At 40.9% G+C, this 72,089-nt stretch overlaps 5 non-coding genes across 5 annotated transcripts; 3 read left to right on the top strand and 2 right to left on the bottom strand.

The window, feature by feature from the left end:
• The first annotated feature begins 5 nt into the window (after positions 1-5).
• TRNAK-UUU (transfer RNA lysine (anticodon UUU)) lies at positions 6-80 on the top strand. The gene has a single exon. It is a non-coding gene; the product is annotated as a tRNA-Lys (tRNA).
• A 39,402-nt stretch (positions 81-39,482) lies between these two features.
• Positions 39,483-39,554, top strand: TRNAA-AGC (transfer RNA alanine (anticodon AGC)). The gene has a single exon. It is a non-coding gene; the product is annotated as a tRNA-Ala (tRNA).
• A 14,722-nt stretch (positions 39,555-54,276) lies between these two features.
• TRNAK-UUU (transfer RNA lysine (anticodon UUU)) lies at positions 54,277-54,349 on the bottom strand. Its single transcript has one exon. It is a non-coding gene; the product is annotated as a tRNA-Lys (tRNA).
• A 10,245-nt stretch (positions 54,350-64,594) lies between these two features.
• Positions 64,595-64,666, top strand: TRNAA-AGC (transfer RNA alanine (anticodon AGC)). The gene has a single exon. It is a non-coding gene; the product is annotated as a tRNA-Ala (tRNA).
• Positions 64,667-68,168: 3,502 nt separating this feature from the next.
• TRNAS-GCU (transfer RNA serine (anticodon GCU)) lies at positions 68,169-68,250 on the bottom strand. The gene has a single exon. It is a non-coding gene; the product is annotated as a tRNA-Ser (tRNA).
• Positions 68,251-72,089: the final 3,839 nt, after the last annotated feature.

Below are 72,089 nucleotides of genomic sequence, written 5' to 3'. Positions count from 1 at the left end.
AGACAGCCCGTGGATAGTTCAGCTGGTAGAGCATCAGACTTTTAATCTGAGGGTCCAGGGTTCAAGTCCCTGTTCAGGCAGTCTTTCATTTTACTCTAATTAGTTGTCTTACAAGCCCTCCTTCTTCACTCCTCTCTTCCTGCTCTTCGCTCTACAGGAAACTAAAGAGAGCCAGAACTGGAAAAGAAATTATAGCACTCTGCCCAGTCATGGTCTGTTTTGTCACATTCTAGCCAATAAGACAAATCTTGCAGTAATGCAGAGGAAAAAGACAAAAAGTACAGATAGCAAGGAGAAAGATAGTCAGGATTCAGGGATATTTTGCATTTGGGGAGCTAGAAAAGATGCAATGCCTTTCACTGAGCACAGAAAGAGGTTTGTATAGTTTTGCTTGTACACTGATAGACACTTTGTTTACTTTTTGCTTTATGGAATGTTTAGATGATGAATTTGCCAGCCCTGAGAGATAGCCTTGTTCAGTTGTTTTCTTAACACTGGAATACACAAATCTGAAACTCTATAGACTGCTGACTTGGAGGTTTGGATTGTGTGTGTGTGTGTGTGTGTGGTTTTCAGAGGAAAGGCCTGTCTGCCAATTGAATGGGATGGGGGCAATGTCAATCAAAACTTACGAATTCTAAAAGTAAAGCAAAAGAAAAAAGATCTTGAAAGCAGTGAGAGAAATGGCACCTTTCCTATATGGGAAAGAGCAACTTGCATGACAGTGAATATCTCATTAGAAACCATGGAGGAAATAACTAAGAGGCAGATTTTTCAAGTGCTGAAAGAGGAGTATTATGAATTCTGGAAAAAACATTTTTTTGGAATGAAGGAGAAATCAAGACATTCTCAGACAAAGGAAAGCTAAGAGAATTTGCCACCAGCAGAACTTATAGATGGCTTGGAGACAACAGCCAATGTCAAATCACATAAAGAAACAGACCATGATCACTTCAACAAGCTCCCAAAAATGGTGGTAGAGGCCTGAAGATTGGAATTGATCGGGATAGATAGAAGGGAGCTTCTGAGAGCTAAAACATTCTTTATCTTGGTCTGCATGTTGGTTATATGAGATGTACATACATAATAACTCATTAAGCTGAACAATTAAGTTGTACGCATCTTACTCTTTGTGAACTAAGCCTCAATTTAAACAAAAAGAAGAAGAAAGGATTTCCTTGGATGTCCTCTCACCTATAATACGTCCTATCTCTTCATTACTGCTGTTCAAATTGTAGTCTGCAGATTGATGCCTTCTAAGAACTGTGTTTTGCCTGTCTGTGGGCATTAGAAATTTTGTATCAATTTGACTGTGCCGAGATATTGGACCCCTCCTATTAAGTGAAGTAAAGCAATTTTAGGAATTGGGTGAATGGAATGTGGTGCTGGCCACTAATCATCAAGCACTAGAACTGTGTTGCCACTTATGATATTGGAAGATTGATTGGACACCTAGAACCCAAGCGAATACACAAATCTGAGGAAATATTATTTACTTTTATTTATTATTTTAAAATGATATTAATCTTCATCAAGCCTGGTTTCTATATTTGTAATTTAACATTATTAGCTAAAGATAAATAAAAACACAAACCAGTTGATTGCAGCTGATTCTGATGAATGATGACCCCATGTGTGTCAGACTATAATTGTCCTCCATATGGTTTTCAAAGGCTGATTTGTTCAGATGTAGATGGTCTAGGCTTTCTTCCCAGGGCTTCTGGGTGGATTCCAACATTCATCTCTTTGGCTATAAGGCCAACATGTTAACCGTTTGCACCACTCGGGCACTCCATTAGCTAAACATGGAGGTAAAATTAATACTATTTATTTGTAACTCTAATTTACATGTGTGAATCAAGGCTAAGAAGGCCTGAGGAGCCAGACAACAAGTGGTGTATGTGCTAGACAGTTGTGGTCTGAAAACAGGCCTCGGACGTGACTGAAAATAAAGAAGGAACGGTGTCTTTGATGACAGCTCTTCTTTCAGAATCAGCTTCTCTGAAATAAATGAGAAAATCGCAGCAGCTGAAGAAAAAAAAAAAAGCAGCGAAGTGAATTTTAATGAAACCCCTTCATGTGTCTGTACAGGTTCTCAAACTCAGTATCTGATGAGCAAAGGAGTTGAGGTTTTCTGTGTTAACTACATTTTCATGTGACAGTCATTTCGGATGTAAGTTTTTAAAATAAGTCCTCCAAAAATATTTTAGATTCTTGTACAAATTCTTTCTTCCTAGCATGAAGTCCAATTCTTCTCAGTTTAGAGGAAAATATTCATCTACATTCCATTTCTCCCAGCTCTACAGTTGGCCTGAATGAGTGTGGGCCTATGCTGAGGAGGTGTTACACTAGGTCTATTAGGGGAGGGAAGAAATTATCAAGCGATATGGTAAAGATATCAACTACATGTGAATCTCAATACAGAGATTAAAATGAGTTTTATGGGACTAGAAGTGCACCAAAATGCTGTGTAAATGTTGTTCTGGAGTACACAGGAGGGAAGAGGGAGGATAGAGGCGCATCAGCTGAGAGAAGAAAGAGGTGGGGTGGGCCAAATGAAAGAAAGAGAAAAATGAGAGAGAGGAAGAGGGCAAGGAAAAGAGAAGGAGGCTTGTTCCAGAAGAGGATTCAGTTCATTTTTCCAAAGGCTGCCTTGCTTTTGAGAGTGATTCACTGTCTTTTCCCTCCCAGGTTAGACATGCTGAGCACTGTGGAGAGGGCACACCAGGTTGAATTTTTGTTTGCAATTCAGGCGTTGTTGGTATTGTGGCTTCAGTGGGAACTGCAGGGATTTCCTGATTTCAGTAGGTGGGTGTGGTGGGAGCTTTGTTGAGAGAAGAAGCGGGATGGGCACTCAACTTTGACATTAAGCACCACTACAGTTAGGGAAGTTTATGAGGTTTTGCTTATAATGAAAATAATACAAAAGAAAGTTTCCCCTTGTTTGCTCTGCATATTTCTAAGTCTTAAATGAAGCTTATTGAAACCCAGCAATTTCCTAAAGTAATTCTATCTGGCCCCTCTACTCTTCACATCCTGCTCTTAGCTCAAAAGGAGTCTAACGAGGGGACTGTGACAAAAGAAAGTCAGAAACTCTGTGCAATCTGTAATAACTACATTCTCAGTCGTCTTTTCCTCAGTCCTAGTATAGGCTCAGAGGCAATGTAAGTGAGTGCTTCCCAAGTCAAGTAGGTGACCTCAAAATTGGCTTAGGGATGTCCTGTGACAGACTGATAGAAGGTCGATAGTTACAGGTTTTGGAGAGAAGAGGAAAGGGGATGATGCATTATAAAAGACCTCTAGGTCATTTGGCTTTTCACCTCTGCTACCATAATCGATAGCCTCTTCCTACAGAGAAACTAGCCATTTTCTTGCCTTCAAGCCTTTGGCAGCAAGGTCCCTTTAAAAGATTTTCTCCTATTTAGGTCAAAACACAAAAACCTTTTAGTTCATATTCTGGATTGTATGATCAAATGTACATTGATTCATCAAGATTGTTACTTTTATTCTCAGGATCAATAATTGAAAATATGTATAGAGAAATGTAGAATCATTCCACAAGGAAGTGGCAACTGTCCTGAAGCAATGTAGCCCTTCCCCGAGGTCTTTGGGTTAATGTGTCTGTGCTCTCCTCTTTTGGCCCGTGGTGTTTAGGATTTGTGTTTCGTTTCTTCATTGGCAGTCTCTTCAGGAGGTAAGATTCTCCCATCCTCCCAGAGACTGAGTTCAGAACAGCTGGACAAAGGCATTTCTATGCTCTTCCATGGCTTCTTTCTGCTCAATATCCATGTCTCGATATCCATGTCCATGAATGAGAGGTCAACAAGACTTGGCAGCGAGTCTTTCCCTCCTCAGCATAAACCTGGGTTAAACATCTACTTCTCAACATTTTAGAACTTGCCAGAAAAGGGGATGAGACAAAGAAAAGGATCTCTTCTTTGGTAAGAATGAATTCTTCTTTTCCTGACATTATTTGAGAATCCTGTGTTCTCCATTCTGCAGAAGGAACATCAATTTTTCCCAAGCACTAGAGCAGATTTTTCTTCTTTCAGTTTCTCTAGCCTCTTAACACTCAGGTTTCCACCAAGCCCTACAAAATGGGTGTGCAGACAGTGGCCCGTATACCAGTGATTGTTTAGAGTGCTTGGAGAGAACATGTGGATAATAGATGACCACAAATAACTTTAAATGAGTACCTTTGTCTCAACAAGTTAGTTAAGAAAGAAGCATCAAGGCCAAAGCAACTCAAGAAAGACATAAGGTTCTAGAGGCGGGGCCAAGATGGTGGAATAGACCGACACTTCCTGCAAGCCCTCTTACAACAAAGACCCGAAAAAACAAGTGAAACAAGTGTATTTTTGACAAGCTCCGAGCCCTGAACATCAAAGGCAAAATTAGAAAACAAGCTGAGTGGCAGGGAGAGGAAGAGACAGTCCAGAAACAGAGAAGCGTTTTTGGATCTGAATTCCAAGGAACCCTCAGGTACCATTCCCAGGAGCAGCTGTGGCAGGCCGGTACTAGTGTCATGCTCCAGTTTCCTCAGGGAAAAGCAGCCATCAACACAGCCTACTCACACCTCCGGAACTAGAGAAGAACAGCGCTTTTGGCAAAAGCTAAGTACTTGCATATAATTTACCGTGCCCCCCACTCCCAAGCCAGCTTCAGCGGGTGTTGGTTTCCCTGGGCCTGCAATAGGCCCAGTTGAGTGCCTAAATTCATCCTCCCAATGTTGGAGAAGGAATAAATTCGCAGTTGGGGGAAAAGATAATTTGCCAGCTCAACTAAGCTGGGGAGGTCAGGACAGAAGTGGCTCCTTTCCAGGTATAAAGAGTCCACGAACTTTGAGTACCTTTCCCCCCTACATGGACCTGTGTGGGCCCATTTTGGGAGAATAGGCCCTTGTTGGCAGACTACAACTGTTCAAGCTGTGCTGTGGAGAGGTGGGTGTTTGATGTTTGACACTGCTTTGCCTATTAAACTGGGTCCTCACCTACCCACATCAGGGGCCTGAGGACCGGTGGCTCCATTCGGGTCACCCAGCCACCCACGACAGGGGTCCAAGGATAACTGGTACCTCCCAATTCCTACAACCAAAAACATTGGGTGCTTATGGTCCATCTGCAGAACACACCCACCCGTACACGCTAGGGAAGAGTGACGTGCTTTCCTCAGAGACACTTGGGGGACCATTCTTAGCCCCCTGCCTTGTTCAGAGCATGACCACCTGCTGCAAGCAGACACCAGTACCTATACCAATCACCCCTGCCCCTCTAAGTCTTTAGGACAGAGCCTCTACCAAGCACTTGATGACCAGCTACCTGGACACCTGAGCTGAATCCATACAAGAAAAGTAAATGGACTCCTAGACTAACATACCTGATAAAAGCTCTAGCCATCTGGTGACAGGACGTCAGAGCTTCAAAGGTGAAAATAATCAAGCTAGCTCACTCAAGAAACCTAGCTGGGCATATCAAAACAAAACAAAGCAAGAAGCTAGGATACAGCAAGCAAACATAAAATAAACTAATCTAATAACTTATAGATGGCTTGGAGACAACAGTCAATGTCAAATCACATAAAGAAACAGACCATGATCACTTCAACAAGCTCCCAAAACGAAGAATAAAGGGATCTTCTAGATGAAAGTGACTTCCTGGAATTACCATATGCAGAATACAGAAGATTAATATACAGAGCCCTTCAAGACATAAGGAAGGAAATCAAACAATATGCTCAACAAGCCAAGGCACACAGATAAAGAAGTTGCAGAAATTAAAATGGTTATTCAGGAACATAATAAAAAATTAAGTAAGATTTTAATAATAAAATCCATAGATAGGTCGCAATCAGGAATTCAGAAGATTAACAATAAAATTACAGAGTTTGACAATTCAATAGAAAGTCAGAGGAGTAGAATTGAGCAAGTGGAAGGCAGAATTAGTGAACTTGAAGGTAAAGTACATGGCACCAATATATTTGAAGAAAAATCACATAAAAGAATTTGAAAAAATGAAGGAAACTTAAGAATTATGTGGAACTCTGTAAGGAGGAATAAGCTGAAAGTGATTGGAGTACCAGAAGAGGGAGGGATAACAGAAAATACGGAGAGAATTGTTGAAAATTTGTTGGCAGAAAACTTCCCTGTTATCATGAAAGACAAGAAGGTATCTATCCAAGATGCTCTTCAAATACCACATACGGTAGATTTTAAAAGAAAGTCACCAAGACATATTATAATTAAACCTGCCAAAACCAAAGTTAAAACGAGGCTTTTAAGAGCAGCCAGGGATAAAAGAAAAGTTACCTACAAAGGAAAGTCAATAATAATAAGCTTGGACTACTTGGCAGAAACCATACAGGCAAGAAGGCAATGGGATGACTTATACAAACAATTGAAGAAAAAAAATTGCCAGCTAAGAATCATCTATCCAGCAAAACTCTCTCTCAGATATGAAGGTGAAATTAGGACATTTCCAGATAAACAGAAGTTTAGAGAATTTGTAAAAACCAAACCAAAGCTACAAGAATTATTAAAGGGAGTTCTTTGGTTAGAAAATCAATAATATTAGGAATCAACCCAAGACTAGAACACTGGACAGAGCAATCAGCTATCAACATACACAGGGAAATCACAAAAATAAATCAAAATAAAAAGTGCTCAAAACAGGGAAACGGCGATGTTATTATGCAAAAGAAGACAACATTGAACAATAAAAAGGAACTAAGAAATGTAGTCATAGATCTTTCATATGGAGAGGAAGACAGGCGATATATAGAAATAAAAGTTAGGCTTAAATTTAGAAAAATAAGGGTAAGTATTAAGGTAACCAGAAAGGTGACAAACGGTCCTACACATCAAAGCAAAATAAAAGAAAAAAATAGAGACTCAGCAGAAACAAAATCGACAGTAACAAATAAGAGGAAGAGACAATATATAAAGTATAAAAAATTAAGTGGGAAAAAGAAACTGTCTCCAACACGAAAAGACATCAAAATGATGGCCCTAAATTCATACCTATACATAATTATGCTGAATGTAAATGGACTAAATGCATCAGTAAAGAGACAGAAAGCGAAAGAATGGATAAAAAACATGATCCATCTATATGGTATGATCATACAATGGAATACTACACATCACTAAAGAACAGTGATGAATCTGTGAAACACTTTGTACCATGGAGGAATCTGGAAGGCATTATGCTGAGTGAAATTAGTGAGTTGCAAAAGGACAAATATTGTGTAAGACCAGTATTATAAGAACTCGAGAAATAGTTTAAACAGAGAAGAAAATATTTTTTGATGGTTATGGGAGGGGGGAGGGAGGGACACAGGTATTCACTAATTAGATGGTACATAAGAACTATTTTAGGTGAAGGGAAAGACAACACACAGTACAAGAGAGGTCAGCACAACTGGACTAAACCAGAAATAAAGAAGTTTCCTGAATATACCGAATGCTTCAAAGGCCAGTGTAGCAGGGGCATGGGTTTGGGGACCATGGTTTCTTGGGGAGATCTAAGTCAATTGGCATAATATAAGCTAATTAGAAAACATTCTGCATCCCAGCTTGGTGAGTGGCGTCTGGGGTCTTAAAGGCTAAAAAGTGGCCATCTAAGATGCATCAGTTGGGCTCAAACCACCAGGAGCAAAGGAGAATGAAGAACACCAAAAACACAAGGTAAGTATGAGCCCAAGAGACAGATAGGGCCACATAAACCAGAGACTACATCAGCCTGAGACCAGAAGAACTAGATGGTGGCCGGCTACAAATGATGGCTACCCTGACAGGGAACACAACAGAGAACCCATGAGGGAGCAGGAGAGCAGTGGGATGCAGACCCCACATTCTCATAAAAAGACTAGACTTACTGGTCTGACTGAGATTAGAAACACCCCGGTGGTCATGGTCCCCAAATCTTCTGTTAGCCCAAGACAGGAACCATCCTAAAGCCAACTTTTCAGACAGGGATTGGACTGGACAATGGGATAGAAAATGATACTGGTGAAGAATGAACTTCTTGGATCAAGTAGGCACATGAGAATATACTGGCATCTCCTGTGTGGAGGGGAGTCGAGAGGGCAGAAGGGGTCAAATGCTGGCCGAATGGACATGAAAAGAGAGTGGAGGGAAGCAGTGTGCTGTCTCATTAGGTGGAGAGCAATATTTTTAGCAAGGTGTATATAAATTTTTGTATGAGAGACTGACTTGATTTGTAAACTTGCACTTAAAGCACAATTAAAAAACAAGAAGTAAGGTTCTGAGAGTAAGATCTTTGGCCTGAGTTGTGAGGAATGAAAAGAGAAGAGAGTAGGGATTGAACCCAAACCTTCATGCATGCTAAGCACAGAGCTCGACCAGTGAACTATGCCCCCAGCTAGCCCCCCATCTGAGAGGAATCTTCATGACTATTCTCAGAGTCTTTGAAGATTAAGTCAAGATAAAATCACTTTAAGTTCAATTCCACTATTTCCAAACTCCCTACACTGCACACTCCCAGATGCAGACACACCCAGAGAAGGTTATCTTAGTACTAGAAAGAACAACACTGTTCCTAGTCAATGCTCTTCCACCAGATTACCCGGAGCCTGCTTCCATTCTATCACCTGGATGAATCACAGGTAAAAACACTCTCTTGGAACTTGTCTGAATTGACTGTTTGTATTCTTTTGACTCTTGGGAATATATCAATGTCTTCCAGAGGCAAATAAGTCAATAAAACTAACTCCAGTGTTTGTGAAAATACTGTAAAATTGAATACAAATAGAAACAAATAAAGCTAACATATTTTGAAAGAATAACATCCACATAGGAGGAAAAAGAATAGATTCAAGTAAATGTTTTCCATAGTGCTTTGTCCTCACTGTAAGATAAAAAGAATGACAAGCAAATATTAAACTCTGCATATCAGCTCTTTGACTTTGTTTTTTTAAAGTAATGCTATGGGTGGCATACTGGTTAAGAGCTATGGCTGCTAACCAAAAGGTTGGCAGTTTGAATCCACCAGGTGCTCCTTGGAAGTCTTATGGGGCAGTTCTACTCTGTCCTATAGGGTAGCTATTAGTCAGAATGGACTCCACAGGAATGGTTAGGGTAATGGATGTAGCAATTCTGATATTCTTTCGTGTGAATTTTTGGCTTGAGAAAATGAGTACACATATTGAGGTTGTTGGCAACCAGCGCTCTCACTGTGGGAGATAGGAGGAAAATAAGAAATTGGAAGGGAGGAAGGTAAGAAATCCCCTGTTGGTGCTGAATGGGCATTCCTCCGTTGCCATCAAATCGATTCTAACTCTTGAATGGAGACCCCATGTGTACAGAGTAGAACTCCTCCATAAGGTTTCTTTGGCTGTAATCTGTGGTTAAGCGCTGGGCTACTAACCAAAATGTTGGCCAGTTCAAGCCAGCCAGCAGCTATTTGGGAGAAAGAAGGCAGTCAGTTGGTTCTGGGAAAGATTACACCTGTGAGTGGAAATTGGCTCCATCTTAATCGTTTTGAGTTTTTGGTTTAATCTTTAAGGACGACCAGGCGCACAGTTATACTTGAGTGCTAACCTAAAGATTGTTGGTTCCAGTGGAAGAAAAGGCTGGCTATCTGCTTCATTTAAGATTACAGCCAACACATGGAGTCACCCCGTGGGATCAACATGAGTCAGAATCATCTGGATACCGACCAACAACAAGTTTTAAGGAAGCAGATTGCCGGGCTTAGATGGTGCTGCTGTGTAAATTCCAATTGCCAACCTTTCGGTTACCATTAGGTTACCAAGCACAAAATTTTTGCACCAGCCAGAAACATTTCTTATATCATGTAGTGATTCTTTTTCTACAGGATTTTAAAACATTTCTTCTGGTTAAAAATATATCTTTTGCGAGAGGCGGGGCCAAGATGGTGGACTAGGTGGACGCTACCGCGGATCCCTCTTGCAACAAAGACTCGGAAAAACAAGTGAATCGATCACATACATAACAATCTACGAACTGTGAACAACAAGCACAGACTTAGAGACGGAAAACGAACAAATACGGGCAGACAGCGACCGTTTTCAGAACTAGGAGCCAGCGTGCCAGGCAGGTGACCTTCGGAGCCCGATCTGGGGCAGAGCCCAGGGGGGCAGACGGCACAGACAAGTGGCCCATCCCTACCCCCCAAACCCATCCCGGGAGAGAGTCTAGCTGGTTGGCGTGGGCGGCGTAGCGGCGCAGCTGGAGGGGGAAGCACCCGGGAGGCAGTGACTGATCTTGGAATGGGGAGAGCAGCGTCCCAGCCAGGGAGCTGTCCCGGCTGGAGTTTGGCGGGAAGTGGGCGGGGCACCAGCGGGGGGGGGTCAGCTATATTTTCGTAAAGCGACCCTAGGGCGGGGCCCACACTTTCGTGCGGGGGGACACGCCCACCCAGTTTACACGTGTGGTTCAGCGCACCGGACGGAGAAGTCCCCGGGAGGAAGTGACTGGTCTCGGAGCGGGGAAAGCAGCGTCCCATCCGGGAGCCCTCCCGCTGGGATTTTGGTGAAAGCAGGCGGGGCGTGAGCACGGGGTCCAATTATATTCTCCTGAATAGACCCTGGGGGCGGGGCCACCCTTTCGTGTGGGAGACGCGCACCCAGTTCGCGCGAGCGGTGCCACGCACCGCAGGGAGAAGTCCCCGGAAGGAAGTGACTGGTCTCGGAGCGGGGAGAGTAGCATCCCAACTGGGGAGCCGTCCCGCCCGGATTTCGGCGGACGGGGGCAGAGCGTGAACGCAGTGATCAGCTCTATATTCTGTGGTGCTACACTCCTAGCTCTCTGATCCCTCCCCCACCCTCCCCTGGCGGCTACATTAACATCTGAATACCCAGAGCCAGAGGGAGAATTCAGATAGGGATCTGACTGCATTTTTTTTAGCTGATTACCTGGAAAATCTAGTTTCCCAGTGATGGCTCGGAGACAGCAGTCCACATCAAACCACATAAAGTAACAGACCATGACAGCTTCTCCAACCCCCCAAACAAAACAATCAAAATCTTTCCCAAATGAAGATACAATCCTGGAATTATCAGATACAGAATATAAAAAACTAATTTACAGAATGCTTAAAGATATCACAAATGAAATTAGGATAACTGCAGAAAAAGCCAAGGAACACACCGATAAAACTGTTGAAGAACTCAAAAAGATTATTCAAGAACATAGTGGAAAAATTAATAAGTTGCAAGAATCCATAGATAGACAGCATGTAGAAATCCAAAAGATTAACAATAAAATTACAGAATTTGACAATGCAATAGAAACTCAGAGGAGCAGACTCGAGCAATTAGAACGTAGACTGGGACTTCTGGAGGACCAGGGAATCAACACCAACATAGCTGAAAAAAAATCAGATAAAAGAATTAAAAAAAATGAAGAAACCCTAAGAATCATGTGGGACTCTATCAAGAAGGATAACTTGCGAGTGATTGGAGTCCCAGAACAGGGAGGGGGGACAGGAAACACAGAGAAAATAGTTGAAGAACTCCTGACACAAAACTTCCCTGACATCATGAAAGATGAAAGGATATCTATCCAAGATGCTCATCAAACCCTATTTAAGATTGATCCAAAAAGAAAACACCAAGACATATTATCATCAAACTTGCCAAAACCAAACACAAACAGAAAATTTTAAAAGCAGCCAGGGAGAAAAGAAAGGTTTCCTTCAAGGGAGAATCAATAAGTTCAGACTACTCAGCAGAAACCATGCAGGCAAGAAGGGAATGGGATGACGTATACAGAGCACTGAACGAGAAAAACTGCCAACCAAGGATCATATATCCAGCAAAACTCTCTCTGAAATATGGAGAAATTAAGATATTTACAAATAAACAGAAGTTTAGAGAATTTGCAAAAACTAAACCAAGACTGAAAGAAATGCTAAAGGAGATTGTTTGGCCTGATGACCAATAATATCAGGTACCAGCACAATACAAGGTCACAAAACAGAACATCCTGATATCAACGCAACTCAAATAGGGAAAGCACAAAAACAAATTAATTCTAAAAAATAAATAAATAAACAAAATAATACACATAACAGGGAATCATGGAAATCGATAGATAAAAGATCACAATAATCAAAAAGAGGGACTAAATACAGGAGGCATTGAACTGCCAGATGGAGAGTGATACAAGGCGATATAGAAGGATACAAGTTAGGTTTTTACTTAGAAAAATAGGGGTAAATAATAAGGTAACCATAAAAAGGAATATCAATTCCATAACTCAAGAAAAAAGCCAAGAAAAACGTAACGACTCAACAAACACAAAGTTAAACATTATGAAAATGAGGATCTCACAAGCTACTAAGAAAAACGTCTCAGCACAAAAAAGCATGTGGAAAAATGAAATGGCCAAGAACACACATGAAAAGGCACCAAAAGGACAGCACTAAAAACTTATTTACCTATAATTACGCTGAATGTAAATGGACTAAATGCACCAATAAAGAGACGGAGAGTCACGGACTGGATAAAGAAACACGATCCATCTATATGCTGCCTACAAGAGACACACCTTAGACTTAGAGACACAAACAAACTAAAACTCAAAGGATGGAAAAAAATATATCAAGCAAAAAATAAGCAAAAAAGAAGAGGAGTAGCAATATTAATTTCTGATAAAATAGACTTTAGACTTAAATCCGCCACGAAGCATAAAGAAGGACACTATATAATGATAAAAGGGACAATTGATCAGGAAGACATAACCATATTAAATATTTATGCACCCAATGACAGGGCTGCAAGATACATAAATCAAATTTTAACAGAATTGAAAAGTGAGATAGTCACCTCCACATTTATAGTAGGAGACTTCAACACACCACTTTCGGAGAAGGACAGGACATCCAGTAAGAAGCTCAATAGAGACACGGAAGACCTGCTTACAACAATCAACCAACTTGACCTCATTGACTTATACAGAACTCTCCACCCAACTGCTGCAAAATATACTTTTTTTTCTAGCGCACATGGAACATTCTCTAGAATAGACCACATATTAGGTCATAAAACATATCTTTACAGAATCCAAAACATCAAAATATTACAAAGCATCTTCTCAGACCACAAGGCAATGAAGCTAGAAATCAATAACAGAAAAACTAGAGAAAAGAAATCAAATACTTGGAAACTGAACAATACCCTCCTGAAAAAAGACTGGGTTATAGAAGACATCAAGGAGGGAATAAGGAAATTTTTAGAAAGCAATGAGAATGAAAAGACTTCCCATCAAAACCTCTGGGACACAGCAAAAGCAGTGCTCAGAGGCCAATTTATATCGATAAATGCACACATACAAAAAGAAGAAAGAGCCAAAATCGGAGAACTGTCCCGACAACTTGAACAAATAGAAAGTGAGCAACAAAAGAACTCATCAGGCACCAGAAGAAAAGAAATAATAAAAATTAGAGCTGAACTAAATGAATTGGAGAACAGAAAAACAATTGAAAGAATTAACAAAGCCAAAAGCTGGTTCTTTGAAAAAATTAACAAAATTGATAAACCATTGGCTAGACTGACTAAAGAAAAACAGGAAAGGAAACAAATAACCTGAATAAGAAATGAGAAGGACCACATCACAACAGAGCCAAATGAAATTAAAAGAATCATTTCAGATTACTACGTAAAATTGTACTGTAACAAATTTGAAAACCTAGAAGAAATGGATAAATTCTTGGAACAATACTACCTACCTAAACTAACACATTCAGAAGTAGAACAACTAAATAGACCCATAACAAAAAAAAGAGATTGAAACGGTAATTAAAAAACTTCCAACAAAAAAAAGTCCTGGCCCAGACGGCTTCACTGCAGAGTTCTACCAAACCTTCAGAGAAGACTTAACACCATTACTATTGAAGGTATTTCAAAGCATAGAAAAAGACAGAATATTACCCAACTCATTCTATGAAGCCACCATCTCCCTGATACCAAAACCAGGTAAAGACATTACAAAAAAAGAAAATTTTAGACCTATACCCCTCATGAACATAGATGCAAAAATCCTCAACAAAATTCTAGCGAATAGAATCCAACAACACATCAAAAAAATAATTCACCCTGATCAAGTGGGATTTATACCAGGTATGCAAGGCTGGTTTAATATCAGAAAAACCATTAATGTAATCCATCACATAAATAAAACAAAAGATAAAAACCACATGATCTTATCAATAGATGCAGAAAAGGCATTTGACAAAGTCCAACACCCATTTATGATAAAAACTCTTACCAAAATAGGAATTGAAGGAAAATTCCTCAACATAATAAAGGGCATCTATGCAAAGCCAACAGCCAATATCACTCTAAATGGAGAGAACCTGAAAGCATTTCCCTTGAGAACGGGAACCAGACAAGGATGCCCTTTATCACCGCTCTTATACAACATCGTACTTGAAGTCCTAGCCAGGGTAATTAGGCTAGACAAAGAAATAAAGTGTATCCAGATTGGTAAGGAGGAAGTAAAGCTATCACTATTTGCAGATGACATGATTGTATACATGGAAAACCCTAAGGAATCCTCCAGAAGACTACTGAAACTAATAGAAGAGTTTGGCAGAGTCTCAGGTTATAAAATAAACATACAAAAATCACTTGGATTCCTCTACATCAACAAAAAGAACACCAAAGAGGAAATAACCAAATCAATACCGTTCACAGTAGCCCCCAAGAAGATAAGATACTTAGGAAAAAATCTTACCAAGGATGTAAAAGACCTATACAAAGAAAACCATAAAACTCTGCTACAAGAAATTCAAAAGGACATACTTAAGTGGAAAAACATACCTTGCTCATGGATAGGAAGACTTAACATAGTAAAAATGTCTATTCTACCAAAAGCCATCTATACATATAACGCACTCCCAATCCAAATACCAATGTCATATTTTAAGGGGATAGAGAAACAAATCACTAATTTCATATGGAAGGGAAAGAACCCCCGGATAAGCAAAGCATTACTGAAAAAGAAGAAGAAAGTGGGAGGCCTCACTCTATCTGATTTCAGAACCTATTATACAGCTACAGTAGTCAAAACAGCCTGGTACTGGTACAACAACAGGCACATAGACCAATGGAACAGAATTGAGAACCCAGATATAAATCCATCCACGTATGAGCAGCTGATATTTGACAAAGGCCCAGTGTCAGTTAATTGGGGAAATGATAGTCTTTATAACAAATGGTGCTGGCATAACTGGATATCCATTTGCAAAAGAATGAAACAGGACCCATACCTCACACCATGCACAAAAACTAACTCCAAGTGGATCAAAGACCTAAACATAAAGACTGAAATGATAAAGATCATGGAAGAAAAAATAGGATCAACCCTAGGAGCCCTAATACAGGTCATAAACAGAATACAAAACATTACCAAAAATGATGAAGAGAAACCAGATAACTGGGAGCTCCTAAAAATCAAACACCTATGCTCATCTAAAGACTTCTCCAAAAGAGTAAAAAGACCACCTACAGACTGGGAAAGAATATTCAGCTATGACATCTCCGACCAGCGCCTGATCTCTAAAATCTACATGATTCTGTCAAAACTCAACCACAAAAAGACAAACAACCCAATCAAGAAGTGGGCAAAGGATATGAACACACATTTCACTAAAGAAGATATTCAGGCAGCCAACAGATATATGAGAAAATGCTCCCGATCATTAGCCATTAGAGAAATGCAAATTAAGACTACGATGAGATTCCATCTCACACCAACTAGATTGGCATTAATCCAAAAAACACAAAATAATAAATGTTGGAGAGGCTGGGGAGAGATTGGAACTCTCATACACTGCTGGTGGGATTGTAAAATGGTACAACCACTTTGGAAATCCATCTGGTGTTATCTTAAACAGTTAGAAATAGAACTACCATACAACCCAGAAATCCCACTCCTCGGAATATACCCTAGAGATACAAGAGCCTTCACACAAACAGATATATGCACACCCATGTTTATTTCAGCTCTGTTTACAATAGCAAAAAGCTGGAAGCAACCAAGATGTCCGTCAACGGATGAATGGGTAAATAAATTGTGGTATATTCACACAATGGAATACTACGCATCGATAAAGAACAGTGACGAATCTCTGAAACATTTCATAACATGGAGGAATCTGGAAGGCATTATGCTGAGCGAAATGAGTCAGTTGCAAAAGGACAAATATTGTATAAGACCACTATTATAAGATCTTGAGAAATAGAAAAAACAGAGGAGAACACATACTTTTGTGGTTACAAAGGGGGGAGGGAGGGAGGGAGAGAGGGAGAGGGCTTTTTATTGATCAATCTGTAGATAAGAACTGCTTTGGGTGAAGGGAAAGACAACACTCAATACAAGGAAGGTCAGCCTAATTGGACTGGACTAAAAGCAAAGAGGTTTCCGGGATAAAATGAAAGCTTCAAAGGTCAGCGGAGCAGGGGCTGGGGTCTGGGAAACTTGGTTTGAGGGGACTTTTAAGTCAATGGGCAAAATAATTCTATTATGAAAACATTCTGCATCCCACTTTGAATTGTGGCGCCTGGGGTCCTAAATGCCAACAAGCGGCCATCTAAGATACATCAATTGGTCTCAACCCACCTGGAGCAAAGGCAAAGGAAGAACACCAAGGTCACATGACAACTAAGAACCCAAGAGACAGAAAGTGCCACACGAACCAGCGACCTACATTATCCTGAGACCAGAAGAACTAGTTGGTGCCCGGCCACAATCGATGTCTGCCCTGTCAGGGAGAAGAACAGACAACTCCTGAGGGAGCAGGAGACCAATGGGATACAGACCCCAAATTCTCATGAAAAGACCATACCTAATGGTATGACTGCGACTAGAGGAATCCCAGAGACAATGCTCCCCAGAACTTCCGATGGCACAGGACAGGAACCATCCCCGAAGACAAATCATCAGGCATGAAAAGGACTGGTCAGTGGAGGGGAGAGAGATGCTGATGAAGAGTGAGCTAATTAAATCAGGTGGACACTGGAGAGTGTGTTGGCAACTCTTGACTGGAGGGGGGATGGGAAGATAGAGAGAGAGGGAAGATGGCAAAATTGGCACGAAACGAGAGACTGAAAGGGCTGACTCAATAGGGGGAGAGCAAGTGGGAGAAGGGAGTAAGATGTATGTAAACCTACATGTGACAGACTGATTGGAATGGTAAATGTTCACTTGAAGCTTAATTAAAATTAATTTAAAAAAATTTATCTTTTCCTATGCACATAATACTAACATCAGAACAGAGATGAAAATCATGAGCGAAACAGCGTGTGGCATATGGGATTCCTTGCTCCATCAATTTCTAGGTTTCCACACTGAATTTCAGTTCCTTATATACTTTTTTTTTTTATTGTTCTTTAGATGAAGGCTTACAGAACAAACTACTTTCTCATTAAACAGTTAGTACACGTATTGTTTTATGACGCTGGTTAACAACTCTACGACATGTCAACACTCTCCCTTCTCCACCTTGGGTTCCCTATAACCAGCTTTCCTGTACCTACCTGTGTTAGTCCTTGCCCCTCGACTGGTGTACTCCTTTATCCTCGTTTAGTTTTATAGGCCTATATAATCTTGGGCTGAGGAGTGAACCTTGGGGATTACTTCATTACTGAGCTAAAATGGTGTCCAGGGGCCATACTCTTGGGGTTTCTCCTGTTTCTGTCAGGCCAGCAAGTCTGGTCTTCTTTTGTGAGTTAGAATTTTGTTCTGTATTTTTCTCTAGCTGTGTCTGGCACCCTCTGTTGTGATCCCTATCACTGCAGTCAGTGGTGGTAGCCAGGCACCATTTAGCTGTACTGGACTCTGGTGACGGCTGTGGTAGATGTCCCCACACATAATATGTAATATCAGAGCAGAAATGAATCATAAATGCAACAGCATGTAGCATATTGGAATTCTGTACTCCATCAATTCCTAGGTTTCCTTATTAAATTTCAGTTCCTTATTCTTAAAATTTTAAATAAAATATGCAAAATTTCGGTTAGCATTTCATGGAAGACCTCAAAACCAAACCAAATCAAACCCATTGTTACCCAATCAGTTCTGACTCATAGCGAACCTATGGACAGGGTAGAATTGCTCCATATGGTTTCCAAGGCTGTAAATCTTTATGGAAGCTCACAGTGACATTTTTCTCTCCCTGAGCGGCTGGTAGGTTGGAACCACCGACCTTTTGTTAGTAGCCGAACACTTGACGACTGTACCACCAAGGTTCCTAGTCACAGATTTTTTTTTTTTTTTTAATACTACTGTGTTGGATAACTGTAGTATTCAGTTCTATCAGAATCCAAAGCCTTGGAATGCAAATGCTTTTTAAGAAAGAAATAAAGCAAAATTGACTTCAGTTGTGGAAACCTGGAATCCAGCTAGGGATCTTCAGTCTATCGCTCTCTCAACTGAGCTACTTCTGCAGCCTGAAAATGGTCATTTCAGTCTTTCTTCAAAATATTATCACAGCTGATGTGATCTCTAATATTTAGTTTTAACTTATTCTATATTATGCACTTGCTCAGAGACAAAATTATAAGGCTCCATTACCATCCATGTCTGAAAATGGAATCCAATATTCTGAGACCATGGACAGGTAGGTAGAGGACAGGGATGGCAACAAAGGGGAGGAACAGGTAAAACAGAGTGATGTTTTTCTGCTTAGTAACTTCTGGCTCTTTCATGCTCCAAACAGTGCTGAGAAAACTAAGGGAATTTCAAATGAAATGATTGAGCCTGTTCTTTTTCTCTTCTTTCAGTCCTTCTTTTTCTGTCTTGCTCTTCAATGACACCGCAAAAGGGAACAGAGGATTAGTGAGCAGGTTAATGTGCTGGCGGGCTTCTTGCTTCCATTTGAGGAAATTCTGAACAAGCCAATTTTGTTTTCTGTATTTCCTTCCTTCTTCCTTGTGCTGACAGAGGCATCATGGGTGATGAGGAGATACATGGAGTATAAAGAGGGAAATATTTCAAGGCAATCCATCGGATAATGTGCTTAATACCTATGAGTACCCAAAATGTATATTAAAAAGCAATATATATATATATATATATATATATATATATAGAACTGTAAGGAATTGTAAAAAGCAGGTGAGTGTGCATGGTTTCAGACCCTCTCAAGGAAAGGACACTCTCCTATTGAGCCACAATTCTCTCACGGAAGAAACCTGATGAAGATCTTTCTTGAAATATTATCCATATTTCTAAGTGGTTTTGGCAGATCTAATAGCTGACCAGAGAGAAAATCCTCTGTTTCAAATCTCACTATTTCTAAAGCCCTTAACTATACCAGGAAATAAGTAAAGAGATTGAAGACCAAAAAACACATTCTGCTCCTAGGACATTCCACCCCATTTTCCCACTCCAAGTAAACTGCCTTGCCCATTTTTTTCTGCAACCACCAAGAAAGATATATGATCAACTTCCTCTTGTTTTTTCATCTCCTCTCTGTACCCACTTTTTCTTTTTTTCTCTTCTTGCAAAGTTTTTCAAGCGCCCTTCTCCTTATGAAGAGGGGATTAACCACAGTCTAGGAGAAGATATTTCAATACTTATATTTGACAAAGGACCCTTATGTAGAATAGATGAAGAACTGTTATGACACACTAAGAAAAAAGGCTGAAACTCAATGAGAAAGACCGAAGACTAAACATACACTTCACTAAAGAATATACTTAATGCAAATTAACAAACACAATGAAATAATACTACCTTTCACCAAAACTGCTTTAGTTAAAGTAACTGAGGATATCAAGTGTCTCTGATGATACAGAACTGAAACTTTCATACATTGCTGATGAGATTGTCAACTGGTACATCTGCTCAGAGGCACCATTTGGAAATACTGCCTCAAACAAATATGTATACAATCTACAACCCAGAAAGTCTACAGCAGCAATTAGACCTGCAGAAAATGTGTGCTTATTGCCCTTGAAAGACATGTACAAGAACGTTCATAGCAGCGTTAGCCATTTCAAATGTGTAAAATAAAAAATGTATACCAGCAGTAAAAAAATGGAAAAAGTCTGATGTCCAGTATTCATACAATGGAATATGACAGAGCACTAAGAAAGAAATACTGCTACTAGTAAATGTATGGATGCATCTAGTAAAAAACATATTGAGTAAAAGAATCCATACTCAAATGAGCAGGTACTATTTGATTTCCTTTCTTATATTTCAAAGCACAGGAAAAACTAATCTATGCTAGTAGAAGTCAGAAGATTGGAATTGATTGGGATGAGGTACAAGGGAGCTCCTGGGAGCTGAAAATTTCTTTATCTTCGTCTGGATGTTGGCTCCATGGTGTGTGTGTGTGTGTGTGTGTGTGTATAATTCATAAAACTGAAAATTAAGTTTTATGCATTTCACTTGACATGAATCTAGCCTGAATTTAAATAGAAAAGAGGAGGAAGAAGGATTTCCTTGAGTATCTTATCACTTGCAAAAAACAAACAATCAAAAAAACCCAAACCCATTGCAACTGAGTAAATTCCAACTCATAGTGACCCTCTGGGACAGAGTAGAACTGCTTCATAGGGTTTCCAAGGAGCAGCTGGTAGATTTGAACAGCCAACCTTTTGGATAGCAGCTGACCTTTTAACCACTGCACCACCAGGGCTCCACCTCCAGTACATCTTACGTCCACATTGTTGTTGCTCTTAGGTGCAGTCAAGATGATTCTGACTCATGGTGATCCCATTAGAACTGTTCAAATTGTGGTCTGCAGACTGGTGCCTGTCTAGGAACTGTTTTCTACCTTAATTTGAGCATTAGAAACTTATGCATCAATTTGATGTAGCGGTACATTTGAATTCTCTTATTAAGTAAGGTAGAAACAAATCGGTGTGTAAATCGGAACAGTTAGGTATGGTTCATATCTAATGTCCTTCAATCAAATGTTTGTCTTAGTATATACTACAGTATGTGGGGCACCTTTCCATGTGTAAAAAACATTAAACACTTCCAGATACACTAAAACATCTTTAACATAATTATACAGTAATAATAATATATGTTGATGTAAATTCCAAAGTTGCACCTGTTTGTTGTTTTGAAACACTGTACGTACCCCTAATTTTTAATATAATAGGCTTTACGAAGGATGGTCCACTACCACAAGTTTTATGTAAGCAGGAATTTTCTAACCTAGGGTTGCTTGTAATTAGAAAATTGTCCCTGAAGTATATCTAGACTTCACCTCTGTTCGTTTTGAGTAGGACCATGTTGAACTAGGTCACACTGCCTGTATTCATCCCTCAGCTGCTCTTCTTAATAGCTCAGGGAACTTTGGCAAATTGCTTTAGCTTTCTGGGCCTCAATTTCCAATATGTAAAATGGAAATGGTAATAAGCCTATCTAATAGAGTTGATGGGAGGACTGGATGAGTAAATATACATAAAATGGTTTAGAAAGGTATCCGGCACACAAATAAGCATTAAAGTTCGTTATCATTGTTGTTGATGATAGTTGCCAAGGAGTCCATTCCAACTCATGGTAACTCCATGTATTACAGACTAGAACTGCTCCATAGGATTTTCTTGGCTGCAGACTTTATGAAAGCAGATCGCCAGTTCAGTGCAAACCAAATGTACCACCTAGGGATCTCATTTTTATCATTATTCTCATTCTTCTTATTTTTGAACAATCATTTTGTGCCAAGTACTTAATTCTTTGAAAAACACTGAATATTATGTAAAAGCTAAAGATAAAAGTTCCAAGCATTAAAACAAAATAAGTGATTTATACTAGCAAATAAATAAAATCTTTTTCCTAAATTAAGAGATGACCTATGGAACATTCACACTTCAGATATAAAATTACAAACCTAGTGTATATTCCACTCATCTAATTCTTTCACGTTCACGGTAGTACATGATCTTAGTTCTCCTTCAGCTCCTTTATTTTCCACTTTCTTTTTACAGCCACTGCACCCAACCTCCCAAGGGTTTATCCCCTCTGTGACCTTCTCCAGTGAATTGTCCTTGGTTACACCTAGTAGATTATGCCACCACTCCATTCCCAGCAGCAGCCGATGACCGACTGGAGGAGGTGGAAAATGCAAAAGCTCAAACCCATTGACGCAAGGACAACTCTGCTATGTGATTTATACCCCAGGGTCCCTTTCACATAGAACAAACAAAACACCCAAACCCATTGCCAATGAGTCGATTCCAACGCATAATGACGTGGGTCAGGCCAAACCCAGACTTTACCTAGGAACATATTATTGCTTGGCTACTTTCCTTTCCCATCCTGAAGATGACTCGCTCAAAAAATCACGTACCACTCAATCCCTGTCTCACACTCCTAATAGTCACCAGACAGGAAACAGGCTGATAAAAGTACTTTGCTGTAAACACACGCTACCTTTATGAAAATGAAATGATGACTCTGAAAGGAGACTCAGATGGCAGAACCATCAAACCACAGAACATTAATTCCGGCCTTGAAAGCTAATGTTTTTTGCCTGGCTAGATTTAGACATTTCTTGAGACCAGTGACTCCTTTCTTTTCTTTCAATTTCATCCATTTTTAATTGGAATGCCTTTAACTGTAATCTTATACCTCTCCCACCACTGTATTCTTGGGAGCAGATAACTTGTTTCTTGAATTTCACAGATTCACAGATAGAGGGAAATTGTATCTCAGGATGCATTATACCCAGAGCCTCACCTATACTTAATTTAGAGGATTTAAATGAAAAATTTGGGACTTTTGAGCTGATGAGATTTAGGACTTTGAGCTAGTACTATAATGGGTTAAGATTTGGAGGGATGTTGGGACAAAGTGCATGTTTTTGCATGTGAGATAGGTGTGAACATTTGGAGACCAGAGGGCAGATGTGGTAGGTGTAATAATGCCTCAGTGAAGATTTCCATGTCATAATATCCAAAAACTGTGATATGTTAGCTTACACTGCAAAAGGGCCTTTGGAAATTTGATTAAGTTAAGGATGTTGCCACGGAAAAATTAATCTGGATTTCTTGGATGGACCCAATATAATCACAGGTCCCTTGTAAGAAGATGACTTGAGGGCCAGAGTCAGAAAAGGAAATGAGACCACAGAAGCAGAGGTTACAGTGATCCATCCATGAGCCAAAGAATGTTGGTGGCCTCTAGAAACCATAAAAGTCAAGGAATGAATTTTCCACCAGAGTCTTCAGAAAGAATGCATCTCTGCCATTACCTTCCGTTTATACCCAAAGGACCAGGAACAAATTACCCAGTAAACATGGTAAGCATGTGCTTACGGCATCAACAAAATGGACACCAGTTTCCAAAGCAAAGACACACAGATGCCAAACAGATAGGACACAAGGAAATGCAAGCACCCTGGAGGAAGTGAACAGGCAGGGTAAAACTCAATGAAATTGATGCCGTTTTACAAATTTTGTAAACAATAACAATTATATTCTCCTTTTCATTTCAGACAGATTGTGTATGGCCTCATATTTAGTTCTCTCCTGTACATCACATAGAAACATGCCAGCAGCAGTGTAATCATGTGACTTATGATGCTCCAAGGCCAGGAGAACCGCTCAGGGAGCACAGCAGGACCTATTTCGGGCCCAGAGAAATGAAATGTTAATGAAGCCGGCTGGGGCAGAGGGAGGAAGGATCAGATAGTTAGGAGAGAGTTCTTTCAAAAGGAGGAGCTATTAGATCCTCCTGCAAATTAGACAAAATCACTTGTCTTGTGCAGACAGCACTGTTTTATCTCAGATTCCAGAGGCGTGTGTAGCTTGTGTGTACTGGATGGGTCCCCGCCGAGATTGCTGCAGGGGGTTAGGGCTGTGTCCTGCGCTTGCCTTCTTTTGCTGAAGCTTCTGTGTCCTAAACGCCACAGCCAGCTCTGCTGCAAACACGCCACAGGGTCAGGGGTGGGGCATTTTTCTTGCCTTCTTTCACCGAAGCGGCCGTGTCTCCGAAAACTTCCATCAGTCCTGCTGCAGTCACGCCAAGGAATCGGAGCTGAGGCTCTGCCGCCGGCTAGGCAACTCCTCACTGCTTCTGCACAGTCTCCCCTTCCCCTCACTCAGTCTGACTTCTTAACTTTGCACTGGATGCTCAGGGTTCCTAACTTGTCATATATATAATGGATTCACTTGTTTTGGGGGGTCTTTGGTTTTTTTTTTTTTTTTGTAAGAGGGACCACTGGAAGTGTCTGAATACTCTGCCCTCTTGGCCCCGCATCCTGACTCATTTTCTTTGTTTCAGAATAAGGGGAATATCCTTTTTGTAGAAAAGTAGTTAGATAGTAAAATTTAAGTACCCTATATTCACTAAATTTTTTATAATCCAGTTCATCTCATTCTGCTAAAATGGCATGTGTCACTTTTATGTGCGGTCTCTAATATTATCCCACCCAGTTTCTTTTTAAACGCGACTCTATTTTTTTTTTTCTAATATTATAGTCGCATTTAAAAAGGAACTACACCATGGATAGCTAAGACACACATGTATGTATATACGCACATGTTTACATATAACTCACATGTCCTGTTGGTATACCTGAGTAAGCAGAGGAGGGTGCACCACAGATTGTTAGTGTTTAGGGTCCTCACATGCCTTAATCTGACCCTGTACAGAACTCACTTCAGAGTTCTGACCTCCAGAACTGTAAGATAATAAATTTGTGGATTTTTTAAGTCACTAAGTTTCTGGTCATTTGGTATAGTAGTAATAGCTAACTAATACAGAGTTTGGAATTAGGTCATACTGTAGCCAGTTTTCTCTTCTTGTAGCCAGTGTATTGAAAAGATATCTTATTAGCAAGGGAGAGGGATAAAGTTCTAGATGAATTCCTTTTCACCATTTGTGCAGGTCCATTTATAATTGCATCACATGAAATCGACTGAGAGTTGGCTGTGCAATCTGTGTTTCATACTCAAAACTTGATCAGTGGAATAATTTCCCCTACTACCAGGTTTTTTGGTTTTTCAAGTGAGTGTATGTAGAAGAGACAAAAAATCTGTGCGCCCTCTCTAAGGCTTGAACTCAGCACCTTCAGCTTATGAGACTGATCAGCTGCCTAATGCACTAAGACAGTTACACAAACAACTTTTAGTGAAGCTCTCAATTCAAACAATTTCAACCCTCAGTGAAATTTCTGAACCATTAGGTTTTTTTTTTTTTATATATACCTTTTATTAAGCTTCAAGTGAACGTTTACAAATCCAATCAGTCTGTCACATATAAGTTTACATACATCTCACTCCCTACTCCCACTTGCTCTCCCCCTCTTGAGTCAGCCCTTTCAGTCTCTCCTTTCTTGACAATTTTGCCAGCTTCCCTCTCTCTCTATCCTCCCATCCCCCCTCCAGACAAGAGTTGCCAACACACTCTCAAGTGTCCACCTGATATAATTAGTTCACTCTTCATCAGCATCTCTCTCCCCCCCGCTGACCAGTCCCTTTCATGTCTGATGAGTTGTCTTCGGGGATGGTTCCTGTCCTGTGCCAACAGAAGGTCTGGGGACCATGGCCGCCGGGATTCCTCTAGTCTCAGTCAGACCATTAAGTTTGGTCTTTTTATGAGAATTTGGGGTCTGTATCCCACTGATCTCCTGCTTCCTCAGGGGTCCTCTGTTGTGCTCCCTGTCAGGGCAGTCATCGATTGTGGCCGGGCACCAACTAGTTCTTCTGGTCTTAGGATGATGTAGGTCTCTGGTTCATGTGGCCCTTTCTGTCTCTTGGGCTTTTAGTTGTCCTGTGGCCTTGGTGTTCTTCATTCTCCTTTGATCCAGGTGGGTTGAGACCAACTGATGCATCTTAGATGGCCGCTTGTTAGCATTTAAGACCCCAGACGCCACATTTCAAAGTGGGATGCAGAATGATTTCATAATAGAATTATTTTGCCAATTGACTTAGAAGTCCCCGCAAACCATGTTCCCCAGACCCCCGTGCTTGCTCCGCTGACCTTTGAAGCATTCATTTTATCCCGGAAACTTCTTTGCTTTTGGTCCAGTCCAATTGAGCTGACCTTCCATGTATTGAGTGTTGTCTTTCCCTTCACCTAAAGCAGTTCTTATCTACTGATTAATCAATAAAAAACCCTCTCCCACCCTCCCTCCCTCCCCCCCTCGTAACCACAAAAGTATGTGTTCTTCTCAGGTGTACTATTTCTCAAGATCTTATAATAGTGGTCTTATACAATATTTGTCCTTTTGCCTCTGACTAATTTCACTCAGCATAATGCCTTCCAGGTTCCTCCATGTTATGAAATGTTTCAGAGATTTCTCACTGTTCTTTATCGATGCGTAGTATTCCATTGTGTGAATATACCACAATTTATTTACCCATTCATCCGTTGATGGACACCTTGGTTGCTTCCAACTTTTTGCTATTGTAAACAGAGCTGCAATAAACATGGGTGTGCATATATCTATTTGTGTGAAGGCTCTTGTATTTCTAGGGTATATTCCGAGGAGTGGGATTTCTGGGTTGTATGGTAGTTCTATTTCTAACTGTTTAAGATAACGCCAGATGGATTTCCAAAGTGGTTGTACCATTTTACAATCCCACCAGCAGTGTATGAGAGTTCCAATCTCTCCGCAGCCTCTCCAACATTTATTCTTTTGTGTTTTTTGGATTAATGCCAGCCTTGCTGGTGTGAGATGGAATCTCATCGTAGTTTTAATTTGCATTTCTCTAATGGCTAATGATCGAGAGCATTTTCTCATGTATCTGTTGGCTGCCTGAATATCTTCCTTAGTGAAATGTGTGTTCATATCCTTTGCCCACTTCTTGATTGGGTTGTTTGTCTTTTTGTGGTTGAGTTTTGACAGAATCATGTAGATTTTAGAGATCAGGCGCTGGTCGGAGATGTCATAGCTGAAAATTCTTTCCCAATCTGTAGATGGTCTTTTTACTCTTTTGGAGAAGTCTTTAGATGAGCATAGGTGTTTGATTTTTAGGAGCTCCCAGTTATCGGGTTTCTCTTCATCATTTTTGGTAATGTTTTGTATTCTGTTTATGCCTTGTATTAGGGCTCCTAGAGTTCTCCCAATTTTTTCTTCCATGATCTTTATCGTTTTAGTCTTTATGTTTAGGTCTTTGATCCACTTGGAGTTAGTTTCTGTGCATGGTGTGAGGTATGGGTCCTGTTTCATTTTTTTGCAAATGGATATCCAGTTATGCCAGCACCATTTGTTAAAAAGGCTATCTTTTCCCCAATTAATTGACACTGGTCCTTTGTCAAATATCAGCTGCTCATACGTGGATGGATCTATGTCTGGGTTCTCAATTCTGTTCCATTGGTCTATGTGCCTGTTGTTGTACCAGTACCAGGCTGTTTTGACTACTGTGGCTGTATAATAGGTTCTGAAGTCAGGTAAAGTGAGGCCTCCCACTTTCTTCTTCTTTTTCAGTAGTGCTTTGCTTATCCGGGGCTTCTTTCGCTTCCATATGAAATTGGTGATTTGTTTCTCTATCCCCTTAAAATATGACATTGGAATTTGGATCGGAAGTGCGTTAAATGTATAGATGGCTTTTGGTAGAATAGACATTTTTACTATGTTAAGTCTTCCTATCCATGAGCAAGGTATGTTTTTCCACTTAAGTATGTCCTTTTGAATTTCTTGTAGTAGAGCTTTGTAGTTTTCTTTGTATAGGTCTTTTACATCCTTGGTAAGATTCATTCCTAAGTATTTTATCTTCTTGGGGGCTACTGTGAATGGTATTGATTTGGTTATTTCCTCTTTGGTGTTCTTTTTGTTGATGTAGAGGAATCCAAGTGATTTTTGTATGTTTATTTTATAACCTGAGACTCTGCCAAACTCTTCTATTAGTTTCAGTAGTTTTCTGGAGGATTCCTTAGGGTTTTCTGTGTATATAATCATGTCATCTGCAAATAGTGATAACTTTACTTCTTCCCTGCCAATCCGGATACCTTTTATTTCTTTGTCTAGCCTAATTGCCCTGGCTAGGACTTCCAGCACGATGTTGAATAAGAGTGGTGATAAAGGGCATCCTTGTCTGGTTCCCGTTCTCAAGGGAAATGCTTTCAGGTTCTCTCCATTTAGAGTGATATTGGCTGTTGGCTTTGCATAGATGCCCTTTATTATGTTGAGGAATTTTCCTTCAATTCCTATTTTGGTAAGAGTTTTTATCATAAATGGGTGTTGGACTTTGTCAAATGCCTTTTCTGCATCAATTGATAAGATCATGTGGTTTTTGTCTTCTGTTTTATTTATGTGATGGATTACATTAATGGTTTTTCTGATATTAAACCAGCCTTGCATACCTGGTATAAATCCCACTTGATCAGGGTGAATTATTTTTTTGATGTGTTGTTGGATTCTATTCACTAGAATTTTGTTGAGGATTTTTGCATCAATGTTCATGAGGAATATAGGTCTATAATTTTCTTTTTTTGTAATGTCTTTACCTGGGTTTGGTATCAGGGAGATGGTGGCTTCATAGAATGAGTTGGGTAGTATTCCGTCATTTTCTATGCTTTGGAATACCTTCAGAAGTAGTGGTGTTAACTCTTCTCTGAAAGTTTGGTAGAACTCTGCAGTGAAGCCATCCGGGCCAGGGCTTTTTTTTGTTGGGAGTTTTTTGATTACCGTTTCAATCTCTTTTTTTCTTATGGGTCTATTTAGTTGTTCTACTTCTGAATGTGTTAGTTTAGGTAGGTAGTGTTTATCCAGGAATTCATCCATTTCTTCTAGGTTTTCAAATTTGTTGGAGTACAATTTCTCATAATAATCTGAAATGATTCTTTTAATTTCATTTGGCTCTGTTGTGATGTGGTCCTTCTCGTTTCTTATTCGGGTTATTTGTTTCCTTTCCTGTATTTCTTTAGTCAGTCTAGCCAATGGTTTATCAATTTTGTTAATTTTTTCAAAGAACCAGCTTTTGGCTTTGTTAATTCTTTCAATTGTTTTTCTGTTCTCTAATTCATTTAGTTCAGCTCTAATTTTTATTATTTGTTTTCTTCTGGTGCCTGATGGATTCTTTTGTTGCTCAGTTTCTATTTGTTCAAGTTGTAGGGACAGTTCTCTGATTTTGGCTCTTTCTTCTTTTTGTATGTGTGCATTTATTGATATAAATTGGCCTCTGAGCACTACTTTTGCTGTGTCCCAGAGGTTTTGTTAGGAAGTATTTTCATTCTCGTTGCTTTCTATGAATTTCCTTATTCCCTCCTTGATGTCTTCTATAACCCAGTCTTTTTTCAGGAGGGTGTTGTTCATTTTCCAAGTATTTGATTTCTTTTCCCTAGTTTTTCTGTTATTGATCTCTAGTTTTATTGCCTTGTGATCTGAGAAGATGCTTTGTAATATTTCGATGTTTTGGACTCTGCAAAGGTTTGTTTTATGACCTAATATGTGGTCTATTCTAGAGAATGTTCCATGTGCGCTAGAAAAAAAAGTATATTTTGCAGCAGTTGGGTGGAGAGTTCTGTATAAGTCAATGAGGTCAAGTTGGTTGATTGTTGTAAGTAGGTCTTCTGTGTCTCTATTGAGCTTCTTACTGGATGTCCTGTCCTTCTCCGAAAGTGGTGTGTTGAAGTCTCCTACTATAATTGTGGAGGTATCTATCTCACTTTTCAATTCTGTTAAAATTTGATTTATGTATCTTGCAGCCCTGTCATTGGGTGCATAAATATTTAATATGGTTATGTCTTCCTGATCAATTGTCCCTTTTATCATTATATAGTGTCCTTCTTTATCCTTTTTGGTGGATTTAAGTCTAAAGTCTATTTTGTCAGTAATTAATATTGCTACTCCTCTTCTTTTTTGTTTATTGTTTGCTTGATATACTTTTTTCCATCCTTTGAGTTTTAGTTTGTTTGTGTCTCTAAGTCTAAGGTGTGTCTCTTGTAGGCAGCATATAGATGGATCGTGTTTCTTTATCCAGTCCGTGACTCTCCGTCTCTTTATTGGTGCATTTAGTCCATTTATATTCAGGGTAATTATAGATAAATAAGTTTTTAGTGCTGTCGTTTTGATGCCTTTTTATGTGTGTTGTTGACAATTTCATTTTTCCACATACTTTTTTGTGCTGAGGCGTTTTTCTTAGTAAATTGTGAGATCCTCATTTTCATAGTGTTTGACTTTATGTTAGTTCAGTCGTTACGTTTTTCTTGGCTTTTATCTTGAGTTATAGAGTTGTTATACCTTTTTGTGGTTACCTTATTATTTACCCCTATTTTTCTAAGTAAAAACCTAACTTGTATTGTTCTATATCGCCTTGTATCACTCTCCATATGGCAGTTCAATGCCTCCTGTATTTAGTCCCTCTTTTTGATTGTTGTGATCTTTTACCTATTGAGTTCCATGATTCCCTGTTATGTGTATTTTTTTTTTTTAATTAATCTTAATCTGTTTGTTTTTGTGATTTCCCTATTTGAGTTGATATCAGGACATTCTGTTTTGTGACCTTGTGTTGTGTTGATATCTGATATTATTGGTTCTCTGACCAAACAATATCTTTCAGTATTTCTTGTAGCTTTGGTTTGGTTTTTGCAAATTCTCTAAACTTGTGTTTGTCTGTAAATATCTTAATTTCGCCTTCATATTTCAGAGAGAGTTTTGCTGGATATATGATCCTTGGCTGGCAGTTTTTCTCCTTCAGTGTTCTGTATATGTCGTCCCATTCCCTTCTTGCCTGCATGGTTTCTGCTGAGTAGTCTGAACTTATTCTTATTGATTCTCCCTTGAAGGAAACCTTTCTTTTCTCCCTGGCTGCTTTTAAAATTTTCTGTTTATCTTTGGTTTTGGTGAGTTTGATGATAATATGTCTTGGTGTTTTTCTTTTTGGATCAATCTTAAATGGGGTTCGATGAGCATCTTGGATAGATATCCTTTCGTCTTTCATGATGTCAGGGAAGTTTTCTGTCAGGAGTTCTTCAACTATTTTCTCTGTGTTTTCTGTTATCCCTCCCTGTTCTGGGACTCCAATCACCCGCAGGTTATCCTTCTTGATAGAGTCCCACATAATTCTTAGTGTTTCTTCATTTTTTTTAATTCTTTTATCTGATTTTTTTTCAGCTATGTTGATATTGATTCCCTGGTCCTCCAGATGTCCCAGTCTACATTCTAATTGCTCGAGTCTGCTCCTCTGACTTCCTAGTGCGTTGTCTAATTCTGTAATTTTATTGTTAATCTTTGGATTTCTACATGTTGTCTGTCTATGGATTCTTGCAACTTATTAATTTTTCCACTATGTTCTTGAATAATCTTTTTGAGTTCTTCAACAGTTTTATCGGTGTGTTCCTTGGCTTTTTCTGCAGTTATCCTAATTTCATTTGTGATATCTTTAAGCATTCTGTAAATTAGTTTTTTATATTCTGTATCTGATAATTCCAGGATTGTATCTTCATTTGGGAAAGATTTTGATTCTTTTGTTTGGGGGGTTGGAGAAGCTGTCATGGTCTGCTTCTTTAAGTGGTTTGATATGGATTGTTGTCTTGGAGCCATCACTGGGAAACTAGTTTTTCCAGAATATCCGCTAAAAAAAAATGCAGTCAGATCCCTATCAGAGTTCTCCCTCTGGCTCAGGCTATTCGGATGTTAATGAAGCCGCCTGGGGAGGGTGGGGGAGGGAACAGAGAGATAGGAGAGTAGCACCTCAGAATATAGCCAGAGTTGCTTGTCTTGCTTGGAATGACTATTATATCTGAGATTCCCGCGAGCGCGTCGCGTATGTGTGCTGGCTGTGTGGAGATTGCCCCCGGGGGGTCTGGCCCGCTGGAGTCACGGTCAGATCCTCTGCTTCCAGCCGCACGCCCAGCGTCAAGGCTCCCCTACTGGGACGGTGCACTCTCGACTCCAAAATCAGTCACTGCCTCCCGGGGACTTCTCGTCCCTCCAGCCGCGTGGCCGTGCCGCCTCCGCGAACCAGGTGGGCCCCCTCCCGGGGTTAGTTCAGATGGGTGGAGCAGCTCCCCGTGTTTGTGCCGTGACCGAGTGTCCCGGCTGGGACGCTGATCTCCCCGCTCCAATATCAGTCGCTGCCTCCCGGGGACTTCTCCTATCGGCTGCGTCCCACGCCGCCCGCGCGACCCGGATGGGCCCCTTCCCGGGGTTAGTTCAGGGGGGTGGAGCAGTTCTCCGTGTTTATGCTGTACCTGCGTCCAGTCCGAATCCCGGCGGGACGGTTGCCCGGCTGGGATACTGCTCTTCCTGCTCCGAGACCAGTCACTGCCTCCCGGGGACTTCTCCTACCGGCTGCATCCCACGCCGCCCGCGGAACTGGCTAGTCCCCCTCCCGGGGTTAGTTCATGGGGGTGGAGCAGCTCTCTGTGCTCGTGCCGTACCTGACTGGTGCGCTGGCTCCAGGCTCTGGAAACAATCGCTGCTTCCCCGTATTAGTTCGTTCTCCGTCTCTAAATCTGTGTTTGTTGTTCAGGGTTCGTAGATTGTTATGTATGTGATCGATTCACTTGTTTTTCCGTGTCTTTGTTATAAGAGGGATCCGAGGTAGCATCTGCCTAGTCCGCCATCTTGGCTTCGCCTCTGAACCATTAGGTTTTTACATGCTATACATCTCCATGCCCCAAAAGGAACTGAAGTTTCGTCATACATAAGTTTGCTGTTGCTCTGAATTTGTCACAATAACCTTGAACTATATGATTTCAGGATTTTATCCTTAAGTAAATAAATATACAACAGAGTGAACTCTTCCACTCCACTTTAAACATCACTTCCTGCTGGGTTACATCCAGCAAGTTACTTAACAACTCTGTGCCTCGATTCTCCATCAGGCAAATGGAGATCGTAGTAAAAGTACCTATCTTCTGAGGCAGTTAGGAAGATAAAAAATGAATGACAATAAATGTAAGGAGAGTGCATGGCACATCATAAGTTCCTGATCAATTTTAGTTGTTATTTATTGTTTTGGAGAACTAGCTTGTAAACCTGTTCTAGGAGAAGAATAACAAGTTGGAAAGCATTCTTTTTTTCTTTGCAAACATTAGGATTTAAAAGGTGCCCTCATGTGTTCTCACGTGTGGTAGCATGGCCGAGCAGTCTAATGTGCTGGATTTGGGCTCTAACCTGCGGGGATGTGGATTCAAAACCCACGACTGCCAGTTCTATTATAAATGGAATCCAAGTACAGAAAGAATGTGCAGAGGTCTTTTGGAATAGTTTCCTGACGCTGGTAACTTAAAGGAGGTATTCTTCTTCCCAATACTATGTCAGAGTCCTCATGGCACAGTGCTTAAAGTGCCTGACTGAATTGATGGCAGCATATTTAGCTTTTGGTTAAGACCAATTACAGAGTTATAAGGAAAATCAGACTATTATCATTTCTGTTTATTCTTTATACCTAAGAATAGTATTTGAGAAATGTCAAGGGTGTTCTTCCCTTTTGGTTTTCTAACTCCAGGTCTTTGCACATGTCCTAATAGTTTACTTTGTCTTCTCCAGCTGCCCTTTGAAATCTTCTGTTTAGTTCTTTTACTTCATCGTTTCTTCCTTTCTGTTTAGCTACTCTGTGTTCAAGAGCAAGTTTCATAGTCTCTTCTGACATCCATTTTGGTCTTTTTCTTGTCTTTGTAATGGCCTCTTGCTTTCTTCATGTATGATCTCCTTGATGTTGTTCCATAACTCATCTTGTCTTTAGTCATTTCAGTTCAATGTGTTAAATCTATTCTTGAGCTAGTCTCCAAATTCAGGTGGAAAACACTCAAGGTCATACTTTGTCCCTCCTGGACTTTTTCTAGTTTACTTCAGCTTGAGGTTGAACTTGCATAGGACCAATTGATGCTCTGTTCTGCACTTAGCCCATGACCTTGTTCTGACTGATGATATTGAGCGTTTCCATTGTCTCTTTACACAGATGTAGTTGATTTGATTCCTGTGTATTCCACCTGGTGAGGTCCACGTGTATAGTCACCATTTATATTGTTGAAAAAATGCATCTGCCTTGAAGAAGTCATTCGTCTTGCAAAACTCTATCATGTGATCTCCAGGATCCTTTTTATTACCAAGGCCATATTTTCCAATTATGAATCCTTCTTGTTTGTTTCCAACTTTTGCATTCCAATCATCAGTCATTATCAATGCATCCTGATTTTTCAATTTCAGACTGCAGAAGTTGGTAAAAATCTTCAATTTCTTTATCTTTTGCCTGAATGGTTGGTGTGTAAATAGTCATATTTATTGTTCTTCCTTTTTGTGTATGGATATTATCCTATCACTGACAGCATTGTACTCAGGATAGATCTTGAAATATTCTTTCTGTTGGTGAAAGAAATGCCATTCCTCTTCAATTTGTCATTCCCGGCATAGTAGACCATATGTTTGTCTGATTCAAAATGGGCAGTGAAATATCAGATACGGAATGTTAATAATTACAGCATTAATGTATGGGCAAGATACATATTATGACATATCATACAATGGAATTCTTGGCTGCCAAGCAAAGAACGAAGAAGCTCTTTCTGTATTTATTTGAAAATCACTACAACATCAATGAAGTGAAAAAAACCCAAGATGCCTTGGAATGTATTTGGAATTTCCTTATTTGTATAAAAAGTGGAGGAAATAACATCCCTGAGAGCATAAGCAAGAAACTATGCTTGCTGTGCAGGGAGGAACTGGATGACTGGGAAGGTTGTGGGAGTTTCAAGGATGAAATTTCGGCATTTTTCGGTGGTCACAACTTTGGTTTTCGGTCCCTCAAGTAGGAGTGCTGGATTACTGAGTTTCACCTCTTTTGCTGTCTCTTTATGATACCCGGATATCATAAAGTGTCAAGACAGCGAAGAATAAAATCTGTTAGAGAGCACGCGTCTCGCGGACACTCACCTCACCAAGGCAGTTTGGGCAGGGTTCCTGGGTTTCCCTTCTCATGCCCCTTCCTTTTCCCCAAAACTCATTCCCTCAGGCATTTCAGTCACCCCATTTCCTGGGGCCCCAGACACTGCTGCATCACCACCTCAACACCCACTGGCCTTATACAATCCCATACAGCACCTTCTGGGGCCCAGAGCTGCGTTGAGGTTCACTGCCAGCCGGCTAGGCCCCCTGAGGGTCCAGGGTGGGGAGGAGGGATGATGCAACAAGGGAAAGGGACAGACTAGGTGATTACGTCAGGATGCAAGGCCTGGGTTAGAAAGAAGTAGGCACTACTTTCTTTGTCAGTGGATGACCTACTGCGCTTGAAACCAGGCCTTGGGTGAGTAGAGAGCACAATATGGTTCACTGGAGCCATAAGGCTCTTCACTTTAGGAGGTCTGTGCCTGGATCAGGGAGCCAGTGTGGCCAGCCCCACACCACCTCCCCCTTCCCCCAAGAAGCTCTACACCTCTCTTTGTATGATTAGGGCCCTTACGTCCGTTGACATTGTGGAATTTTAAAGGAAGAGAGGATTTTAAGACAGGCTCCCCAGCTGAATTTGACTGTGCCAGCCTTTTCCTCTCCCTTCCCTTCCCTCCCCTCCAAGTATTTGCTGTGAGTGCAAGTGATACATACTTGGCTGTCTGAGTCTCTTGATGGAGTTGCATTGTTAGAGACCCTCACTTAGGGCACTGCAAGAAGAATCTAAATTACCAATGTTGAGTGCCAGTAACCACTACGTTTGTTTTTAGAAACCTTCATCTCATTTGGAAGGACTGGGCTGCCTTGACTTTAACTGACCCTATGTGTGCAGTGTAGAGGTGCTCCATAGCGTTTTCAAGGAGAATACCAGGCCTGTTTTGTGAGGCACCAATCTTTTGGCTAGTAATTGAGCCCTTAACCCTTTTCCCTTTTTCTGCTCTCCTTGCTCAATTTGGATTCTTTTTGAGCAAAGGGCATGAAGGTAAGAGTCAAGAAGCCTATGGTGAATGTCTGGATGAGTTTCTCTAAGAGGAAGCTGAATGTATAGGCTTCTAAGAGAAATCACTAGGGTAAAATCAGGATAATACCTGAAAAGGGACTTGAACCTAGGATCCTCAGATTAAAATCTGGTGCTTTACTGATTAAACCACTCAGGCTCCTTCTCATAGCTTTTCCTGTGTACTTAATGTAGGTTTTATGTAGGCCAATTGGTTTTAATTTTCATGTCCTGGTACTCAACTTCCCTGTAATTTTCCCACTTGCCAAGAAGATTGTATTTCAAACAGATATTATAATTGTTTGAAGAATTTCCCTTCCTTCTATCCTGTCTTCTGTCTCTTTAGACTTTCAGAAACAGGCTTGGTCACCTAGCCAAAGCACTGCTGACTTTCAGATCACATTGCTACAGCTAGAAGGATTCATTTTTGCCAAGAGGCCCTTTGTTTTTTTTACCCACATGCATCTGTTTTTCTCAAAGCAACACTCATGCTACTCTTCTTTGTATCCCTCTGCATCATCTTGTACATTTTTCTTAGAGCCTTGGAAGGCAGAGGAGAAAGGAGTTGAAGGAGAGAAAAATTAAAGACTGGCGAGAATGTTCCTTAACAGTGGGCAAGCAAAGGTAAATGGATTTAATCTTCTGCATCTGTATGCTTGCTTTTCTTCATGATGCGACTTCTCTACCATCTCTAAGCTGCTTTTCATTTCATTTCTCTTCATTTTATATCTCCTCCTCCTATTCTTCCTCCTCCTTCTCCCCCTCCTTCTCTTCGGCCTCCTTCTCCCCCTCCTTCTCTTCTGCCCCCGTTTTCTCTTCCTCCTTCAGGTCTTCATGTCATGAATACTGTTTGCTGCTCACAGCCAAAGGAAATCGATAATTACCTTGATGATTTATTGTACATTAGCACATACCATCCAGAATATGATCTAAGAAAATTTTTGAATTTTGTCCTAAACCCGGAGAAGTACTGTACACGGAACCTGGGAACACATGGAGAAAGTTTGGAGTGAAGGAAAGATTAACCTCTCTGGGGGGGAATGACAGGGCAGGGAATGGGAAAAACAATTGTTTATTTCTTACAAATAACTTGGAACTTCCAAGAAACCAAGACTATGTGAAAACTGGGAGAATTTGTGATTACTTTAAGAATTTGTGTAGTACTCATCTCTCCTACCCTACCAATGTACAAAGCAGAGTTGGAGGTGGGTCACACAAAATCGCCTAGTATTGTTTTGTGGATTAAGCCACTAGGGAACGACATTTAGGCGATGTAATTTGGTATTAGTTAGCATTTCCATGAGACAAATATCCCACCAAGCTCTTTTGGCCCTCTTCTCTCCATTTGTACTAGCTTCAAAATCACCAATCTACACATCACACGTAGGGACCTCTCTCCCAGGGAGGTTAGGGACGCACTACCTGATGCAACCTCTTTACCATTCTAGTCTCGGGAATCACTGTGGTTACCAAAAAATAATGGGAATTTGCACCTTAAATTTATACGTATCCTAAATAAATGAAGTCTCAAATCAAACTCTTTCTCTCCCCTTTCCAGTCATATACAATGCCCCCAAAGAAAAAGAAAATAACCTAACAAGCGGTAGAGTCCACTCTTCCTTTCCCAAAGTGAAAGGACTTAGCATCTTCACAATCCAGAGACTTGAGGATCTTCCTAAAAATTTCCAGATTTAAGTTGCATCATCAACCTTGAACTGTCAACACCATGCCATCTTCTTCATTCCTTAAGTCACTATTTTCCTCATCTATTTGACAGTAGGACTGAGGATAAAGTTGCTGCACACATTGAATGAGTAAACTCTCAAATGATACTACAAATCTGACTTTCCACAATTGAAATCTTGCTCTTCAGAGTCCCATTAAGAAAAGAGAGTATGTGAGTACTAAAATGCACTGTAAATATTCCTAGAGTTGTTCCAGGAGAAAGCTAGGCTCAGTAGCCTTTTGTTTATGAGTTAGAAAGAAGTATAGGAAAACTGAAAGTATCTACATCAGAACAGGGTAGTGAGTCCTAGATCCTCAGTCTAGAGGCCTGGTGCACTGAGTTCTCCAGGTGTTTGATGGGTTCACTAAAAGTCTATTTAAACCAAAAGCGCTTTGTCACTGCTTGACCTTTTTTTCTCATTCTTTTCCTTGAATATTTAGCTCAAACACACTAAAACTAAGTGGCTGCAAATACAAGATAACTCCTGCTGAAAGCCCTCAGGGGATTCTGCTTCTAAGCCCCATGCCACTTTCCTGGCACTTGGGATCAGGACAATGCTGCCTCTTTGTGGCTTTTTCCAAAGCCTCCAATACCAACAAGGGCTGTTCCAGAAACACAGAACCACACAAGCACTTTCCAAAATGCTCAGCGATGGGAAGAGCAGCGAGGAGCTCTCAGTCACAAAATTTTGGGTAAAACCAGTCTTATCTGTTTGTGGGACATATGCTTTGAAAGCACTTACTTTAGCTTCTCTTTTCCCGAGGGCCTGGAGAAAGAATAGTAAAGATGGAGCTTGGTCTCTTTCTACCTGCGTTCCAGTCCATATTTTATAAGTTCCTAGAGACCCTTCCTCAAACCCTATTCCTTTCTCCTTGCCATCTATTCCTCTGCTTCTGCTTCTCTCCTCCACTCAGTGTCCCCCTTTCTCCCAGCTATAAACCCTGCCACTCTCTTGTATTCACTCCCTTCCTCGAGCCCACTCCTCGCATTCCAATTCCCAGAGAGGTGTCTTTGTGGTATATAACCTGTAGATTCCGGGCACTCATCCCTTCCATCCACGAAGATCTGGAATTTCTCCTTCATACCTGGGTTACGGTCTCACCACATCAGGAGTTTTCTGACTTCTCCGGAATTAGGGAAAGTTAATAAAGAGCGAATTCGTTTTGAAGGTTGTACCCTGCACATTAAGTGCTTCTCTTGTGCTTTCCTCATTAAGGAAGTAATTTTGGTGTAAAAGAGACATTTTAACCATAGAAGAGTACATCTTTCTCCTCTCTTCTACCTTCCACCTCTTCAAAACCAGACCTAGAGCATCACGGAGTCAAAACTAAGTTTCCAAATCCAGGTGCTGGACGCAGGTATTTGTAGGAGCATGACTGTACTTGTCACTCTTCGTGTCAGCCTAATCAACCCGTTGCTGTCTAGCAGATCCCGACCCCATAATGTTTCCAAGGAGTGACCTCGGAACTTTTGGGTAGCAGCCACGGCTCCTAGCCACTGTACCACCAGGGACCTGTTTCCATCAAATACTTTGAATTAATTAACATCTAGCCTTACCTCCTCACCTGGATTTTCATTCCTTCTTAAGACTCATCTTCGTATTCCCGTGCACTATCTTTTGTGTCTTTCTGCAAGCTTCATAGGCACAGAAGAAGGACTTTTCAAGAAGACATCAGAAGACTTAACCAAACATTCAATCCTGCTGCTCTCCCTCGTGGTGGACTGGAACTGACACTTAGGCAATTGGCTAAAAGTAGTCCTTGAAAAAGGCAACGACGGCTGGGAGATCTCAAAGTCATTAGGTCTGGAATGTGTTTTTTTCCTTCTCCTGGCATAGTTGCGAGGCAGGATCCAATCCAGGAACACAAGAATTGAACATAATGCATGTTTACTTGTGGAAAGTTATGTTTTGAAAAGCCTGTAAACTATGCTAAGAGTCAGTATCATGGATTGTTCTTATAACTTTATTTAATAAGGGGGTGTAGCTCAGTGGTACAGCATGTGCTCAGCATGCTTGATGCCCTGGGTTCAATTCCCAGCACCCCCATGTACGCTTTTTCTTTCCTCACAGCTGAATATTGGCAAACTTCTTTCATGCTTTCCCTATTTTTTTTTTGTGAATATCTTTACCTGTGTTTTTCCTACTCATAGAAAGGATAAATCGTTTGATAGTTACTCACATGGACCATAGTCCTGGGCATTCCCTGGGCCTCCCAACTTGACTGCTTAAGCAGAATGAAGTCAGGAGGAACTGAAATAAAAGAAGGTGCTCACTCAGGGCCTGCTGACGCTGAAGCAACAACATTCCACCGCTTCATAGACAGCCTAGTCTCCTTTACTACAATTTCTCCTTATTATTAACAAGTAGGGAAGAAAAGGACAGATGGAAGACATGGAGAAATAGGCAACCCTGGTAGTCTCAAACATCTTGGGCCATCCAAATTCAATGCATCCTAAAGACCTAGTTTGAAACCTTCTTTCACCTTCTCTTTTAGTTCTTCCACACCCACACCCACCTTTCTCATCCTACCTTCCCCTTCATTTTCTTCATCACATAATGTGTCACCTTCACCCTCACTTTCCTTTTTCCCCGTCTCCCTTTTTCCTGCATCCAGTGCTTCCTCCTAGAGAAAATTTCCCAGAAGCTCAGTTCACTCCAATTCCCTCAGCACCACTTCCTAGGCTGGAAGTTCTCAAACATGGCTGAAAATTGGAAACATCTGTGGAGACATCAGCGTTACAGATCCCATCCTCTCCATATCCAGTGATTCTCAGTCCATTTGGGATCTATAAGGGTAGAATCAGGAATGTGTATATTCAAAAAGTTTTCAGGCAGTTCCCCAGCTTTTGGAACTACTGCATTCTGATCTAAGACATTTACTTCCCTTTCAACTCTGTATTTGACTTTGCTACTTATCACCTACCTTGCAATATCTTTCTGCTTCTAAGCACCCATGTCAGCTACTTCCCAGTGCCACCTGAGCCTCGGTGGGTTTTTTGAGGGAGGTTAGGGTAAGGGAGACCACTAGTGCTGGAAGAAACTGAAGAGTTGACATACAATGTATTCCAAAAAAAAAAAAAAAAATTTTTTTTTTTTTTAATGTTCAGGAAGACTCAAACTTCTCACATGTGAGAAAAATATCAGAATGAAAACTAAAAGCAAGAGAAGACACAATGATTAAGGATTACCTCCTAAATGTTACATGTGGGTTGACTGATACCACAAATTTTGGCAAGAGGCTAAAGCTCCTATTCTTTTAGCATCTGTGATGGCTGAGGTTTCAATGCTAGTCCAGCAGCATGAGAGGGCTGTTACAAAATGTTAATATGCTTGCAGCTCTTGCTCAGCCCCATCATGCCTCCCTCATACTTCTTTGTGGTTCTCAGAACCCTAGCTGCAGTTTTGCAAGACAAAGCCACTGCTCCATTTCCCAATCAGGGTTTTGGACTCCAGGGTTTACTAGAAGGGTGACTGTCTGTGACACCATATTCTTACTGTTTTTCACTTAGGATCTGTTTTCTCCTTCGATGTGCAACTAAGTTTCCCAAGCCAACTTTTCAGGTTCTGTTCTTTTGTATTCTTAATGAGAATTATCTGTTGTGGCTCTGATAGCCAGAAGTAGTGGACAGGCAGAACCCTGCTGTGATGGTTAGCAAATTTGTAATACCATGAAGACTTTGGAGATGAATAACTAATTTGGAGTTTGAAGCTGAAGCTACTTGAGCTACCGCTGGCTATAGGGTCGCTATGAGTCGGCAACGGTTTTGGTTTTTTGGTTGGAAGGGGGCAGTGGTTAAGGTGATCAACTGCTCACCGAAAGGTTGGTGGTTTGGAACTATCAGCGGCTGCATGGGAGAAAGATGTGGCAGTCAGCTTCTGCAGATTTACAGCCTTGGAAACTCTATGGTGTCACTATGAGTCAGAATGGACTCCACGGCAGTGAGTATTTTCGGTTACTAATGACTGACCATTGCTGAGATTTCCATGGCTTGGGTTTTAACTGCTCCCTTTTCCTGGAAGGAGTCCTGGTGCTGCAAGTGGGGAAAAGCTTAGCTGCTAAGTCATATGTCGGCAGTGCCGATCCATCAGCTTCTCTCTAGATACCCCATGCAGCAGTTGGATTTTGGTTTTTCCCTGGGAAAGGAGTACCTAGGTAGACTTCAATAGTTAACACTGACTTGCTGTTAAATGAAACATTGGAGGTTCCAGTCATGCAGAGGTGCCTCATGATCTACTTCCAAAAAATCAGCCATTAAAAACCGTACAGAGGAGAGATCTACCTGGACACACATGAGGTCACCCTGAGTCAAAATCTACATGAGGACAACTGGTTTTCCGTGAAAAACATGTCCAAATGTGGATTCCCCTTGCTTTATGGAGACTTCTTATCTCTTATGGTTTTTGCCTGCCGCCTGAACGTTTCTCTGAAACAATATCCGGGTTCCAAACCAACTACAGTTAAGTTATGAACAGCAAGAGGAAAATGTCTGTCTGGAGTATCCGTGCTTGGCCAAACGGAAGACGATAATCTAAAGCTGTGTTTCACTGCTTGGGTGACACTGGGCAAATATCAGGAGGTCAAAAACAAAACCAAAACAAAACCGGTTGCAGTGGAGTTGATCCAGATTCACAGCGACCCTATGGGAGAGAGTAGAATACCATCTAGGGTTTCCAAGGAGTGGCGGGTGGGTTTGAACTGCCTAATTTTTGGTTAGCAAGAATCCAGTATTCCACCAGGGCTCCAAATCTCATTTCCACAACACAGTGACATAAAGGAAGAAGGACGAGGATGGGATGTGAACCCACGCGTGGAATGCAGAATAGATTAGCAGTCCATCGCCTTAACCACTGGGCAACCTCGTCAGGAGTTAAGGGAAAGACAGTCACAGAGAAGAAAAGCGTATACACACAGTTTTGCTGTGAAATAATTTAGGCATCAGCAAATCCTGATGTAGCCCAGCGAGAGCCTCACTAGGGAACTTTGTGGTTTAGTTGCTTAAAAAAAAAAAAAAAAAAAAAACTGACCCCAGGGTCCTTTCAAACTCCCTCGCCCTTATCTTTTTTTCTGTCTCTTTAATAATAGTAGGAAACAGGAGCTTCATGTGCAGGCTTTTGTTTTGGGTGATTGAAGAGATTCTGGTTCTTCTTCTTTGTTGTCTTCCTTCTGCTGTCACAGTCACATTAAGGGATGTAGACACTCATAGCATAGAAAGAAGAGCACTCAAGGAAGTCCATTGGGTTATATTCTTGCTGTCTATGTGTGCAGGAATTGAATGGAAAATATTAGGAGAAGTGAATTTGTATTCCTTCAAGATTGAGTTTAAATGGTGTTGGAGCAGAGAAAAAGTGTAGAAGTGCACTTCGAGGATCGAAACCAGGGCCTCATACATGGAATGCATGTGCTATACCACTGAACTACACACACTTGTTCCTGAGGTGCTGCTGGATAACTTTTATCTAAAAGTAAGTGTTATTTCCTGAGATTCACACTCCATGAGCGCTGAGGTACTGTTGCTCAGTGTTAAGAGGCATCAACACCCACTTTAGGCAGGAGGGGCTCAAGAACCACTGGAGGATACTGATTCTTTACAGGACTTGAAAGTGAAGGCAGAGATTGGAAATATGTGTTGGGTAAATAGCCACAAGAGGTTTCCAGGGTATCTTTTGCACAACCTGGAGTTGTTAAAAGTCTGTCTTTTATTATGGGTGTCAAAGAAAGAAGTCCCCATTTTCAGCTCTTTTGATTTCCTCTATAGTTGTCTTAACCTGAGGCACAAAGCTAAAGAAATTAATCTTTTCATGGCCTAAAAGTGTTTACTGTATTTGCTGTTTGCTCAATCAGAATGTATGGACTGGATTTGATGGAAGAAAGCCAAAGCAGAAGAAAACCACATAGTGATACATTCTGCATTTCATTATAAGGGTCTTTTCTCTTCTACGGAAGGAATCAGGTAACTCAGGGGCCCTACCAACAACCAGAAGAGGAAATCATAAGGCATGCATGAAACAGCAGCTTCAGGATATAGAGGAAGGTGAACTATTAGAGTACGATAGAAAGTAAATTGACAGGAGTTTAAGGACAAGAACAAAAGTGAATGAAGCATTTATACATTTAAAATTTTTAAAAGTCATTTCTAAACAGAAGGAGGTACAGAAAAGGGATTTTGAAAAACTGGGGATGCAGGGACACTGGAGGAAGTCTGGAAAGGGAGAAGATAAGCTCACATGAAATTCAAGACACCTTGGAACACACTTGTCAGAATGTTAATACAGTGACCTCATGATAACACTTTGGTCTCCAGCTTGGATTGGTGAATGATCAGTAAGCACAGGCATGTGGAGGGTGGATAAACCCTGAAAAATGTACTTTGAGATTTGGAGATTGGAAATTCAATTGGGATATTTGTGGAAAACAAATAAGCATGCTGCAAGGCTCTTCTAGAACCCTGAGATTTATCACAGTTAAAACTCAGTTCTTCAAACTACATAAGAAAACTTAGAGAAAATTTATTTCCTGGTACCAGGTTTCTAGCATTTATTTTCTTTTTCTCATGCTAGTTTGCCAATATATAAGCCTTTGCTAATATTCTTAAAAATAACATTGAGTCTTTTTTGAAATTGGCAGAACATGATTTCCTGTCGGACTTGTTCTTTCAGTGGGCTCATGGGATTTGTACAATAAGAACAAGAAACAGTGTGGTAGGTTTCACTTAAGAAGAAAACTAAAGTGTCATACACAAAACTGAAGGGGAAGTGTATATGTTTCTCTCTGTGTGTGTGTATGTGTGTGTAAATGCTGGGTGGTATCTTGGCTGTTTGATGCTGTAAAAGCAATATATGTAATGTCAAGCACCCATCAATCCAGTATCATTCAGAATAGTTTCACTGTCCTAAAAATGTCCTGTGTTCCACCTTTTCACCCCTTCCAACCTCACTGAATTGCTGGCTACCACTGATCTTTTTACTGTCCAAAGTTTTGCCTTTTCCAACATGTCATGAATTTGAAATCATACAATATGTAGCTTTTCCAGATTGACTTCAGTCACTTAGCAATATGCATTTGAGATTCCCCCGCCGCTTTTCATAGCTTGAAAGCTCACTTAATTTGTTGCTGAATAATACTCCATTATATGGGTGTGCCACAGCTTGTTTATTCACCTACTAAAAGACATCTTGATTGTTTCCAGTTTTTGGCAATTATCAGTAAAGCTGCTATAAACATTTGTGGGCAGGTTTTTGGTGGACATAAGCTTTTACTTTAAGTAAATACCTAGGATCACAATAGCTGGATCACACGTTTATGTATGCGTATGTTTATGTATGGGCTGTGTTTTGGCCCTTGTGGACTTGTTTTAATTTTCTTTAGCTTCATCTTGAACTTCCACATGAGTAACTGTCACTTTGAGGGTTTTTTTCTTTTGTTTATGTGTTATTGACAGTTTTTTTCTTCCACTTAATTTCCTGTGCTAAGCTGTTTTTATGTATTTCCTTTTCATTTTTTTTCATTGTTGTTGGTTTTGCATTTGCTGAGTCTTTACTTTTTCTTGTTTTTTTTTTTTATTTTGATGCATAAGATTTTTATTGTCATTTGTGGTTACCATAATATTTATCTCTATTTTTCTAAGTTTAAACCAATCTTTTTGTCTTTATATCACCTTAACTTCCTCTCTATATGAAAGATCTATGACTACATTTTTTGGTCCCTTTTATTTGTTTTAATGTTGTCATCTATGACATGTTGATGTCTCTGTTTCCCTATTTTCAGTGTTTTAGCTTTGATTTATTTCTGTGTCTTCCCTCTCTGGGTTGATATCTGGTTGCTCTGTCCTGTGTTCTAGTGTTGGGATGTTATCTGATGTTATTGATTTTCTAACCAGAGGACTCAGTTTAGTATTTCTTGCAATTTTGGTTTGATTTTAACAAGTTCTCTAAACTTTCGTTTATCTGGAAATGCCCTAATTTTGCCATAATATTTGAGAGACAGTTTTGCTGGATATATAATTCTCGGCTTGCAATTTTTTTACTTCAAGTCTTTATATATGTCATCCTGGTACCTTCTTGCCCACGTGGATTCTGCTGAGTAGTCAGAGCTTAGTCTTACTGATTCTCCCTTGTAGATGACTTTTCATTTTTCCCTAGGTGCTCTTAAAATTCTCTGTTTATCTTTGATTTTGGCAAGTTTGATTATAACTGTCTTGGCAGCTTTCTTTTGGGATCTACCAAGAGGTTCTCTCCCTCCAGATTTCTTGAATCTTTGCTTTGGTGGTTTGCTGAAGACATCACGGTCTGCCTCTTTATGTGATTTGATATTGACTGTTGTCCCCAAGCCCTCAATAAGTTATTTCATTTATTTATGTTTGCTTACTGTGTCCTAGCTTGTTTATTTGTTTTGATATGCCCAAATAGGCTTGTCATGTCAGATACTTTGATTATTGGCATCTTTGACCTCTCGCGTTCTGTCTCCTGGTGGTTAGAACTGTTCTTAGTTATGTGAGCCCAGAAGCCCATTTACTTTTCTTGTGTGGATTCAGCTCAAGTGTCCAGGTCACCAGCCACTGAGTGTGTGGTACAGACCGTCACCTACAGTCCTAAAAGGGCAGGGATGATTGGAGTAGGTACCAATATCTGGCTGCAGTACAGGGTAATGCACTGATAAAGGCAGGGGGCTGACGGCTGCCCCTGAGTGTCTGGGTGGAAGGTATGTCCTGGCTCCCTAGAGCATGTAGTTATGTGGTTTTTGCAGCCAGACTATGAGCACCTAATGACATTGACTGTAAGTGCTGGAAGTTGTCACCTATTCTTGTACCCCTATCATGGGTGGCTTGGTGGAATGTGTGAAGCCTCCAGCCCTCAGGCCCTGATGTGGGTAGGTGAGGACCCTGCCTAATGGGCAGGGTGGTGTCAGATGTCATGAATCTGTCACTCCCCATCATAGCAGATACAGATGAAAATAATCTTCAGGTATATACCCTGGTATACGCTGCTGATGAGGGTCTATGCTGCTGAAATGGGCCCACACACATCTAAACAGTAGTGAAAGGCATTCAAAGTCCATGGACCCCTTATGCCTAAGCCTAGGCAAAGGTTCTGTGCCCACCCTGAGTTCTCAGCTTAGGGGAGCTGGCAGATTATTTTTTCCTGTTTGTTAATTTGTTCCTTTTCCAAAGCTGGGAGAATGGGTCAGGGTGCAAGACGGGTCCTACTTCCATCCCAGGGAGTGCAGCAATTGCTGAAGCTGACTGGGACCAAAGCAGAGTGGGGAAGGGTAAGGTAAATGGGAGAGAGGTACTTCCAAAAAGAGTTTCTATTCTTTTCTTTTTTGGATCTGCTGGTAGGTTAGAAACTTATACTTATCTTTCACTGATGGAGTGCTGTTCCTGGCTGGTTCTGCAGATTTGAGCCATCTCTCTACAGCTTAGTCTCTCCCAGTGTGGTAAATTCATCCTGAGTTCCACAGTTGCCTCACCGCTCACACCAACTGATCCAGCCTGCAGAGTGCCAGTACCGGTCAGGTCTGTCAGCTCCTCCCTGCTCCTGAATCATCTCTCCCTCCCCTGCCACTCAGCTCAATTCCCCAACTTTTTCTTTGATGTTCAGGTTCCTAGATTGTCATATATAATTGATTCACTAATGTTTTGGGGTCTTCGTTGTAAGAGGAACCACAGGAAGTGTCTGACTACTCTGCCATCTTGGCCCTGCCTAAAATGATATTAATCTAAATCATGCCTGCTTTCTATATTTATAATTTAACACTATTAACTAAAATAAAATAAAAATACAAACCAGTTGCCTTCAAGTTGATTCTGATGAATGGTGACCCCATGTGTCTCAGAGAACAATTGTGCTCCATAGGGTTTTCAAAGGTTGATTTATTTAGATGTAGATGGTTCAGGCTTTCTCCCCAGGGCTTCTGGGTGGATTCCAACATCCAACTCTTTGGCTGTCAGCCCAGCATGTTAGCCATTTACAACACTCAGGGACTCAATTAGCTAAACAGGGAAGTAAAATTAATATTATTTGTTTGTAACTCTAATTTACACATAAGAAAAAAAAGTCAAAGAATGATAGAGAAGCCAGAAGACAAGTAGTGTATGTGTCAGAGAGTTCTGGTCAAAACAGGCCTCTGGTGTGACTGAAAATAAAGAAGAGAACAGAAAATAAGAAACACTCCATTCTGTGACACTTGTCCTTCAGAATTGGCCTCTCTAGAATGAATGAAGAAATGACAGCAGGTGAAGACCACCTGTAGGGCTAATTTTAAATAAAAGCCCTCCATGTGCCTTGTTAGGTTCTCAAACCTCAGTCTCCGATGAGCAAAAGAGTTGAGGCTTTCTGCCCAAACCACATTTTGACCATCAATTCGAATGTAAGTTTTTGAAGTATTTCTTCCAAACATGTTTTAGATTTTGTTACAAATTCTCATCCCCATCAAGAGGTTGAAGTGTTCTAAATTCAGAGGAAAAAATTTATCTAACTTCCATTTCTCCCAGCTCTGCAATTTGCCTGACCGAGTCAGCCTATGCTGGGGAGATGTTACACTGTGTGGTTTAGGAGGAGGAAGAAATAATCAAGTGACATGGTAAATAAAGATATCAACTGCACCTGAATCTCAGTACACTGGTTAAAATGGGCATGCATGGGACTAGGAATGCACTGAACTATTCTGAAAATGTCATTCTGGAGGAGAGAGAGGTGCATCAGTTGATGGAGAAAGGAAAGAGATTGCATGGTGTGAACTGAAGGAAGAGAGGAAAAGAAGGAGAGAGAGGAAGGGGGCAAGGAAAAGAGAAGCAGGCTTGTTCCAGAAGATGATTCAGTTCATTTTGCCCAAGACTGCCTTGCCTTTGAGAGCACTTCTTTGATCTTTCCTGCCTGAGCTATACAGGCTAAGCACATTGGAGGGGACACCTGAGGCTGAATTTTTGTTCACAACTCAGATGTCGTTGATATTGATGGTTCCAGTGGCAGCTGCAGGGATTTCCCGATTTCTGTACATGGATGTGGTTGGAGCAGTAATGAAAAAAGATGCGGGGTGGGCCAGTAGTTTTTTGATTAAGCACCCCTGTGACTGGCGAAGTTTACTAAGTTTTGCTTGAAATATAAATTATAAAAAAGAAAGTTCCCTTTTGTTTACTCCATGTAGTTCTAACTCTTAAACGAAGCCTATTGAAACCCAACTTACTCCTAAAGAAATTCTATCTGGCTCCTTTACTCTTCACAACCCGCTCTTAGTTCAAAAGGAGCTTAAAGAGTAGACTGTGACCACCGAAAGTCAGAGACTTTATAGAATTAGTAATAGGTACATACTCAGCCACCTTTTCCTCAGTCTTAGTATAGAGGCAGAGGCAATGTAGTTTAGTCCCTGGCAAGTCAAGTAGGTGACCTCAAAATTGGCTTAGGGACGACCTGTGACAGACTGGTAGAAGGTGGATAGTTGCAGCTTTTGGAGAGAAGAGGAAAGGGGATGATACACTATAAAAGACCTACAGGTCTCTTGGCTTCCACCTCTTCTGCCATAACTGATCCCCTCTTCCTGTGGAGAAACTAGCCTTTTTCTTGCCTTCAAGCCCTCCTCTTCAAAGTCCCTCTACAAGATTTTCTCCCAGTTTAGGTCAAAACAGAAAAACTCTCTTAGTTCATAATCAGGATTGTATGATCAAATCCCCATTGATTCATCAAGATTGTTTTTATTACTCTGAGCATCAATAATTGAAAATATTTATAGGGAAATGTAGAATCGTTCCACGAGGATCTGACAACTGGCTTTAACAAAGAGATATTAATTGTCTCACAGTCTAATAGGTTACAAGTCAAAATTCAGGGTGTCAGTTCCAGGGGATCGCTTTCTCTCTCTGTTGGCTCTGGAGGAAGATTCCTTGTCATCAATCTTCCCAAGGTTGAGGAGCTTCTCAAGTGCATGGACACCAGGTCCAAAGGACGCTCTCTGCTCCTGGTGCTGCGTTCTTCATGGTATTAGGTCTCCAGCCCTCTGCTTGCTTCTCTTTCCTTTTATCTTTTAGGATAAATGGTGGTGCGGGATACACCCCAGGGAATCTCCCTTTACATTGGATCAGGGAAGTGACCTGAGTGAGGATGGTGTTACACTCCCACCCTAATCCTTTTAACATAAGATTACAATCTCAAAATGGAGGACAACCACACAATACTGGGAATCATGGCCTAACCAAGTTGATACACGTATTTTTGGGGGGACATAATTCAAATGGTATGAAGTCAGTAAAGGTGTGTGTCAGGGTTGTATTTAACACCATATTTATTCAATCTGTATATTGAGCAAGTAGCCCATAAGCTGGAGTGTATGATGAAGAATACAGCATTAGAAGTGGAGGAAGACTCATTAACAACCTGAGATATGCAGATAACACACCCTTGCTTTCTGAAAGTGAAGAGAACTTGAGGCACTTATTGATGAAGATCAAAGACCACAGCCTTTAGTATGGATCACACCTCAATATAAAGAAAACAAAAGTCCTCAAAACTGGACCAATAAGTAACATCATGATAAACAGAGAAAAGATGGAAGTTGTCAAAGATTCATTTTACTTGGATCCACAAACAACACCCAGGGAAGCAGCAGTCAAGAAATCAAACTACCCATTGCATTTGGCAAATCTGCTGCAAAAGACTTCTTCAAAGTGTTAAAAAGCAAAGATGTCACTTTAAGGACAAAGGTGTGCTTGACCCAAGCCCTGGTGTTTTCAGTCACCTCATATGCTCGGGAAAGCTGGACAATGAATGAGGAAGATGGAAATACAATTGATACCTTTGCATTGTGGTGTTGGTGAAGAATATTGAATATACTATGGTATGCAAAAAGAATACACAAATCTGTCTTGGAAGAAGTACAGCCAGAATGCCCCTTAAAGCAATGATGGGGAGATTTCATCTCACATACTTTTGACATGTTTGAGGAGGGATCAGTCCCTGGAGAAGGGCATCATGCTTGGTAAAGTAGAGGGTCATCAAAAAGGAGGAAGCTCCTCAACCAGATGGATTGACATAGTGGCTGGAACAATAGGTTCAAACATAGCAATGATCACGAGGATGGCGCAGGACCCAGAAATGTTTGGCTCTGTTGTACATAGGGATGCTATGAGTCAGAAATGACTCGACACCATCTATGAACAATATACACATGTAGTTCAGCTATGTACAGGAGACTAAATGGGCACACCAGTTCAGAGGCAAGGAAGAGAAGGCAGGATGGGACAGGAAAGTTGAATGAATGGAAATGGCGTACCCAAGGGCAAGAAAGGGAACATGTTGGCATATCACGGAGTTGGCATCCAATGTACAAAACAATGCATGTATTAATTGTTTAATGAGAAACTAATTTGCTCTATAAACTTTCACCTAAATAAAGCAAAAGAAAAAAGAAAAAGACAGGACAAAACAAAACAACAACAACCAAAATGGCAAACAAAGAAAAAACACATAAGCAAAATGAAGGAAAAAAAAAATGAAGAAATTATGGAGAAGATATTTGTAATTTCCCTAATATGTAATATGGAAATATTAATTTCCCCAACATGTAATATGCAGTACAGGAGGTTTAGAAGGTATAAAATGTGGGGAAAATAATAGATTCCTATTGGCTTATTTGTCCCGAAGTCCTAATCAGAAGATTGGAAGTTGTAGTCCACCCACCCTCAGAAGAAAAGCTTGATAATCTACTTCCAAAAAATCAGCCACGCAAAGCCCTAAGGAGCACAGTTCTACTCCGACACACATGTAGTCTTCATAAGTCAGAGTTGACTCCAAGGCAACTGGTTATTAGCTTCTTTATGCAAATAATATTTCCTGCAGGTAACCCCATATTAACATAGTTGCTTGGGGAGGCAGAATCTGGTGCAGCTGGAATGGGGTGGGGAGGTGGTGAAAGGGAAAGATTTTCACTGTATATAAACTCTTTTGTTTTTGTAATTTTGAAACGTGTGGAAGATACATCTATTTCAATATAAACATTTTAGAAACATAAAAAAATTGTGCCCTTTGGCATGAAATACTTTCCTTAGCTATAAACAGAGATACAAATGACCATAGTCTGATTTTCCTAAGAACTCTGTAATTGGTCTTAACCCAATTAAACACTTGTTTCATTTTTTTACAAATGGACATCTAGTTTTGCCAGCAAAATTTGTTAAAAAGACTGTCTTTTTCCCATTTGATGGATACTGGTCCTCTGTCAAAGATCAAGTGACCATAGGTGGATGGGTCTTGTGTTTTTAAAAAAGAGAATGTAAACACATCCAGGAAGAATTTTTTTAATGTAGTGAATTATGTCAAACTTTCATTGTTACTAAGGTTTGTTTAAAAATTGGTTTTATACACCAAAGTTGTACAAACTTTCAGTTTTGGCCTTTCCAGTAGTTACATTTCATTTTATTTTTCTTTTTTACTCTTAAATTTTATGTCTGTTTGAAATTTAGTATCACAGGTGTTATAATAATGGAAGCCTTAGTTTTCCTAGTTGGCTACACAGTTAGCCAAACACCATTTATCAAATAATTCACCCATTTCTATTGATTTGAGTTGCTACCTCTAACATATTTTCATTTATATGATTGTCTTCTCCCTTAACTGAAGTTTTAATTTTGTTTCATCAGTTATAAGTGGGGTCCTAAATAGCTACTTTCCAAATTCTGAGTGGCTCCATTGGACTAAACATGATTTGGGAAGTCTAACAACGGCTTGTTTACTCTATGTTAATATTTGAATGTGTCATTTACCTAAGGCCTACGTTGATATAAAGGTCCCTGGGTGGTCAATAAGTTTTGTGCTCGACTAGTAACCTAAAGGTTGGTAGTTCGAACTCACACAATGGCACTGCAGAAGGAAGGCCTAATAATCTGTGTCCATGAACATTACAGCCAAGAAAACCCTGTGGAACAGTTCTACTCTGTAACACATGTGGTCACCGTGATAGGTTTATTATTGTTATTGTCATTAATATATTAGAACACAAAGTGGTTGCAATAGTGTGGGAAGGCAGACCATTGTGGCATGCTGGTGGGAATGTACATTAGGCAAGATCCATCAGAATTACCATCACACATCACATGGACTGCTTCAGCAATTCCATGTATAGAAAGTACTCACACCCATTTGAAATGTCAGATATGGAATATCACTTATTGCAACATTATTTGTATGGGCAAGATATATATTATGATATACCCATACCATGGAATTCTTTGCTGCCAAGCAAAGAAGGAAGAAGCTGTTTCTGTATTGACTTGGAAATCACTACAACATCCACAAAGTGAAAAAACCAAGATGCAGTGGAATGTATTTGCTATTTCCTTATTTGTATAAAAAGTGGAGGAAATAATATCTCTGAGAGAATACCCAAGAAATTATGCTTGGCTCTGCGAGGAGGAACTCAGTGACCTGGAAGGTTGTGGGAGAGTGAGGGATGAGACTTTCACATTATCTCGGCGGCAACAAGTTTGGTTTTTGGTCCATCAAGCAGGGACACCGGAAACCTAAGTTTCACATCTTTTGCTGTCTCTTTATGATACCCGGATATCACAAAGCATAAAGACAGCCAAAGAAAAAAATGTATTAAAGAGCACGCTTTCTACCCGCTCTCACCTCACCAAGGCGGTTTGGGCGGGGCCCCTGGGTGTCCCCTTTCGTGCCTCGCTCCCCCCACCTCATCCCCTCAGAGGTTTCAACTACCGTGTGTCCTAGGGGTGCCGAGCTCTGCTGCAGCGCACTGACTCTCACAGCTCTTCTACAGTCCCACGAGGAATATTCTGGGACGCAGAGCCGCGTTCAGGTTCACAGCAAGCCGGCCAGGCCCTCTGAGCTTCCCAGCCTGTTATCCACCGAGGGGCGGGAAGGTGAGCATGGGGAGTCACCGCAGGGTGCAAGGGCCAGGTTAGAGACGAGAAGACTTTACTATCTTTGCGAGTATATAACCTACTGTGCTTGAAACCAGGCCTTGGGTGAGTAGAGGGCACAGCCGTGGTTCGCTGGAGCCCTAATGCTATTCACCTCAGGTCGGTGCCTGGATCAGGGACCCCGTGTGACCAGCCGGCCCTTCACCTCCCCCTTCCCCCAAGAAGCTCCACATCTCTGGTTGTGTGATTAGCATCTTTGCAGCCCTAGACACTGGCATTGTGGGATTTTAAGGGAGAGGCGATTTTAAGGGAGGTTCTGCAGCTGAGTTTGACCCTCCTAGCTTTCTCTTCCCCTTTCGCTTTCCTCCCCTCCAAATGACTACTTGCTGTGAGTGCAAGTGTTGAGTACTTGGTGATCTGAGTCTCTTAATGGAGTTCTTTTGTTAGAGACCCTCACTTAGGGCATTCAAACGAAGAGTCTAAATTACAAAAGATGAGGCACAGTAGCAACAAAGTTTGTTTTCAGAAACCTTCATCTCATTTGGAAGGATTGGGCTGCCTCGACTTTTACTGAGCCCTTGTGGTCAGTGTAGAACTGTTCCAGAGTGTTTTCTAGGCTTTCACCTTTCAGGAGCAGATTACCAAGCCTGTCTTCTGAGGCACCTCTAAGTGGGTTCAAACCGCCAACCTTTTGGCTTCTAATTGAGCACTTTGTCCTTTTTCTGCTCTCCTTGTTCTATTCGGTTTCTTTTTGAGCAAAGCAGGAAGACAGAAATGAAGATGCCTATAGTAAATTTTTTTTTTTTTTTTCTTTATAGTAAATGTCAGGGATGGGTTTCCCCAAGAGGAAGCAGAATGTCAATAGAATTCTAAGAGAAATAAGGAGGGTAAAATGAGGTGAATGCCTGAACAGGGACTTGAACCCAAGACCCTCGGATTAAAAGTCTGATGTTCTACCAACTGAGCTACCCAGGCCTATTGTCCCAAGTTTTCATGACTACCTAATGTGGGTTTTAGGTAGGCCAATTGGTTTTGTGTTTCATGTCCTAGTCCCCAAATAGCTTCTTGTAATTTTTCTGCTTGCCAAGAGATTCTGTTTCAAACAGATGTTATAATCGCTAGGAGAATTTCCCTTCCTTTTATCTTGTCTTTTGTCTCTTTAGAATTTCAGAAACAGAGTTGGTCGCCTAGACAAAGTGCCGTTGCCTTTCAGATAGCATTGCTACACTCAGATGGCTTAATTTTTACCAAGTGTCCTTTGTTTCTCATTTACCCACCTGCGTCTATTTTTCTCGAAGCAACGCTCCTACTACTCTTCTTTGTATGCCTCTGCATTGTCTTGTATGTACACCTTTCTTGCAGCCTTGGGAGGCAGAGGAGAAAGGAGTTGAAGGAGAGAAAAACTGAAGGCTGGTGAGAAAGTTCCATAACGGTGAGCAAGTAAAGGTGCATGGGTTAAGCTTCTGCATCTCAATGCTTGCCTTTCTTCATGATGCACCTTCTCTACCATCTGTAAGCCACTCCTACTTCGTTTCATTTTATTTCTTCTCCTCCTTCTCTCAGGTCTCCTTTTTTCTGTTCCTTCTTCAGGTCTTTGTGTCATAGATACTGTTTACTATTCACATCCAATGGAAAATGAAAATTATCTTGATGAATTAGTGTGCATTAAGATGTATCATTCAGAATATGACCTTAGATAGCTTTTGAATTTTGTCCTAAACTTGGAGAAAAAAACTGTACAGGGGCTCTGGGAACAAGTGGGGGAAGTTTTGGAGTGAAGGAAAGCTTAACGTCTCTGGGGAGGAAAGACAGGGAGAGGAGCAGGAAAAGATTATTGTTTATTTATTCCAAATAACTCAGCACTTCCAAGAAATCAAGACTACGAGAAAACTGAGAGAATTAGTGATTACTTAGTTTTTTTACCTTTAGGAATTTGTGGATATCTCATCTCTCCTACCCTACCAACATATAAGGCAGGGTTGGGGGTGGGTTACACAAAACCACCTTGAATTGTTTTGTGGATCAATCCACAGGGAAAGTAGGGAATGACTTTTAGGCAAAATACTTTGTGGCTAATTACCATTTCAATGACATAAGCATCCCTCCAAGCTATTTTGGCACCTTTCCATTTGATGTAGCTTGGAAGTCAATAAACTGCACCTCCCACTTCAGGACCACTCTTCTGAGGAGGTTTGGGACCCACTACTTCATCCCACCTCAGTATCAGGTGATTCTTTGACTTGTGGGTAGAGGATAAAGTTTTTAAAACTATCTTATGAATGGATTGTAATAAAATATTTTCCTGGCATTAAAACTAGGTATTTCTGACAAAGGGAGCTCTTGTTTGTGGTTCCAGACTTTTCTCCCTAGAGCAACGCTGTGTTATCTTTGAGACCCATAAGGTCCGAAGGTACCAACGTCTGGAAATCCCTCTCTTTATGCTGTCATCTGCACCCCTTTATAGAAGAGTTTGGCTTTTGGGTCATAATTCTCCACCCAAATGCATCTTCATTATAAGTGACATAGACGAGAGTGCTGTCGAAGAAATATGTCACTTCTGATCATCTCACAATCTCAGTTCTAGGTAATTGTTCTCAGATGTTTCAGATGATATTTGATTCCTTTTATGAATGTTGTTAAAATTCCCTCCCACTGCAAAGTGAAAAATTTGAGAACAAAGACCTAATGTTCCCTTATCAACACTTTCACTTATATGCTTGTACCATATCCTCACAGTTTTGGCTGTGTGGTGTAATGGATAAGGTATCTGATTCCAGATGTAGAGGATTGAGGGTTCAAGTCCCTTCATGGTTGTTTTTTCTTATTGCCCAACAAGTAGAAGATTCTTGAATTGACTTCCAGTGACTAATTCCTGTGGTGTTGATGCAAGGGAGAATTAATATAGGTGAAGTTTCTTCTTTCACAAATCAATGATTAACATTAAAGAGGCTTTGGAAATCTAAAATGGGCTGAACCTCAAAAAGACAAGGGAGCAAATCTGTGTACCCACCAATGATACTCTTAGTTCATTACTTTTTTGAAATAACTTTTAAAGATTTCAAGTGGCTGTTAATTTCTTTTCTTAAAGATACTAGCCAGTCTTGTTCTAATTGCACAGAACTATGAATCAGAAGTTGTCTCTATGTTCCTTTCTCTTTACTTTGTGTAGATGCCTTATCTTCTTCATCAATTCCAGGACCTTCACAGTTACTCTTCTTTTTTTTTTCCCCCCGGTCTCTTCCCATTTCAAACTCCAAGAATCATAGCAGCAATTTGATTTAACTTGTGGAAACTAACCAGTGATATGATGGTTATTGTCCTTCTGCCAAAGATTCTACATGGATGGTAGATCATGTAGCCTGTAAAATGCAGAACATAATATATAAATTTACCTTCAAAACGTTTTCCATACCCTCATTATTGAGAATCCTTTCAAATCGCATTGACTTCTGTTTTTCCCAGGATCTATGTGGATTATACATACAATTTAAAGGTTTTGGATTTCCAGACTAGAACACAGGGAACATATGTATGTTTCTTCAACTAAGCTCAACTTTAGTTTCTCATAAAATCGTATAATTTAAGTTCCTCCTTTGAGATGTTCCAAGAGTGATACACAGAGTACATTGGACCTTCTCACAAATAATATATTGAATTCACTTTTGAGACTTTCAAGTACAACTTGATTCAACAAGAATGCATCCTTGCATTCCTTCGTATCGCAAACTTAAAAGGGTATGTTTGGAGCCCAGGTTGCTCTAGCATAATATTAACCAATAACTTCACAGTTACCCAACACTATCCTAATTGTGCTTCACAAGACTCAGACCCAAATTAACCCCTCCTCTGTCACTCTACAGGGTATTTATGAGTCGGAACCGACTCGATGGCACTGGGGTGGGGTTGGGATCATTCTACCTCTACTCAAGTGACTGCAAATCTTTGTGTCTGACATCTAATTGTCTCCTTCAAGGAGACCTTTGCTTCTCTTTGCTGGTCTCACATTTGATTGCTCTGAGGAGCTGCCATCTGGGTCAGCTGTGAGGCAAGTTCTGTTAGAAAAATGGGGACTTCACGGTTTATAAGGGGACTTTATGTGGTTCCTGTGAAGATGGAGAAGATTCTTATTGGTGCAGAAATTGACAAAGAAGAGGTACAAGTTATCTCACCTGGAGGTTGCTGCTCCTTAAGTCTTCTAAGATAGTCCAAGAAGATAGTGTAATCAGTATGAAGTCCAGAATCCAAGATCACTCTAGGGGCCAAGCATATCCCTTGGTTTTAAATGAATACCTTTAAGGAGCTCCAGATCTTCAAATTACGATAGAGTTTCTTAAGGGTTCACTCTACTTCTGTGTAGAGACCCTCTCCTCTATAGCCACATGCTTTATACAAATGTCTAAATGAGAGATCTTTGTAACATTCTGGTCTCAGGAATCACTGTACATACAAAACATCCACCTGAATTTGCACCTTAAATTTGAAAGTATCTCAAATAAATGAAATCCCAGATCAAATTCTTTCTTTTACCCCTTTCCAATCCTATCCAATGCCCCCAAAGAAAAAGAAAACAACATAACAAGTGGTAAAGTCCATTCCTCCTTTCTCAAAGTGAAAGGACCTAGCATCTCCACAATCCAGAGACTTGGGGATCCTCCTAAAAATTTGCAAATTTAAGTTCCATCATCAGCCTCGACCTCTCAACAATGTGCCATCCTTCTCATTCCTTAAGGCACTGTTTTGATCATTTATTTGACAGTAGGACAGAGCATAAGGTTGCTGTTCTCATTGAATGAATAACTCTCAAATAATACTACAAATCTGATTTTCCACATTTGAAATCTAGCTCTTCAGACTCCCACTGAGAAAAGAGAGTATGTGAGCAGCAAAATGCACTGTAAATATTCCCAGAGCTGCTCCAGGAGAAAGTTGGGCTCAGTATGTGTATGAGTTAGAAGTATGGGAAAACTGAAAGTATCTACTTCAGACGGGGGTGTTAATCTTAGAACCTCAGATTAAAGGCTTGGTGCATTGAGCTCTCCAGAAGTTTGATGAGTTCAGTAGGAGCCTATTCAAACCAAAAACACTTGGTCACTGCTTGACCCCTCTTTCTCATTCTTTCTCTTGAATATTAAGCCCAAACACGCTAAAACAGTTGCTGTACAATACAAGATATTCTAGCCTAAAACTGTCGGGGGATTCTGCTTCTATCCTGCTGTGCTGGCACATGGGATCTGGACTACGTGGCCTCCTTGTGGCTTTTTCCAAAGCGCTCCAATATCAGCAACTGCTATTCCAGAAACAGGAAACCACACAAGCTCTTTCCAAAATGGTCAGCGATTGAATTAGCAGTGAGGTGCTCTCAGTCACGAAATTCTTGGCAAAATTGGTCCTATCTGTTTGTGAGACATAGGCTTTGAAAGCACTTACTTTAGCCTCTCTCTTCCCAAGGGAGTGCAGAAACCACAGTAAAGATGGGAGCTTTGTCACCTTCCACCTCCATTGTGGTCCCTATCCTATCAGTTCTCAGAAGTCCTTCTCCCTACCCTTTTCCTCTTCTCTCTGCCATCTACTCATCTGCTGCTGTTTCTCTCCTCTGCTCAGCGTCCTCCTTTCTCATGCCATAAACCCACCACTCTCTGTATTCACTCCATTCTGCGGGAGCCCCCTCCTCGCATTCCAATTCCCAGAGAGGTGTCCTTCTGATGCAGTATTAATTTAATCTATAGATTTCGGGCATCCCTCCCCTCCATCCAAGAAGATATGAATTTTCTCCATCATATCAGAATTAACAGTCGCACCACATAAGGAATTTGCAGACTTCCCCAGGCCTACGGATAGTTTAAAAAGAGATCATTTGTTTTGAAGGTTGTGCCCATCCCATAAAGTGCTTCCCTTGTGTTTTCCTCACTAAGGAAATAATTAGGTCTAAAAGATACACCTTAACGAAAGGAAAGTCCACCTTTCTTCTCTCTCAAAATCAGAGTTACAGCATCCCTGAAGCAAAACCCTGTTTCTAAACCCAGGTGTTGGGCGAAGTCCTTTGCAAGAGCCATGACTATACTTGTTGCCCTACTATTCGGTCTAATTAATCTGTGGCTATGGAGCCGATCCAGCCCCATAAGGTTCCCAGTGAGCTGCTGGTCGATTCAAACTGCTGACCTTTATGGTTAGCAACCATAACTCCTAACCACCGTGCCACCAGGGCTTCTGTTCTAGTCAAATACTGTGAATTAATTAACCTCTAGTGTTATCTCCCCACGCGGATCTTCATTCCTTCGCAGCACTCGTGGAACTCATCTTTGTATTCCATTGCAGTGTCTTTTGTGTCTTTCTGCAAACTTCCCAGGCATAGAAGAAGGGCTTTTCAAGAAGAGAATCAGAAGACTTAAGAGAATGTTCAATTCTGCGACGCTCTCTCATGGTAGACTCGAACTGACTGACACTCAGGCAGTTGGCTGAAAGAGTTGTTGAAGAAGCCAATGACTGCTGGAAGATCTTAGTCATTTGATCTGGAATGTGGCTTGTTTGTTTGTTTTTTCCTTCCTTCCTGCATAGCTACCAGGTAGGATGCAGTCCAGGAACATAAGAATTTAACATAATGGATTTTGACTTGTGAAAACTTATATTGTAAAATGCCTATGGACCAGGCAGAATGTCAGTATTATGGTGTAGTCTCACAGCTCTGCTTAACAGGGGGTATAGCTCAGTGGTAGAGCACTTCAAGGTGGGGGAGGAGGGGTGTTCAACCCCCAACACCTTCATGTATGTTTTGTTTCCTCACAGATGCATAGCTGAATATTGGCAATTTTTTTCATACTTTCCCTATTTTTGTCTTTAAGAATATGTTTCTTTCTATTTTTTCTACTCAGAGAAAGGAGAAAGCATTTGATAGTTACTCACTTGAACCATGGTCCTTGACACTCCTTGGGCCTCCCAACCTGACTACTTAAGCACAATAAAGCCAGGAGGAACTGGAGTAAAAGAAGGTGCTCACTCAGGATCTCCTGACCCTGAAGCAACAACATTCCACCACTTTCAGAGGCAGCCTGTTCTTCTTTACTACAATTTCTCATTATTATTAAGAAGTAGGGAAGAAAAAGACAGATGGAAGGAGGGAGGGGGAAGTAACTGTTAGACAAATTCCTTTCAAGTCTTCTTTTTTTCCTCATCTGTGCCTGTGTCAATGGACGGATTGCAGGAGAAAAGATTCCTTCTGATTTTATTTTTCCCATTCCTCCTACACTTTCACACCCACCCACATAATCTTGGTCAGCAAAATGTCGGCCCAATCACCAATCATGGAGATCAGTGATCTCAACAACAGACACCTGTGATCACCAAAAAAACCACTGCCGTCGTGTCAATTCTGACTCATAGTGACCCAGTTCTTCATTAATGGTGAAGAAGTGTTCAGATGCTAACCAGAGAGAAGGCATTTCTCAGGAAACCTAAGTCTTCCAGCAACCACAGTTGAGAAAACTATTTCCAGAGTTGGAAAGAGCTGCTAAGCTCTCTTAAAGCCAGAAAAGTCTTGCACAAAAAGAGCCCCACCTTCCTATGTGAAAAACACCCTTAATCATTTTCCTTAGGAGGAAGTGAACTTTCTGATTTCCCACATTGCATAGAGTGCAGAGGAGAGATAGGCAACCTGGACAGGCTTAAACTACCGCCGGGGCCATCCACATTCTGTGCATCCTAAAGACCTAGTTCCAAACCTTCCTTCACCTTCTTTTCTAGTTCTTCCACACCTACACTTACCTTCCTTCTCCTAACTTCCTCTTCATTTTCTTCATCACATAATGTGTCACCTTCACTTTCCCTTTCCAAGTCCCCTTTTATCCTGTCTCCAGTGCTTCCTCCTAGCAAAAATTTCCCAGCAGCTCGGTTCACTCCAGTTTCCTCAGCATCACTTCTTAGGCTAGCAGTTCTCAAACACGGCAGAAAAATGGAAACATCTGTGGAGACTTTTCAAAGATGTAGATCCAGTCATCTCCCTATCCAGTGATTCTCAGTCCATTCAGGATCTATAGAGGTGGAGTCAGGAATACATATATTCACAAAGTTCTCAGGCAATTCCCCAAGTTTAAGAACCACAACTTCATGCCTCTAAGCACCCATGTCAGCTACTTCCCAGTGCCAACGAGGTCTCAGTCAGTTATTTGAGGGAGGTTAGGATAGCGGAGATGGCTAGTGCTGGGGAGGAACTGAAGAGTTGATATATAAAATACTCCAATATTCAGGAAGATAAAACATCTCATGGGGGAAAAAATATCAGAAGGAAAACTAAAAACAAGAGGAGACACAATGATTAAGGATTACCTCCTAAAACTGACACCACAAATTTTGGCAAGAGGCTGAAGCTTCTATTCTCTTAGCCTCTGTGATGGCTGAGGTTTGAATGCCTGTCCAGGAAGAGGAGTGGGCTGTTACAGAAGATTAATATGCTTGCAGTTCTTGCTCAGCCTCCAACATTTGTCCCACATGCTTCTGTGTGGCTCTCAGAACGCTAGCTGCAGCTTCACAAGACAAAGTCACTGCTCAATTTCCCAACCAGTGTTTTGGGCTCCAGGGTTTGCTTGAACAGTGACTGTCCATGACACCATATACTTACAGTTTTTTGCTTAGGATCTGTTTTCTCTCTCCATCTGCATTTAAGTTTCCCAAGTCGATTTTTCAGGGTCTTCGCTTTTGTATTCTTTCGAAGTAATCATTTGCTGTGGCTGTGATAGCCAGAAGTAGAGAAGGTGCTAGATCCTGGTGCGATGGTTGGAAAATTCCTAATACCACGAAAACGGTGTGAAGAAGGAGCAACTAATTTGGAGTTGAGAGCCGAAGCCACTTGAATTAATGCCAACTTTGGCACAGTGGTTGAGGAGATCAACTGCTCGCCAAAGTATTGGTGATTTCAAACCACCAGTGGCCCCACGGGATACAGATGTGGCAGGTGGCTTCTGTAGATTTAAAGCCTTGAAAACTCTTTGTGGTCACTATGAGTCAGAATTGACTGGACAGCAGTGAGTTTTTTGGGTTTTTATCTATGCCCCTGGCTGAGACTTTGATGTTCTAGGGTTTAACTGGTCCCTATCCATGGAAGGAGTCCTGGCGGGGCAAGTGGTGAGAAGCATAGCTGCCAAGCCAAAGGTCAGCAGTTCCAGTCCATCAGCCACTCTCTAGAAATACTATGGGGCAGTTGGATTTTGGCTTTTCCTTGGGAAAGGAGTCCCTAGGTGGACTTAAATAGTTAACACTTGCTTGTTGCTAACTGAAACATTGGAGGTTCCTGTCACCCAGAGGCACCTGGTGATCTTCTTCCAACAGATTAGCCATTGAAAACCCTGGAGAGGACAGTTCTACTCTGACACACATGGGGTTGCCGTGAGTCAGAATCGACTCGATAACAACTGGTTTTCCCTGAGAAAACACCTCCAAATATGGATTCCCGTTACTTTATTGAGACATCTTATCATGTGCAATGCACAATGGATTAGCAGTCCATCTCCTTAACCAGTCAGCCACCTTGTCAGGAATACAGGGAAAGAGAATCAAAGAGAAGGAAAGCTTATACACTCAGTTTTGCCCTGAGGTAATTTAGACATCAGCATATCAGGAGGTAGCCCAGAGCAAAACCAGTCATATCTTTTTGTGGGAGATATGCTTTGAAAGAATTTACTTTAGCCTCTCTCTTCCGGAGGGCCTGCCGACAGCATAGTAAAGATGGGAACTTGGTCACTTTCTACCTGCACGCTTGTCCATATCCTATCTTTTCTTACAGACCCTTCTCCAAACCCTATCCCTTTTCTCTCTGCCATCTACTTCTCTGCTGCTGCTTCTCCCCTCCTGTCAGTGTCATCCTTTCTCCAGCCATAACCCCCTCCACTCTTTCCTATTGATTCCGTTCACACACTCACTCCTCCTTGCATTCTTTTTCAGACAGGTATCTTTCTAATATGGTAATGACTTAATTTATGAAGTTAATAATATATCTACTTAACTAAACAGTAGCGTGGCTGAGCAGCCTAAGGCGCTGTCTTTACGAGGACATGGGTTCGAATCCCACCGCTGACAGCTGTACTGGTAAACCCTGGCGGCACAGTTTGAGAGCTATGGCTGCTAACTGAAAGGTTGGCAGTTTGAATCCATGAGGCGCTCTTGGAAACTCTATAGGGCACTTCTACCCTGTCCTATAGGGTCGCTATGAGTCGGAATCGACTCAGTGGTGACGGGTTTGGTTTTTTTGTTTAATCTATGCATTCCAGGAACATGTCCTCTCCATCCAAGATTTGGATTTTATCCATCATATCTGGATTAACAGTAGCACCACATCGGGAATCTGTGACTTCTCCAGGCACAGGGAAACTTTATAAAGAGCGATTTTGTCTTGAAGTTTGTGCCCAGCCCACGAAGGGCTTCTCTTGTTCTTTCCTCATTAAGGAAATAATTTTCTCTAAAAAGAGATGTTTTAAAGACAGGAGTGTCCATCTTTCACCTCTCTCTTTTGACTTCTGACTTCGGTCTCTTCAAAACCAGAGCTACGGCATCGCGGAGGCAAAACTACATTGTCAAACCCAGGTGCTGGACACAGGCGTTTGCAAGAGCGTGACTGTACTTGTCGCTCTTTGTTTCGGTCTAATTGAGCCGTTGCTGTCGAGCCGATCCCGACCTCATATGGTTTCCAACAAGTGAACTGTCAGCCTTTCGGTTAGTAGCCATACTTACTAACTAAGGCGTCACCAGGGCTCCTGTTTCGGTCAAGTACTGTGAATTAGTTAACCTCTAGTCTTCTTTCCCCACCCTGATCTTCATTCCTTCGCAGTGCTCATGGAACTCATCTTTCTATTCCCCTGTACCATCTTTTGTGTCTTTCTGTAAACTTCATAGGCAGAGAAGAACGACTTTTCAAGAAGACAATCAAAAGACGTAACAGAATGTTCAATCCCGAGACTCTCCCTCGTGGTGGACTGAACTGACAAGACTTTTAGGCAGTTGGCTAAAAGCAGTCCTTGAAGAAGCCAAAGGCTGTTGGAAGATCTCAGAGTCATTTGGTTGGAATGCTTTTTTTTTTTTTTAATTTTCCTGGCATAGCTGTGAGGCCTGATGCAATTCAGGAACACAAGAATTGAGCATAATGGATTTTGACTTGCAAAAACTGACCTTTTAATATGCCTACAAACCATGCTGGAAGTCAGTATTATGAACTGTTCTCATAATTTTCTTGTGGCAGGGGGTATAGCTCAGTGGTAGAGCACGTGCTTAGCATGCACGAGGCCCTGGGTTCAATTCCCAGTACCTCCAAGTGTTATTTCCCTTTCTCACTGACTGGCACTTGCATATGGTCAGATTTGCTTTAGACTGCTCCCATTTTTCTCTTCCTGAATATCTTTTCTTGTGTTTTTCCTACTCACAGAAAGGATAAATTGCTTGATAATTACTCTCTTGGACCATAGTTCCGGACACTCTTTGGGCCTCCCAACCTAACTGCTTAAGAACAATGACGTAAGGAGGGACTGGAGTAAAAGAAGGTGCTCACTCAGGACCTGCTGATGGTGAAGCAACAACATCCCACCGTGTCACAGACCGCCTGTTCTCCTTTACTACAATTTCTCGTTATTATTAAGAAGTAGGGAAGAAAAAGACAGATGGAAAGTCGGGGGAAGTGACTGTTGGACAAGTTCCTTTTGAGTCTTCTTTTTTCCCTCACCTGTGCCTGTGTCAATGAACAGATAGCAGTTTTAGGAGGAAGGTTTCTAACTGATTTTCTTTTTCCCATTCCTCCTACACTTCCACACCTACCCACATAATCTTGGTCAGCAAACAAACAACAACCTGTTGCATCAAGTGGATTTCAACTCATAGTGACCCTACAGGACAGAGTACAACTGCCCTATAGGGTTTCCAAGGAGTGCCTGGTGGATTTGAACTGCCAGCCTTTTGGTTAGCAGCTGTAGCTCTTAACCACTATGCCACCAGGTCTTCCTGGTCAGCAAAATCTCAGTCCAGTCACCAGTCATGGAGATCTGTGATCCCAACCACAGAGATCTGTGATCCCAACTCTTTGTTAACCGTGAAGTGTTTGGATGCTATCCAGAGGAAAGGGGTTTCTCAGGAAACCTTAAGTCTTCCAGCATCCACAGTTGAAAAATTATTTCCAGAGGTGGAAAGAGCTGCTGAGCTCTCTTAAAACCACAGAAGTCTTGAGTAAAAAGAGCTGCATGTTCCTTTGGAAAAACACCAGTAGTCCATTTTCCTTAGGAGGAAGGAAACTTTCTGACTTCCTGCATTGTAGAGAGAACAGAAGGGACATAGGCAACCCTGGTAGTCTCAAAGTACTTCTTTGGCCATCCATATTTTGTGCATTCTAAAGACCTAGTCCCAAACCTTTCACCTTCTCTTCTAGTTCTTCCACACCCACACCCACTTCCCTCCTCTTATCTTCCCCTTCATATTCTTCATCACATAATGTGTCATCTTCACCTTCCCTCTCCCTGTCCCCTTTTATCCTGTCTCCAATGCTTCCTCTGGGTGAAGGAAAAACTTTCCGTGGCTCAGTTCACTCCAATTCCTTCAGCACGGCCTCCTAGGTTAGCAGTTCTCAAACATGGCTGAAAAATGGAAATATCTGTGGAGACTTTTCAATGATATAGATCCCATCCTTTCCCTATCCAGTGATTCTCAGTCTATTCGGGATCTACAAAGGCGGAGTCAGGAATACATATATTCACGAAGTTCTCAGGCAGTTTCCCAGGTTTCGGAACCACTGCATCCTGATATAAGACATTTACTTCTCTTTTAACTCTGTATTGGACTTTGTTACTCACCGTGTTATCTTGTAATTTCTTCCTGCCTCCAAGCTCCTATGTCAGCTACTTCCCAGTGCCAACTGAGCCTCAGCCAGTTATTCGAGGGAGGTTAGGATAAGGGAGATGACTAGTGCTGGAGAGGAACCAAAGAGTTGGCATATAATGTATTCCAATATTAGGGAAGATACAAACCTCTCACCCAAAGGGAAAAAAAAAAAAACAACCCACTGCCGGCGAGTCGATTCCGACTCATAGTAACCCTATAGGACAGAATAGAACTGCCCCATAGAGTTTCCAAGGAGCGCCTGGCAGATTTGAACAGCCAACCTCTTGATTAGCAGTTGTAGCACTTAACCACTATGCCACCAGGGTTTCCAAACCTCTCACATCTGAGAAAAAGATCAGGATGAAAACTAAAGGCAAAAGAAGACACAATGATTAACGATTACCTCCTAAAACTCATATGTGCATTGACCGACACCATAAAAATTGGCAAGAGGGTGAAGCTTCTATTCTTTTAGCCTCTGTAATGGCTGAGGTTTGACTGCCTGTCCAGTAGCATGAGTGGGCTGTTAAAAAAAAAAGATTAATATGCCTGCTGTTCTTGCTCAGCCCCAACATGCCTTCCTCATGCTTCTTTGTGGTTCTCAGAACCAGAGCTGCAGCTTCAAGAGACAAAACTGCTACTTGATTTCCTGAACTCTGTTTTGGACTCCAGTGTTTGCAAGAACAGTGACAGTCCGTGACACCATGTACTTACTGTTTTTCACTTAGGGTCAGTTTTCTCTTTCTGTGTGGATCTAAATTTCCCTAGCCAAGTTATCAAGTTCTACTCTTTTGTATCCTTGGCCCAGAATTCTCTGAAAGTCAGAAGTAGTGGAGGTGCAGGACCCTGGTATGATGCCTCGCAAATCCATAATACCATGAAGACCGTGTGGACAGAAGGAGTAGCTAATTTGGAGTTTCAAACTGAAGCCATTTGAATTAACACTGGCTATTTTTTTTTTTTTAAGAGGGTCACTATGAGTTGAAATCAACTCAACTGCAATGTGATTGGTTTGGTGGTTTTTTGTGGTGCACTGGTTAAGATGATCAACTACTCACTGAAAGGTTGGTGGTTCTCCATGGAAGAAAGATGTGGAAGTCGGCTTCCATAGATTTACAGCCTTGGAACCCCTATGGGGTCAGTATGAATCGGAATCGACTCAATGGTGGTGGGCTTGGGGGGGGGGTTTATGCATGCCTGTGGTTGAGATTTTCATCCCCCAGGGTTTAACCACTCCCTTTGTCCCTGGAAGGAGCCCTGGTAGCACAAGTGGTGAAAAGCTTACTTGCTGAGCAAAAGGTAGGCAGTTCCAGCCCATCAGCTGCTATCTAGAAATACTATGGGGCAGTTGGAGTTCGGTTTTTGCCTGGGAAAGAAGTCCCAAGGTGAAGTTAAATAGTTAACAACTTGCCTGCTGCTAACTGGAAGACTGGAGGTTCCAGTCACCCAGAGGCGCCTGGTGATTTACTTCCAAAAAATCACTAAAACTCTATAGATTACAGCTCTACTCGGACACATATGGGGTCATCCTGAGACAAAATCTACTTGATGACAACTGGTTTTCCCTGGGAAAACATATTCAAGTTTCTCTGAACAACACCACGACTCCAAGGATGTACAGTGAGGTTATGAAAAGCAAGGGGAAAGCGATGTTTGTCTGGAGAATCCGTGCTTGGCCGAATGGAAGATGATATTCCAGGGATGTGTTTCACTGCTTGGGCGTCGCTGATCACCTGTCAGCAGTCAAAAACAAACAAACAAACCTGTTGCAGTCGAGTCACTTACAACACAGAGAGACTCTATAGGACAGAGTAGAACTGCCACACAGGGTTTCCAAGGACTGCCCGGTGGATCCAAACTTTTTACCTTTTGGTTAGCAGCCAAGCTCTTAACCACTGTGCAGCCTATGGCTCCAAATCTTACTCCCACGACAAGTGCGGAAAAGAAGAAACGACGAGGGTGGGATTCGAACCCACGCATGCAATGCACAACGGATTAGCAGTCCATCACCTTAACCACTCGGCCACCTCATCAGGAATAAAGGGAAACAGAATCAAAGAGAAGGAAACTTAGGCACTCAGTTTTGACCTGAAATAATTTATACACCTGCATATCTGGAAGTAGCCCAGTGGAGAGCGTCACTAGGGGGCTTTGTGGATTAGTTGTTTAAAAAAAAAAAAACTGTCTGCAGGGCCCTTTCAAGCACCTCCCCCTCCCCATCTGTCTTTCTCTTTAATAGTAGTACAAAATGGGAACTTAATGTGCACGATTTTGTTTTGGGTGATTGAAGAGATTTTGTTAGCATTTGGTTCTTCTTTGTCATACTCCTAGTGTCACAGTCACCTTAAGGGATATAGAAGCTCATAGCATAGAAACGAAAGAGCATTCAAGGAAGTCCATTGAGTTGTGTTTTTTCTGTCTATGTGTGCAGAAAATGAATGGAAAATATTAGGAGAAGTGAATTTGTATTCCTTCAAGATTGGTTTTCAATAGTGTTGAAGCAGAGAAAAAGTGTAGAGGTACGGAGGATGGAAGCCAGGGCCACATACATGCAAAGCGTGTGCTCTACCTGAGATTCATGCTCCTTGAGTGTTGGGGTAGTGTTGGTCCGTGTAAGAGGCATCAGCAGCTGCTTTAGGCAGGAGGTGCTCAGGAACCAGTGGAGGATACTGATTCTTTACAGGGCTTGAAAGTCAAGACAGAGGATTGGAAATGTGTTGGATAGATAGCCACAGAATTTTCCATGGTGGCTTTTTCAAAACCTTGAGTTGTTAAAAGTCTCTGTCTTCTATTATGGGTGTCAAAGAATCAAGTCCCCATTTTCAGCTCTTGAGTTCCTCAATAGTTGACTTAACCTGGGGCACAAAGCTAAAAAAATTAATATTTTGGCCATCTAAAAGCCTTCACTGTATTTGCTGTTTGCTCAATCAGAATATATGTGTCAGATTTGATGTAGGAAAGCAATGGCAAAAGAAAACCCGATAGTGATGTACTCTGCATTTCATTGTAAGGGTCTTTTCTACTCGAGATATCAGGTAACTCAAGGGCCCTACGAACAGTCCAGAATTCATAAGAGATGAACGAAACAGCAGCTTCAGGATTTAGAAAAAGTGAATTATAAGAGTAAGATAGAAGGTAAATAGACAGGATTTAAAGAACAAAAGTGAATGAAGCATTTATTCATGAAAAAAAATAAAGTCATTCTCAAACATAATTAGGTACAGAAAAGGGAGTTCTGAAAAATTGTGGGTGGAGGGGCATGGGGGAAAGCCTGGAAGAAGGAGAAGATAAACTCGTATGAGATTCAAGATATCTTGGAACACACCTGTAAGAATGTTACACAGTGAACTCGGGTAGTGCACTGGTCTCCAGCCTTGGATTTATGAGTGATCAGTAAACTCCTGCATGTAGAGGGTGAATAAAGTCTGAAAAAATGTACTTTGAGATTTGGGGGTTAGAAATTCATTAGTGATACTTGTGGAAAACAAGTAAGCTTGCCCCAAGACTGGTCTAGAACCCTGACATTTATCATGGTGGAAACTCAATGCTTTGAACTACGTAAGAAGATATTTATAAAAAATTCATTTCCTGCTACCAGATTTCTAGTGCCTGTTAGCCTTTTCTCATCATAAAAAAAAAAAAAAAATCATAGTTTGCACAAATACGAGCCTTTGCAAATACTTATAAAAATAACACTGAGCCTTTTTCAAAATTAGCAGAACATGATTTGTCTGTTAGACTTGTTCTTTCAGTGGGCTCAGGGGATTTGTACAATAAGAACAAGGAACAGTGTGTGGTAGGTTTCACTTAAGGAGAAAACTAGAGTGTCACACACGAAACTGATGGGAATGTGTATATGTTTGCCTGTGTGTCTGTGTATGTGTGTGTAAATACTGGGTGGTGTCTTGGCTGTTTGATGCTGTAAAAGCAGTATGTGTAATGTCAAGCAACCCTCATTACAGTATCATTCAGAATAGTTTCACTGTCCTAAAAATGTCTGTGCTCCACTATTCATCCCTCCAAACCTCTCTGAATTGCTGGCAGCCACTGATCTTTTTACTGTCTAAAATTTTGTCTTTTCTAGAATGTCATGTATTTGGAATAATACAATATGTAGCTTTTTCAGACTAACTTCTTTCCCTTAGCAATATGCATTCAAGATTACTCCGCCACTTTTCATAGCTTGAAAGCTCACTTATTTTTGTTGCTGAATAATACTCCATTATATGGATGTGCCATAGCTTGTTTATTCATCTATATAAGGACATCCTGATTGTTTCCAATTTTTGGCAATTATCAGTAAAGTTGCTATAAACGTTTGTGAGCAGGTTTTTGGTGGAAATAAACTTTTATTTCACTAGGTAAATACCTAGATGCACAACGGCTGAATCACATATTTATGTATGTCTATGTGTCTGTATGGGCTGTAATTTGACCCTGATGGACTTGTTCTAATTTTCTTCAACTTCATCTTGAACTTCCATAGGAGCAATTGATGGCCTGTTCCATAGTCGTCCCCTGGCCTTGTTCTGACTGACGACATCGAGCTTTACCATCATCTCTTTCCACAGATATAGTTGATTTGATTCATGTGTATTGCATATGGTGAGGTCCACATGTATAGTTGCCATTTAAGTTGTTGAAAAAAGGTATTTGCACTGAAGAGTTAATTGGTCTTTCAAAATTTTATCACACAATTTGCGGGACCATTACTATTACCATATTTTCCAACAACCAATCCTTCTTTGTTTCCAACTTTCACATCCCAATCACCAGTAATTATGAATGTGTCTTGACTGCATGTTTGATCAATTTCAGACTCAAAAACTGGTAAAAATCCTCAATTTCTTCACCTTTGGCATTAGTGGTTTGTCCATAAATTTGAATGACAGTTGTATTAACTGTTCTACCTTGTAGGCATATGGATATTATCCTATCACTGACAGCATTGTACTTAAGGATAGATCTTGAAATATTCTTTTTGATGAAGAATGCAACCGCATTCCTCTTCAAATTGTCATTCCCAGCATAGTAGACTATATGATTGTCCACATCAAAATGTTCAATACTGTCCATTTCAGCTCACTAATGCCTAAGATATTGACCTTTATGCATTCCATTTCAATTTTAACATCTTCCGATTTTCCTAAATTCATGCCTCCTATATTCCACATTCCAATTATTAATGAACATTCGTACATGTTTCTTCTCGTTTTGAGTTGTGCCACATCAGCAAATGAAGGACCTGAAAGCTTGACTCCATTCCCATCATTAAGGTCGACTGTATTTTGAGGAGGCAGTTTATTCCCAGTCGTATTTTTTGTGCCTTCTTTTTCCAACATGAGAGGCTCATCTTTCACCACTATATCAGACAATGTTCTGCTGCTAGTCATAAGGTTTTCACTGGCAAATTTTTTCAGAAGAACACTGCCAAGTCCTTCTTTCTAGTCTGTATCAGTCTGGAAGCTCAGGTGAAATCTGTCCCCCAAGGGTGACTCTGCTGGTATTTGAAATACCAGTGGCAAAGTTTCCAGTGTCCTGTCAACATACAATACTACAGTATGACAAAGTGACAGACATATGATGGACCATCTCAAGAATAGATTTGACACATTGAACATGAATGGCCAAAGACTGGACAAGTTCTAGAATGACATCAAGGGCATCATACATGAAGAAAGCAAGAGGTCATTAAAAAAGAGAGGAAAGAAAGAAAAGACCAAAATGGATGTCAGAAGATACTCTGAAACTTGCCCTTGAACAGAGTAGCTAAAGTGAAAGGAAGAAATAATGAAATAAAAGAGCTGAACAAAGGATTTCAAAGGGTGGCTCAAGAAGTCAAAGTAAAGTATTATAGTAAAATGTGCAAAGA

The sequence above is a fragment of the Elephas maximus genome, chromosome 1 (genome assembly GCF_024166365.1).
Source record: "Elephas maximus indicus isolate mEleMax1 chromosome 1, mEleMax1 primary haplotype, whole genome shotgun sequence".
Lineage (NCBI taxonomy): Eukaryota > Metazoa > Chordata > Mammalia > Proboscidea > Elephantidae > Elephas > Elephas maximus.
The sequence above is the reverse complement of the archived record's forward strand: the minus strand, read 5'-3'. Positions and strand labels throughout refer to the sequence as shown.